The following is a 61,494-nucleotide window of genomic DNA, read 5'->3' on the forward strand; positions in this document are numbered from 1 at the left end:
TATATATATATATATATATATATATATATATATATACATCACTATCCTGTTCAAAAACATCATCAACATCCCCTCCTAGAAAATGTTGCTGCCATTTACAATGGACTAACAAAAAGCAGAGAAGTGACTTTGAGTCCTCATTTCAGAAGTCCACCACATGCCACTAGCAAACACGCAACCCAAACACACACGCTTATGCCCGCTGCTCTGTCGTGTCGGGTCTGGAATGTGCTGGGTATGAATGAATCAGTGGGGGCCGATCTAGAAGCACAACTGCTGTGCTGTTTGGTTTTTCTCATGAGCTTACACGGACAACACAACCTGCTATTATTATCAGCAACAGTGGGAGAGAGTGCTGAAATAGGATCCACAATTACACACTCGCTTTGCACCTCTCTCCTCATTCTCTGAATTTCTGTCTGTGCTAAGCTGCGGAGGCGTAGGTGTTGAGAGGTTTATTTCTGATTGCTGTGGTGGTATAATTATGCCTGGCATTCACGTCAGCTGGAAGAGAAGACGTACGCATGCACGTCTCTCCCATAGTGACTCACGAGGGAAACCAGAGCTAAGGAGCTCAGGGAATGAGGAACTATTCACATATACAAAAAATAGATATACATAAAGTAATCACACTCACACATGTATTCATACACATCAGGGGCCTGGATTCCCCGGGCCGCTGATGAGAGGGTCCTACTAAGGTCCTGCAGGGCTGGGATTCCCTAACATTTACTTGAAGTTTCCGTATGCAATTTTCCATAAATATTTTAATAATTAAACATCACGTTTGAATGTTCTATAAAAATAACAATAGTTCTCTAAAGTTGGTTAATGGTCTCGTTAAATGCTGAAAAACAAATAATTTATATTGTAAAAAAATGTATACAAAACACAACAAAATTAGCTTTAAAACATAAAACATCAAGATGTATTTGGTATTATTTTCCTAACATTTCCTAACTTTATTCATACCAGGGTTCCACAAAACTCTGATTTCTATCATTGGAAAAGTCATAGAAATTTATACAATGTTAAAAAATCATGGAATTTTCTATAATGAATCATACATTTTTCTAGTCAAAGTCTAAAATATTTTATTGGGTCGAAATTACTGATAAATTGCTATTTGTGGGTAAAATCACAAATTACTGCAAAAATCATGTAAATTAATTTGTGGCTAAGAATGTAAACCCTGAAGAACATGTTACTGAACCTTCATGTCAGGTTAGGTTAGGTTTAGGAAATTAGTTTTTTTTTTTATATATAATTATGTTATTTATTTTAATTTATGTATAATTATTTTAATATATTGCTCTTTATGTAAGGAGAAAAAAAAAAGTTTGAAAACAAGCAGCTGTGTCATTGCAGCAGAAGTACCAGAAATATCTCAGCGTACTTGAGGAGCATTTGTCAACTGTCTTGGACAATGTGGGGCCTTGGAGCTAAAAAGTTTGAAAACCACTGCTCTAGGTTATATCCCAGAGAAGCCCACCTATAAAAACGTTGTCTTGGACCCTTTTTACTACATTCTGTATACAAAGTTCTGTGTCTACAAACTGACACACCAATATATGCTTGTAAACCTGCTGACTAGTATATTAAAATTAGTTTTTTAGTCAGAACCTGACTCACTAACTAGTTTGAATGGGTAGGATAATGTGTGAATCCAAACTGTAGCACCATAAATGCTCTAGGTAAGAGGTGGGTGGATGCTGTATGAAGTGAAAGACTGAATGTATGTTATGCAGTGGGTGTAAGATTTTCTACATCAGTGAATTCATATATTTTGGCCTGTCGCAGCGGGTGTCAGAAAGAGCACCGAGAGAAGCAAGAGGAAAATAGGTGGTATAAAATCATAGTTCCTCTACAGCACTGACAGGTTATACACTTTTAAGGGGAAGATGGGATTTGATGTAAGAAGTCTCTCTATTTGCCGTAAGTTTCTTTGATGGTTTACTGCAGTGGATTTTTACACTTTCTGAAGAAAATGTTAGTGATGACTGGCTGCCAGTCCAAAACCTGCTATGATGCTGGAGTTTCATGGGAGAAAATCGTAAGCTGACCTCTCTATATAAAGAATGTAAACATAATACTTTGAGGATTCAGCACTAGATGGCTCATGCACCAGATGAATGCTGTATCCCATCAATATGGGATTCACCAAAATTAATCTCATGCACCACGGATGCAGTATGTGTGCAACCTAATAGGCCTAATACACCAAAATTAATCTCATGCACCACGGATGCAGTATGTGTGTAACCTAATAGGCCTAATAATGTACTGTAAGTAGAGAGCACCAATGAAAAAGCAGAACTTAGGACAAACCTGAAAAACACATTCATGTGCTAAAAATAAATTGTTTTATGTTCATGTAAGGCTGATGATACACAGGGCAACTTTTTGAACAAATCTGCCTGGCAACTTTTTTTGAGCATGTTGTTTGGGCACTTTCCCATTGAGAATGGGTAACAAATTTCTATCTGGATATTTTAGATCGGCCGTGGGCCCTGTGTCTCACCTGCTTGCCCGTTGATGGCAATATTGCTCAAAAAGTTGCCCATGTATCATCAGCCTAATGTGCCTAATGAGTAATGAGATATGTGCAGTCATGGAGCTGTGACTGAGACTCACGTTTCTTCCTGCTGAAGCACAGATGCTTTCAGCTCCTCCAGATGAGTGTAGGCTTCTTGGAGCTCCTCTCTCAGGGTTTTCTCTCTCTCCACACTTCCTCTCTCCTGCTCCAGCTCTCTCTTGACTTCCCACAAATGCTCCTGCAGGCGCTGGAACTCATGCAGGATCAAATAACTTACACCACAGTAACGACAGGCCTTCTCAGAATGATCCATCTGAACACAAACACAAATATAAACACAATCAACCTATCACAAATATTCACAAATCTGTCTACCCATCTGCTATTACCCATCTACTCATCTATCTGTCTGATCCATCCATCTACCCATCTATCTATCTATCTATCTATCTATCTATCTATCCATCTATTCATCATCCATCTACCCAACTACCTACCCACACATCTGCTTAGCGCTCTACCCATCTATCTACCACATACCGACCTATCATCCATCTACCATTGATCCATCTACCCATCAATTTACGCATCTACCTATCTACCCATTTATCTACCTATCTATCTATCTATCTACTGCCCAACTATCTACCCATCTATCACAAACCTAGCAACACCACTGCACACACACCCAAAACTGCCAGGAGTCTAGAGAGCGAAATTTAGTCATTGATTGCATTTCAAAGACCTTATTTGCATATCATATAAGTCAGTTCTATACACCGTTGCACTTCACTGAATCCAGTGGCAGCTTTATAATGACCTTCTGAGAATGACAAACAACCAAGCCTTGCCACTCCTCCCTGGACTGAAAGAGACCTGTCATCGCAAATGCCACACCAAAGCCCACTAAACATTGATCTGAACAGCACAATGCTGGCAACGTGTTTCCCTTTCATTTATGTTTGTGACTACAAGCAACAATTAACAGAAGAGACACAGCAGTTTAATTTTTTTGTGGCAGCCTCAGTTTCTGTTACACTTACTGTAAGAGATCATGTGTTCATGATGGCCGGGCATGCAGCTGTGCGCTCCAGTCATTTTACTGTAAAGATATACAGTCTGCGACTCGTTCTGATTATAGTGCTTGTGAAAAGAGAAGTGATAGAGATGTTCTTGCTGAGCGGAGAAACCAAAGGATTTATTTGCATTTATCGTCCCATCTTTCACCAGTCATTTTCACCCCTTCACTCTGTGTTTATTTTCAGGTTGGCTATTGTTCTGATCAGCTCATATACTCATAAATAAGTCTTTTTTTTATCTCTCTCACTTTTTCTTTAATCAATCATACGGTGAATGTGGCTGGATTTTTCACATACACACAAATGCAACACTATGCTTTATGAGTTTGACCCCGTCTCAGTTAAAGTCGGTCTGTGATCCTGCTTACCTAACTGTCTAAACACAAACACACGCAATCCTCTGCCTCCCGGAGAAATGCGAACATTTGCACAAACTCTGAAAGCCTTTCCCTCTCCCTCACGCATTCAGAGACAGGCACGCATGCATAAGCTTAAACACACACGCACATGCTGGCCTTAGGGGAAGATGTCTGCCACCAGTAGGAACGTGTTCCCGTGACAGTGATGGCCCTCGGGGAGGCCTTTGCCCCTGGCACTGACACATCCGCTGAGCGCTCAAACACACTTACGCATACACACTGCCCTCCTCGCACACATGCTTACACACATACCTTGTACCGAGCTGGATGGATACTTCAAGACACAAAAGGCCCTGTTTCTACATCCCTTCTCAGGGGAAAAATATAAAAGTTCACTTTGTATAACCTTCAGTGAATAAAAGAAAGATCACACTTTCAGATTCAAAATGTATTTGACTGACAGGTTATGCCGGTCACACGTTTTTAAAAGTCGAATGAAAGGCGCAGTGTGTAATTTCTGTGCTATTAGCAAAATTGCAAAAAGAATGACTTCAGATAAGTCCTCTTTTTCCATTGTCTGACAAACAGGCAGTCCCAAATCATGCCACTGTTGCTGTAATTGCTTAAACAAATAGACTGCAGTCTTAATGCTGCTAGTTGTGCAGAAATTACACACTTCCCATTTAAGGTCATTTCAAAGCCAAAATAAGCCTATGTTATGTATTTTTAATCGATATGATGGCCCTTGCCACAATTCCCTAGGACAAGATGAATTAAACAACATATGACTCATAGCAGGGGGGCTGAAAATAACAGCAGAGGTCTTATCAAGGAAAGAGGCATAATTAATTTAAATGGAACCTTTCTGCCTTCATCAAGCATCAGGGGTTATCGTCTCATGCACACCGGGTAGGAAAGAGCAGTTTACGTGCCATGGTCTTCAAAAACAGACCCCTAATCTTTTTTTCAACTCACCCCTCCCCTCTTCTCATCTGCTTCCATCAAATACTGTGTCAGAAATGGGTCAGTGTTACAGGCACGCAACATACCCCCAGTACCTCCACAAATTACCACACCCCCTCCGACCGTTACACAAAGCAACCTGTTATGAATATCCTCTGATAAATCTGTATTTAAATCATTTGGGACACAAAGATGTTTGAAAAGTGACAATATAACAAAAAAACAAAAAACAATATAACAGTATGTTATGCAGTATTAAAGGGAAATTGCACCCAAAAATAAAAATTATGTTTGACTTTTGTGTCGTTCCAAACCTCTGTTGTATTTTTTCCACTGAATACAAAAGGAGAAACAGAAATTCATTAGTTGTTGTTCACTGTGATGGGAAGATTTTTAGTAAATAATCCTTTAAAATCTCTCTCTTCATCTCATAAAGCTCTCATATAGTTTCAAGAATTGGATGTTTTTTTTCTTTTTTGTCTTTTTGGAATTTGACTATGAAATGTCATTTTATGTAAATAGCATCATTATATGTGACCCTGGACCACAAAACCAGTCATAAGTAGCATGGGTATATTTGTAGCAACAGCCAATAATACATTGTATGGGGCAAAATTATCGATTTTTATTTTATGCCAAAAATCATTAGGATATTAAGTAAAGATCATGTTACATTAAGATATTTTGTAAATTTCTAACCGTAAATATATCAAAACTTAATTTTTGATTAGTAATATGCATTGCTAAGTACTTCATTTGGACAATTTTAAAGGCTGATTTTCTCAATATTTAGATTTTTTTGCACCCTCAGATTTCATAACAAACCATACATACATCAATGGATGTATCTCATATCTCAATTTCAAAACATTGACCCTTATGACTGGTTTTGTGGTCCACGGTCATATATATATATATATATATATATATATATGACCTTGGACCAAAAAATAACTGTTGTAAATGCAATATCACACTCGTATATGTGTGTATACAACATTACTATATATATAGTAATGTTGTATACACACATATACGAGTGTGATATTGCATTTACAACAGTTATTTTTTCTAAATGAAATGCCATTGACTGTTTGCTGGTGCTTCTGAGGAACAAGTTCATATATGTACATATACTGTATATATATATATATATATATATATATACACACACTGATTTTATGTATGTATATATATATACTTTTTGTCATCCTAACAAAAAGCAGAATAAGGACATCAAATATTGGGGATAATTTGGCCATATGTTATTGTCTATGGTAGTTATGGCTCTGTGAGTAAATAATTAAAATTTTTGGATGAACAATCCTTTTAAGACTCCAGAATCCAGAACAACTGGCTCCAGAGTCATTTTCTTTGTTTTTGATCTTCTCTCATCTCCTACTACCCATGAAATAGTCACAGACACTGCTGATCAAGTAAAAGAGTAAGCAGCTAAGGAATTTCTCCTTGATTTTTCCCTAATTTCTCTAAATCATGTTTCCGAGCAAGTGTGTGATTGGAGCATGAGAGGACGGTTCGTGACTGCAGCATTGTGGATTTTCAGGGAGATAAAGACCCCCCGTGGTGCTCACTGTACCATGAGCCAATGCTGAGATCCTCATCTGGACCCACAGAGCCAACACATTACATGACAGCAGGATGGTCGTTGACAGGGGGAGGGGGGAGGTGTAGACTAGGACTTGGGGCAGGGAGGGGGCAGACGATGGCCTTCAGCAGTCATGGGTGAATTTGACGCCTGGATGAGTTCTCCCAATTCCCTCCTTCCTCTTCCGCCTTCACGCACACTTCCTCGCGTGGAGGGAGAAGAAGGGCAGTGGCTGAGAAGAATCACCTTTGACCGCATGTTGATCTACAGCCCAAGGCACACAGAGAAAAACAAGCTGGGAGCGTTGTTTTCCATTGTTCTTATGAAAGAAAAATAATAAGAACACTTCTTTTTTTGCTATGGCTTTTTTCATTCAAGCTTTGCGTTTTAGCCATCAAACTATACTTTCAATTAAAAAACATAAATATATTATTTCATAATGAAAATAATTATATATGATCATATTACATATTTTCCTCTATTTAAGTCAATGTATAAAAATTAATCTGCATTAATTTTTCATTCAAAAGTTTGTGTTCAGTTTTTTTTATGATTTTATAATAGTTCTCTTTTGCTCACCAAGGCTGCATTTATTTGGTTGAAAACACAGTAAAAACAGTAATATTGTGAAATATTATTACAATTTAAATAACTAATTTCTATTTTATATTTGAATACATTTTAAAATGCAGTTTATTCTTGCAATGCACTCAGTGTCACATGATCTTTTGGAAATCATTCCAATGCTGATTTGGTGCTCAACACACATTTCTTATTATTATCACACACACTGTTGTAAAATTATAAATGTCTTTACAGTCACTTTGCTGTCTTTGCTGAATAAAAGTACTAATTGCTCGACTGACTCCAAACTTTTGAATGGTAGTGTGTATGCATGACGTATAACTTACTGAACAAGCAAATCTCTAGAAATATAATTAAGAAATACATAAAATTAATTTCCAGAAACTGGGAAAGCAATTACCATAAAGGGTTTGAGACTTGACTTTAATCAGAGACTTGTGAAAAGTCTGAGCCAGTCTCTACTTGAAATGCTTCCTCTAATAAAAACATTTATACTTGCGTTTTCATGGCTTAACATGAGTAATAGTTCACGTATGTGTCACCATGTGGAGCTCTGGATGGAAAACAAAAATCTTTAGACATCCTCAATGAACCTCTGATGGCAAATTTTCAACTAAGGTAAAAGTGGAAGATCATTCTTGCCGTTTAAACCACATGCTTTATACTGCAGTTCCTGATAAAGTTACCAGCTATTCACATGTCATTTTCACACCAAAGCCAAATTATACTTGCATTTTGCACTAGATGAGTGTTTGTTTTTAACCCAGCCTAAGATGCAAAGGTGAGAGATGGTGTTGTTTGTGCACAGTGGGTGAGCAGTGGCGGGGGAGCTGAGGATACTATCATGCCATTAAACAGGCAACACATGCCACCATTATGCCCCCATGTCTCCCAGGGTAGAAAAATGTGGCTGTTTTTTGTCCCATTCATTATTTAGAGAGCAGCAGAGCTAGAGAGAGGCACCAGAGTGAGACTCAGTAGGATCTCCATCATTTCTCTTGTCAAATAAATTGAGGAAAGGCTGAAAATCCTAAAACAGGCGGATGTGGGTTAAAGCCAGGGAGGAAAAAACAGGAAGGGAAGTCAATCAGAATTGATCAATAAACGAGAAGTTAGAGTAGGTGTATATGTGTTTATTAAATGTCAAACGCACTTTATTATTTTTGATTGACATCTGAGACAAAAATGATTTGTGTGAAAAACACTTTTACGCAGCATATAAAAATAGCCAAATTAATTGTTCAAAGCCCAAGGATAATAATAGGCATTCTTGACCTTGTGTTTACCCTGTGAGTGGCATGCCAATGATGCCATGAATCTGACACGGAACACAATACTAAAAAGGAGTTCATTTAAATGGGATCCTCCCTATGTAAAGACGTTTCATAAAGCAAGGGCATCTTAGGGCAAAATGTGCACATGACTTAATCCAAAAAAAGGTTGGTGAGCGTAGTTTGGTATCTCACTGAATTGAGTTTCAGTTCCTACGTTGAATCAGAGAGTAAAAACATTCTTATGCATATAAATAGCTGATGTTCCTGGTAGACAGTCTTACATACTGTATATGGTATAATAATGCTTTAAATAAAAAGGGCATTCTCTTCTCTGCATTACTTTTAAAGAAATAAATCATTTGGCATTTCAGAAACACTGATCTGATGTTTTTTATATGTTAAATAGCAAAATAAAAAAGGTAAACTGGTTTAACAAGTAGGCTGGTTTTTGGTGTTGAGAGAGAAAAATGCAGGTGGAAAAAAAGGCAAATGTAGAAAGTCTGAATGTTTTTACTGCACAAAGTAGGTTTTGATAATATACCTCCTCTGAATGACCCAGTGACCTCTTTAGGACACAAAGGCACCTGATAAATCAGACAGAATGAATGCTGATCTTCTCATATCTCTCGCCAGCTGCCCCTGAGCATAACGGATCACAAAGGATCAAACTTCCCTCTCTATCACGCAGAGATGTGAAGTGTATGTAATTATAATGGAGTACAATAGCAACAAAACTGAGAACCTATGCAATTACATCTGCACAGCAGGGGTGTAAAATCTGTGAAATTAATGTTGTTTACCTGCTGTATTTCCAGGGGTAGGGGGTATGAGGGGATGTGTATCTCCATTTCTGCTTTATCAGCTGTCTCCCTAGGTGTCTCCTCTATAGGACAGAAGAAAAATGCCAGTTTTACTGAATTTACTGACAGCGATACTATAAAACAAGCCATCACATATCAGAGTTATTGTAGTTAACTAAAACCATTAAAAAATGTAACTCATATAAAATAATATGAACGTTCATTTCGTTATTTAAAAACGTTATTTCAATTGATCTAAAGCTAGTTGTTGAGGCAACATTCCCCATTTTCATTCAGCTTAACTTGAGGTACTAAAATATAACTGAAATAACAATTGAAAAAAACTATACAGACATAAATAAAATTAAAATGTCAAATATACAACTAAAAACTATTTCAAAGTAGTATATACTATTAAATAATATTTAGCATAATAATATTATAGAGCAATAATATTATTTCGTCTTATTCCATGACACTTTTGGCTTTTAATAAAACATATTTAGGAGTCACATTGAGTTTCATTTGAAATCATTTCGCTATTAGCAGAATAGCAAAAATGCCAGCTAAGTTAGCTTGAACACAAGAACCTGACGTACATGTTTGGTGGAATGTCTGATAGCTTTCAACAGTTTAGTGAAAAGACTCGGATTTAAAAAGTATAATTACATGTAAAAAGTATTTACATACCCATTATTTTGCTACACAACTGTTGAATTCGATTCGTTAAATCAATGCCCGTGAAAAGCACGCCTTAGGGTGAAACTTAAGCGTTACGCAGTCACCATGACGACAACGCGCGTTTCTACGCAAACAGCGTAAAGAATAGAACGTTCTTTGAACTGTTTGAACTGGCTGAGTATTCTCAGAGCGAATGAGCGCGATTCATTTACCCAACCCACAAACTGACGGAACAACATTTATTTAAGGATACTCCTTAGATATTGTCGTGCCCATGTTTCGCTTCCTTGACAGTATGGGTTCATACAATCTAGGTTGCGTGGCGTTTGATCGTGAATCGTGTCTAAAAATGCATATACATCTGCCCTGTGCGTCTTCGTGATGGCTGATCCGAATAGCGAGGATGTGTGATCAAAATAAAACAAGTGGGCTTTGAGGGGATTTTTTTAGAGAAAATCCTCGAAACCCCTACCTTATGTGTCTCCCTACGCTAAACCCTGGAAGACACGCAACGTCCGGGCAGAGCTCATTCTGCTCGTAATGGGTATTTTTGGATTCTATCCTTTCAAGATTTAATAATAATGTTACAAATAATGCCGTTAATAATAATAATAATATATTATATTTAGAATATTAAATAGTATAGACACACTGCTTGTTTATTAATCGGTCAATGTCATGTTAACCCAATAGAGAGCGACCACTGTTTAATGGCAGTGTGCCCTGGGGGACTGAGTTCATCCAGGCACGCTATCTGTATGGGGAAGTGTGTCATGTAAATAGAACCTTGCAGAAAGGACGAGTCACTGAATTAGTGTATTTGCGTGCGTTAAGATATGACTGCGAGTGTGCGTGCGATCCCTTGTGTGTGCCGTGGCGCAAATTTGGTATTTTGCTTGACAGTACGGAAGGAATGGGTGGAGTCCAGAATAAAAAAAATAAATACATTCAAATATTTTTTAATGTAATGTATAATTGTTTTACTTTTTGTTCTGCTGTTACTTATTTAGACTGTTTATGGTATTATGGATGCTGTTTTTGAATTTTGTATTTCAGTAAAGGCTGAAAAGTTGTATGTGGAAACAAATAACAAACCTCAAGGAGCCTATTTATTGCATAAAGGAAAATATGCCCTACTATATATATAACAGATCGAGTAAACAACATAATAAAATGTTATGACAAATAATTAGCCTATAACACAGAAACGCACACAGATATACAAAAAGACACATGGCACGTTTTTTTTTTAATCATAGATGAAATATTCAAGCAGTATATAGTCTGTGATTTGTTAACAGCACAGCTCCTGTAAACAGCTGTGCTAGCCTAGCACTATGCTATTTTAGGAAAAGAAAAAAAAACATTTAACAAACATATAGTCTACTTAAATTACATATAGGCCTACTTTATTCTGAAAGAAAGCTTAACATTCTACACAGTTAATGGACTATTCCTGTGCACATATACTAAATAAAGTAATTTTTCTCGAAATAAAAAATGCAAAAGAAGTGCTACACGGGGTATTAGGTTTCTAGTCTCGGTGCTCTTTGGGTGCAAGGGATGATTCAACTCGTAAGAATAATAGCAGTCCAAGGCACTCGAATCTTATTCAAAAAAAAAATGTAAAAAGCCTTTATTTCATCATGGCTATAAGTTTTAAGAACAGGTGACAAGTGCACACCTACGCGTTGCAGCTATATTTTGCCTTCGTCAGGGTGTGAGTAACAAACACAATCCGAGTTCATTTTAAGCAGCAGTTAATTAGTCAAATAACAATCACCTGGTCGTTCTACACAAGACAAACAATAGAGAGGACGTTCAACAATTACATATCAAATTAAATCAAACACAATATAATCTAATAATAATCTATTATTAATCTAAAAAGAATCTATAATCACAATATAAAAGTAATTTTTCATTTTCAATGTGTGTGTGTGTGTGTGTGCGTGGTATTTATCATGTTATGGGGACCAAATGTCCCCACAAGGATAGTAATACTAGTAAATTTTGACCTTGTGGGGACATTTTTTAGGTCCCCATGAGGAAGCAAGCTTATAAATCATACAGAATTCGTTTTTTTGAGAAAGTAAACATGAATAAAGTTTCCTGTAAGGGGTAGGTTTATGGGTAGGGTTGGTGTAGGGCAATAACACATACAGTTTGTACAGTATAAAAACCATTACGCCTATGGAATGTCCCCATAAAACATGGAAACACAACATGCGTGTGTGTGTGTGTGTGTGTGTGTGTGTGTGCGTGTGCGCGCGTGGTATTTGTAAGTGTAAATAAATAAAGTGTTTATATAACCCAAAAATAATAATAATAACACAGGTATATGTCAGCTGTCCGTTAAATAATTAATCTATGAATGTGTCCACATGTGTGCCATATGTGTCTAATTGTATATCTGTGTGCTTTATTTTGTCAGATAACATTCTATTTTGTTGTTTACTCATTCTGTTTTTTAGTAGGGCATGTTTTCCTTTGTGCAATAAATAGGCTTGCTGAGGTTTGTTATTTGTTTCCACATAGAACTGTTCAGCCTCGCGCTCAGCCCTGGGGGATTTGTGCCTCCCAGGGAACCTAAACACCAAATGGTCTTTTCGTGCTGTCTGCACGCAGACGTGTGTTAACCCAGTCTCGAAAATCAATTAAAGCTGATGGCCAGTATGTCGCTTTCCATATGCTGTTCACTTGTCGTCCCAGTTCCGTGAGAGAGTGCTATATAAGGGACCTGACGTTGGCTGGGCAGCCTCATGCAAGCAGCCTATTATAGGAAATAAACCCACATTTAAAGAGAATTGAGGAGTGGGGTGAGCGTTATGTAGCCCGTAATACATTAAACGAGACAGGACTATCTTACATTCATTTACTTTTAATAAAAAGACGGTTATTGGCTAAGAATAGGCAATAGGCTTACGTATATTTTTGAAGGAGACAGCTGAACTCGTGTCTGTGTGTTTAAAGATGGAGGAAGGGAGATTTAAAAGAGCCCTTGTGAATAGATTTGCATGAGAAACGCAGAGGCGACTCGGCTCCTCTCACGGCAGCGCGTTGTGTTACACGTTTAAGCGGCGGATGTCGTGACAGTCCCCCGCCATATCAGTTCAAATAAGTGCTGTGACTTACTGCATACTGACTGAGCGCAGTCACGCATCAAGCACAGGGGGAGTGGCATCAACAACTGCGTCACGACTGCCATAAATCCTGCCTGTTCTTCACCACAAAGAAAACAACTGGTGTAAAATGTGAGCTGCATTATGTTAATTGCTGCATTTAAAGAATACATATTATTTATAAATATGATTTTGTCTGTGATATTGTCAGTGAATGAATGTATGACTATATATATATAATAAGTATCGCTTTTTATTTCTCCTCTTTCCTACTAACGTTACTTGTTTCACTTCTGTTTCAGTTTTTATAACCATTTCTTACTATGTGTAAGTTGTTTTTTAGCATGTAAGTTTGGCAGTGTTATTTTTTTTTAGGATTACTGATAAACTACTGTCGTTTGATTTGTATTATTTGTATTTGTTATTTATTTTAAATTAACTTAAATGATTTTAGCAAATGGCTGCAATATAACAAAGAGTGAAAAATTTAAGGGGGTCTGAATACTTTCCGTACCCACTGTATATAACAATCTCTGTATGTGTGAATATATATATATATATAAGTTTTTTTATTATTTTGTATTTTTTCCTTTGCCAGATTTAAATGAAATTCTTTTCAGTGTGGTCTCAAACTTTTGGAACACATTCATTCATTCATTCATTCATTCATCCATTCATTCATCATCTGTAAAAGATGTGTGATTAAAAGAAAGAAAGAAAGAAAGAAAGAAAGAAAGAATAATTGTATATGTATCTGCAAGTTCTTAGTTTTAAATCACATTAAGGAAGAATCGGTGCATAATTGCAAGCACGTCACTGCTGACGGCGGAGACAATATACACATCAGAGCTGTAGTTCATGCTGAGTTGCGTAATTAAAAAAAGATTAAAGAACAGGTTTGGACTCAACAAGGTGACCTTAGATAAACTTTAATGCATCATGTCAAAGAATGGATTAAAATTTCATTGTTAATCATCAACAGAGTGTGCCTGGAGTATAAACCATGGAAAGATCTAAGCAATGAGGTTTTATTGTCAGTACATCTAACCACATAAATCATCTGCCCCACCAGAACAATCAATCTCAAATGACATGTAACAGGCAACATTAATAGGATATTTCCACTTGAAATTGTTAACCCATAACCATTCTAAATCCTGCAATGCTTCACACTGTTCATATTTTGGGTGCTCAGGTATCAAAATTTCACTGTACAGTTGGGTCAACGTTCTTATTTGCATATTTATGAAGTCAGTAACGTTAAATGAATGCATGCAGGCACACAACCTGTTTAAATAACCAAAGTAAGCACTATTTAGTATATGATTGGTTGCCTTTTGCTACACGACTCACTATAACATAGTTTTAGCACCGCATTTAGTGTTAGCACAGCAAACGCATCATATCTGTTAACACTCTTCAGTAGCAGTATTTTCATAATATTTCAGGATTTAAACATTTGCTTACCCTTTTTTTAAGTTACAAATGTGAAACATTGCTTTACCCAGGATTAAAGTGGCCGCAGCACATGTTTTAAAAAGACAGGACTTGTAGTATTCATATGTCTGAATGTAGTCGTAATTTTCTGGTTGCTTAAAATTAAGTCAAGCTATAGCTAAAATCGGTCCAACAATAACTAACCCAGTCATTACTCTTGTTATTCCATTACCTGAAATCTCTTTGCATAATCAACTACAGAAGATTATCAGTCCACAAGACAAGCCTACACTCTTTTCCCATTCATAAGCATTCATCAGGTTTTTGAAAGAGCTCCAAGGCAGACCTGCCACTATCTTCCTCTCCCTCAACTGCGACTGTTTTAGTGGGCCATTCTCCAGCCAGTTCTCCCAAATCTGATCTGTATCAGCACCTCTCCGTTGGGTTATCTCCACCAGACCACCCCTGAGGTAGGCGGGAAAGGGGAAAAACAGTCTTCTAGCCCTAAAAGAAAGAGATTCCTCTGTGAGAAGGCAAACACTCTCAGCGACAATAGCTCCTTCATTGGAATAGCTATTGTGTGGATGTTTACTACTAAGCTCTGTGAGAGACCGGTGGGAAAGATTGTTCTGGAAAGAATCTAATCAAGCAGTTAAATGGGGGAAAGGGGGGAATTAAATAGACTGATTGAAGCTGACAGTAAGGAAGTAGTAGTGTGTGTCTGCTTGATTAGAATCTTCCAAGTTAAGTGTGGCATAATTGTGCGATGCATAATGATAAGGCAGTTTCAGTTTGCTCCTCAATATAACATAACTGACTGATCATATCAGGACATGTGAAGCTTTGTGAACGCCATGTTTAACAGGTGACCTTTAATGATTGTTTCTGTGGAACAGGTTATCTTTGTGAATGTTAAGGAGTTGGCATTGAACATAATTTGTTTAGATTAATATTTCACAAGGTTCTTTGCATGTAATTTTTCATTAATCAAGGTTCAGCGTCACTGCAATGCATAAGCTCATATGTGACCCTTGACCACAAAACCAGTCATAAGTAGCACAGGTATATTTGTAGCAATAGCCAACAATACACTGTATGGGTCAAAATTATCGATTTTTTTTTATGCCAAAAATCATTAGGATATTAAGTAAAGATCATGTTCCATGAAAATATTTTTTTAATTTCCTACCGTAAATATATAAAAACTTAATTTTTGATTAGTAATATGCATTTCTAAGAACTTAATTTGGACAACTTTAAAGGAAATTTTCACAATTTTTTTTTTTTTTGCAGATTCCAGATGTTCAAATAGTTGTATCTCGACCAAATTTAATTCCCAACAAACCATACATCAATGGAAAGCTTATTTATTCAGCTTTCAGATGATGTATAAATATCAATTTCGAGAACCTTATGACTGGTTTTGTGGACCAGGGTCACATATGCATAACTGTACACATTCAAGTCAGCATGGAAGCCTTAGAGTAAAAGTTCTGACTTTATTTGTGACAATGTGAATTTATTTCTTATTTTAAACTTGACCTCACATTAACTTTTTATTTTGCACTCTGAGGGGGGAAAACAAGCTTCCATGTGACACTGCATGTGACCTATGAAGTGGTGGTTAAGTTGTTTTTGTTGATTATGATTAGGTTGTTGTTGGGCATGGTTGAATTTGAACTCCAGTTTCTAATTAGGAACTGGTTTCGAGCCCAAAGCCTCCACTTCACGCTAACATAAAACACTGAATAAATCATGTCTGGTCAACATCAACTGACTATATCAGCCAAACTAGAATGGGAAATATTAAACAGTATGAACATCAAAAATTTGCCTTTATGTTTGTATGCAACACATTTGTTTTACTTCATAAAGAGTGGCAGTGTCACACAGTTCTGAAATAAACCCATTGTTTAAGACACAACCCAGTATCCGTAATTAAATCACTGCTGGAAACACTGCTTGAGATTCCAGCCAACAGCAGTAAAATGGCAGCTCAGCATAAGAACATGAATGTGAGGGGAATTTTAAGTTCTCAGACTTTTCTCTCCGAGGCAGATCATGAGAGGCTTCTTCTGCTTTAATTCAACATGAAGAACTGTTCAGTCCTCTCGCATAAAAGCGTACTCATATATACACACGCACACACTTACATGGAATTCCGGTGACGCAGGTAGTGTGAGACTATGTGCCCTCACTGTTGCCGTGACAACCTGCCTGGGCTTGTTCTGTGCTAGTGGAATGAGCAGCACTTTGATGTCGGATCATATGAGTGGAGGGAGTCAGTGTTTGTTCTTTGTCACCTGTTACCTCCTCGCTGATCCCACAGTCGTGCCCCCACATTTGGATACGCCGACGTGTCGTCTCGCACGTGCAGAGCAGGTGACGTTTGGTGTTTTACACAGATGAATGACACAAATGCATGTTTTCTTTCTCTTTTAATTCTCTATATCAACCACATCTCTCAGTTAACTCCTCTGAGAGGACAACTTCAGAGGTGGGTGTCCAGGCCTGGTTTGGCCTCCATGTTCGAAGCTTGATTGGATTAGCAATACTGTATGTTCCTTTTTATAATGTTACTGAACACACTCAAATGCACCAAGGGGCCTCTAGGGTGACAAAAATCTGCTATTGTCCAAACCTCTTGCTTAAGGGTTTATATAAGGTATTGTGTGCCTTCAATGAAAACTGTTATCAGTGACTAAGACTCAGGAATGTTTGAAGATTGAGATCCCTCAGGTTAGGGGAAGTTACAGTTGTAAGCAACACCCAGGCAGGCTAACACTTGACACGACAGCATGCATTCTGTACAACAGGCCTGAAATCCAGCTGGGCTTTTGAACGTTTGCTTAGCTTGCAGGCTTTCATAGGAACTTACATTTAAGATACAACAATGTGGAACAGCTGGTTCAAAGTAGACATACAGTCAAAAGTTTGAATACTGTTGACAGAATTTAAATGTCTTATGATTGTTTGCTCTGAAGGCTTTTGTTTAATGATTCAAATTAGTTCTGTAATCAAATGTAAGTTTTGCCTTTACAAATGGATGAGTTGGAACAGATAGTGAAGGAAACGCTGCCAACATGTGTTAAGCATACATGGGAACTCCTTTAAGATGATTCAAAAAGCATCCCAGGTGGCTTCCTCATATAGTTGCCTGATAAGTCTACAAAGCTGTTGTCAAGGCAAAGGGTGGCTATACTTCAAATACATTTTTTGTTATATATTTTTTTTCTTATTCATTTTTTTGGTGAATTCAAATGTCTTGGTTAAAGTTGCCATCTTATAAGGTTTCCATGTTACAAAGACACTTTCTTACAATATATAATACATATAAAAATGTAATAAAAATAGTTTTGATTAAACACCATTTGTTGCAATTTCTATACTTCCATATATGTTGCTGCATAGTTTTCATGAGTTTACTATTACATGAAAATGTGTACAAGAGTTTAGTACACGACTGTATGTATGTGTATGTGGGTGGGGGGAGTCTGGAATGGCTCTAAAGAATTTGTATTAACCCAGATGTGCATGCCCAAATTATTTATTTTGTGTTTATTTAGTGTGTCAGTAGACATGTGTTTTCATGTGTCCTGTTACTTTATACTTCATGTTAATCAGGTACATCCTGCACAGTGTAAACAATTTATTTTCAAGTGCACACATCAGAGTCCTGTGAATCAAACTGGTGGCGTGTTGATCAGCCCTGATTCTTGTGATAACCAGAAACTGTGATACAACAGTCAACTCTACCCTACAATTATATCTGCAGAGATCATTTCCTTTACGAGAGATGCACCAAGTTCTTTCATCCTAATGAAGTTCCTCACTGACCCTGCCCTCTCTGTGTCTATCTTTTTTTTTTCTCTGTCTATCGCTCTCTTTTTCCAGTGTGGTTATATGGGCGGGAGGGATGAGTGCTATGCATACTGCCGGGGCATATGCATTCCTGTAGGGCTCAGCATCCTGTTCCTTTTGTCTCCACCTCCAGCACCAGTCTCAAGCTGTGCGGCACGTACGCTGCCCCTAGCTTCACACCTCCCCCTTTTTTACCCTTCCTCTGGGCATCCAGCATATTCCAGAACTTCCCATTGCTCCAGTCAGGAAATGGTACCAGGGGGCTTGCTACAACCAACCATGAACCAAGTGTTCATGACGATTTACAGGCAGCACTACCATCCTGGATGGTAGGAGTTTTATTGTTTCCTTGTCTTTTGATTTGGCATGCTTAGTGCTTCAGACGGAAGAGAAAAGGCAAAAAATATGGAAGGACAGTAGAGACACAGTAGAAGACTCTCAGAATTAATCTATAATTTCTTGCGTGATCATAAAAGCATTTAGCATTTCTAATCTCTAGATGTAGGCATGTATGATTGCAGTTGTGTTCAAATCCATCAGGCATTAAGCACGGACTGAGATCTCTCCTGCCTCCTCACATTTGCTCCACCTGTATATACTAGCAATGAGCCTCACTCATCCACCTCCTTCCTGTTCTCCATTCTCCCCACAGTCCTTGCCTTTCCTCTCACCCTAATCCTCCAGATGGAGATTTTCTGAGAAAACAGAGAACTACGCAGTGTGTCATGAGAGGTCGAAACAGTATGAAATAATCATGTATGCACTGGCGGTGGCAATCATGTTTTAGGACACCTAGCCTACTGAGTAAGCAATTCATTTACATGTCTTCTAGGGCTGCACGATAAATCGCATGCGATATTTAACACGCATCTTGTCAGTAAAACCGGTTCTGTAATCAGCGGTAAATCTCCATCACGTGCGGACCTTCACATGGAGCAGCATTTACTACACAGAGCCGTTGTTCACTGACAAGCTGCGCAAAACCACAATCATATTTTGTGCATGTTTTGCGCAGCTTGTCAGTGACTTAACAAGATTACTTAACAAGATGCGCGTTAAATATTGCATGCGATTTATCGTGCAGCCCTAATGTCTTCCACAACACCCAAGATTTACTGCTCAGATGGAAGCATGAGTGAGTGAACTATCGGAATAAAGCAGGGAAATAAATGGAAGCAGAGCTCTGGACTTAGAGGAACTTGACAACTTGTTGGCCTGTAGATAGAGTCGCTATATATTCTTCAGTCCAATTCAGTCTCCTATCAAGTTTCTGCCCTGCAAATGAGTCCATTCCTGGATAGCCTTGGCCCTAACCTCCCTGATCCCCTATCCACTGCCTGACCTGCTCTAAAATCCAATTAGAGAAACAGACAATGACAGGTAGACGGCTCAAAAAAAAGTGAAAGAACGGCTTGATTGCTCTGTCAAACTGCCAAGCCCTTATAGACATCCAAAATACTCTTTCCCCACAAGAAGAAAAGAGATAAAACAGAGGAAAAGGGCACTAGATAAAAGAAAATGAGATGGCAAGATGAATTGGAAGTGTGCAAAGAAGAAAATCCAGGAGGAAAATCCTGAGCTTGACCATGCATGGAACACTGGCTGTTAGAGCCCCCTTCTTCAGGGCAGAAAGCAGAGGTCATGTGGAGCAGGGCTGCTTTTAAGGTCACGCTAAGTTCAGGGCACAATCTCCTTCCCATATTTGGTCCGCCTCTGTTGCTCTTAAGGGCTTATAGCAGAAATTTGAAATTATGAAAAAAGTGAGCTGGAATGTTCATTGGTTGCAGCTGGGCATCATTGGAGCAATATGGAACTGGGTTGAGCAGGAAGCATGGGGATTCAAGCATCATGGAGCTCTCTATGAGCTCTTTTTGGCTCTCCCCAAGACTAACCCTCCTCTAAGAAGCAAACAAGAAGTCAAATATTTGAAATCAACATAAGTCAAATATCTGAAATCACGCGCATTCTTTGCCTGTCTCTTCCAAACACACCTTGAACAAATATGTCTCTCTCCAATGCGAGATTTATCAGTTATTTAGCAATCTTGTGACTAGGAATTACTGTAGGGAGTGCAGCTGCTTCATGTCATCCAGTGGATGTCTGGCAAGTAATTCAAAGTTGTGCCCAAGGGCTCACGTCTTTGATTGCGGCTCTCCGTGGCCTTTAGAAACACAAGATGGCACAGGCGTTGGGGGAGAAAGGTCAGGGGGAAGCATGCAGAAAGAGAACTCATAGTGGGTAAAGAGGAAGGTTAAGTTTCTCCTTTTTAGGGTCACATCCCAGCAGGTTGTAATCAGTGACTTCCCTCAAGGGGAGACCCTTCTTGTCTTCTCCCCGCTGACTGTCCTTTGCCTTTCCCTGCCACCTTGGTTGTTCCAGCCCCCGGGATGCAAAGCGATAGGAGCTGTAATAATTCCACAAGGGCAGTCAGGCAGACAAACAGCACATGGCTTTTGCACAGTTTCCAGAGCTGTTTGTGAAGCAATCTAGCAACACTTTATATTTGGGTAAAGTTCTGGATATCTGTCAGGGCCTATACCACATTGTGACTCAGCCTTAGTACTGAAAATTACTTATCACAACATAAGGTCAAAGATGTGTAAAGTTCAGGCTGAGAAACAAAAGGAAAGATTGAGGGTTGGAATAGGGGTTGGGTACTGTGTTATCAGGCATATCGGCAGACACTTCGAGGGACCTGTTGTTTCCTAAACTGGCCGACTCCAGGGTGGGGAGGGTGTTCCCTTGCTGCCTCCTTTCTCTTTCTGGTACTCTGGGATTCATTAAGCATGGAGCTTAGGAACCCAGAGTTCTCTGGAGAGAAAGGGCAAGAGAGGGAATTGTGTGGGTTAAGAGAGCAAGAGAAAGATTATTCATTCTGAGAACATGCTAAAAGGTTAATCACATCTAACTCCAGGGTTGGTTGATAAGAGTGAACCATTCTGTAACAAGTAAATCCCTGCCGTCAAATGTTAGCATTTTAGCAGTGTCTGACTTAAATCCCTTTCACTCTCTGAATGTCATGAGATGCCTTCTTTGTTGTATCATCAACTAGATGTATCTAGATACTCAAAGGATCAGCCTCTGTTCCTGTCATCATGTTTTCATTTTCACGTTGGCACCACCCATGTAACAATGTCGTGTGAATTGTTAGATAACCACAGGGTATGATTAAAAAGGTCAGAGGCAAATGGGGTCAAAGATGAACAGTAACTGTTACGTTGCATTACTACACTTTACCTTAACACAATGCAAGCCCGGCTATATAAACAAACACCAACTTAACATCAGCCACATTCTCTTTAAATTGTTTTTATTTATTTGTTACATTGACTAACATAAATAAACAATTTATGAACAAAAGGCACACAGTTCAATTATAAACGAGGAGAACATATTTACAACTTCGAACAAATAGCAAGTATGGAACACGAATGGCAGCAATGGAAACGGTGAGTTTTTGGGAAAAAAATACTAAGAATGTGAAGCTGCAGCAACAGCCTCGAGTCCGAGTGGCAAGCCATTGACGTGCCTCTTACTAATGTGGGTTCCAATCCATGGTCATGGAAGCCACAGCAGAGACGCTCATCCACACACATGATTCACACACTAAACTGTCCAGCACAGAGGAGGGACGCCACACACACATACACACAATCCCCATTTGTATTCACGAGAAGACGGGCACTGAAAGGTCACACAGAAACCCTCACACATGATTGAGGGTGGGAACCATATCCGAACATATCCCATATGGTCCATGAGTACCTTTCGGATTGCTGGCACACAACTAATCCAGTCTTTTTTCAAACTGGCCAAATGTGCGCACAGGTCTCTTGTGCAGGAATCCAGATGTGCAGTGATCTTCAAATAGCCACTGTATTGCTCACCTCTTCATACTGAATGATGAAGTAAGGATAACTCTGATCATCGCTGAAGATGACAAAGATCTGTGGGTCCATCCAGTTGTCCACGCAGGAGTCAAATAAGTCGCTGCAGGCGTCTCTTGGATTCAGTGGAGGTGGTCGGCGCATGGAAGGGTTGCCCACTGTGAACTTGCCCGTCAAGACTTTGGCCAGAAACATGTAGTGCACACCACGGGGTGAGCGCTTGGAGAAGTTGTGAGAATAGACAGCCTTGCGTGCAAAGTAGCTGCCTTGGCCGAACATGGTGGCATGCTTGCCGCACACACGTGGGTCGAAGTTGTGCTTACAGATGCCCTCCACCACATCCTGGGACGTGCCGTGGAAGAGGTGGCGTTCGTTCAGCATGCAGTCCATTTCTGACATGTGCCGTGACATGTATTCTTTCTTCCTGTAAAGAGAAGGAGAAACATACATTTCAATTAACATCGTAAAAAGCAGAAACAATAGTACTGTCAGTATTTACTAAAGACGCGAAGTGAAGGATTAGCGCTGAAAAGGAATATGCATTTGTAGGAGTTTCTCTTTGAGACGCAAAATTTATGGGAGGAGAGTATTAAAATGAATCACGCAGCGCGATTTACTATTGTTTGCGCTCGTCATATTACTGGTATTTGTGCCATTATTTAACGCCCAAAATAAGCATGTCTTAAAGCAGGCGGCAATTTGCGCTAATCTTGGTAGATTGCACTGGTCATTATGGAAATTATCTGGCTGCGTCTGTGTTCTTTAATGTGCGCATTGTCATTAAATCACATGTAGTTTTCCCCTTCCATCGGTGCTTTTATGAAATTGAGCTCTAACGCTAATTTGCCCTGTTTAGTAAATCTGGCCCTAAGACTGTGTGAGACAACCAGGATTCAAACCAGCTAGCCAGTAACTTTGTTAGGATCTGCAACACAATGCATGGTTTTCATTGTGTTATAAGAACAATAATTTTATGCAAGTAGATGAAAAATTTAAAACATACAAACCATCAACTAAAGAAAACATCTGTCACAACCTTCCAAAGAATATAATATAGCATCCTATGTTTATCTAGTATACCTTAATGTGATTTACAGAGGCTAGGGATGCACTATTACAATTCTAGTTGATACTGATAAGCTGATAGTTATCTTCACGTTCTGGCCAATAATTAATAAATTGCCAATATTAAAATTAGATTATATCTTGTCTAAAGAAATTAAAAATGATACACTAAAAACTATTGAAATTAATAGTTTTACACTGGTCTTTGTCTTTACAACTTCACATCTAATAAATCTTCTCAATTCAGCCACTACTGTCTGGCAGGTGTGGGAAAAAATACTTAATTTTGAACCCTGATGCCAACAATTACTGTATGCAAACTTCTAGGACTAAAATAAAACAAACTTTGTTGTGTCAGAGCATGCCAGCTGTCCTTGCACAAAAACAAGACAACAAGCCAAACTCTGGAGTGCTCAGCCTGTCATCTGGTCAAATGGAAACAGAGAAGTGAGAGGGTACAGAAAGGGTGAGTGAACAGATGAGCGCCAGGGACCTGAGTGAACCCAGTCAGCAACAGGGCTCCATTAGCCTCGAGTCTGTGCCTCTATTGTTGTGGGCATAGGGGACGCAAGGTCAGCCTGGCTGAGAGAAACTCTCTGATCAGTGGAGTACTCAGTCTGACATCGCCTGGCCCTAAATGACTTCAAGTGACCCTACGGCCACTGACAAGGCCCAGTTGTCACAATCATCGACTGACACGCTCACGCGCACATTGCAGAAGAGCAGTGACTCCATATGCGTCAGTAAAGTCATCACTCGTGTTGTTTCAGCTTCTCCTTTCATCTCCTTTAAGCTCTTTTACACCAAGCTACTCTGCCATCAGTCTGTTTTGTTCTTTCTTTTACTGATGCAAACAAATCCTCTTTCATGCTTACCCAGTGACATTCTCTCTCTCGCTCGTTGGCCAACACCCTGGAAACACTCAGAACTATTGTACAAAAGATCTTCACCTGCACAAGCATATGAACACACCAACCTTTATTCCTTCAGCTCTCTTTCCCAGGCTACTACAATAAGTGCTTGCAAGGGGATGAACTAATCGCTGCCAAATGTTGTGAGGTTCACTGCACTGAATCTTTGAATGATATTAAAGAGTTCTGTTTGAGACACGTAGTAGCATGTAAATAAGATATCCACACCTCTATATTCAGTTGGCCTCTCAGGGATATAGAGGATTTCAGATTTCATTCATCTCAATAAGTCAAGCAAAACAAGCAAACTATACATGAATGTTTTACTTATTGATCTATTCTTGTTGATGTTATATATATATTGAGTCTATTCTTTTTCTTTTTTACATTAACTTTAACAATTTTAACAGATTTTACAGAATTTGGTAATATACTGTTTATTATAATTTCTAAAGCCTGTCTAAAGTCTTAAATTGCGCAAATATTAAATTTTATTCTATAGTAGTTAGTATTGTATTGTATTAGTATTGCCACCAATACAAGTAAAATTTCACAGTTCTCTGTAGCAATTTCAGTACCAAAGCAAAAACTACTGGAATTATTTTTCGGGTCGAAAATGCAAAAACTAAAAGGCTGTAACAGGTTTTTTGTTGTTGCTGTTGTTTTAGTAATGACTTTTGACAACACTATTCTATTCACACCTATTTTTTACAGAAAGAACCAGTTCCACAGACAATTTAGTGAAAAATTGTTCATCACTCTAATAGTCGGTAGAATAAAAAGATTCGCTATGAACTAAATACATACTTTCCAGAAAATGGAAAGGGGGTTCATAGTATTTAAGGGTCCTTGGCATTAAAAAGTTTGAAAATGACTATGCTAGCTAGACTACCAAAATTTAATATACCTAAACTGTCACCACATTATACTGTCTACTGTGTGTTCGTAAACAGCAATCACTCCAGCAATGGCATTACTAGACACATGGAAATATGCAAGGATTAGCTAATCGGTCGCATGCTTAAGATAGCAGTGAAGAGACACGCACACACAAACACACCTCATGAGTCAGCAGCAATAACTCTTTCTTATGGACTCATCCCTTTTCTGTATCCTATCGTCCGCGGATGAGGGGCACGAAATGTCTTTTTAAAATACACTAAGGCCCCAACACTAGCACCCTTTCCTCTCTCTCTCACTTCCTCTGTACATGTTCCACATTTCACAAGCTGAGTAGTTCACCTCACGGACCTACCACAAAAAAACATCTATTTCCGACCAACAAAACTTAGTAAGAACCGTTAACACGGTTGACACCTAGCAGCTTGAAAGCAAACATCAAAGCCTCAGAGTCGTGTTCAGGGGTGCGGCTAAATACTCACTTTACAGACGTTTATGAAATACAGATCTGTCCTGATAACCTTTTATTGTCTGTCTTCAACCAGTTTGTAATGTCAATGTTTACTAAACACTGCTCTGGCCCCAGATAAATAGTCTAAACAACTCTGAATAGCACAAAGGATCTAGACATTGTTTGAGAATCTCCTACCACACCTTTTGTACTTCTCCCAGAGGAAGGGGTTTTGGACACGGAAGATCTTCAGGATGTGGAACTTGGTCTCAGAGACGGTTTTGTGGAAGAGGCTGTAGACGGTCCGGTAGCTGCGGTCATCCCGGGAGACGGGCACCTGCTGGAAGTCCTGACTGGTGTTCATGGGTAACCAAGTCTCAGGGTACACTTTGGAAGGACCGCTCGACGTTGGAGAGAGAGGCTGGTTTCCAGAACTTTCCAGGGAGGAGAGAAATGCTGAGGAAAGGCCACCTAGAGTCCTAAAGAAGAGAGGAAAACATGTAATCATGAGATTAAATGATGAAATACGTAGAAATTAATGAATAAAATATCATTTAAATCCTTTTTTTGTCGTGGTACAGAAATTGGTATTAAGAATCATGAAATTTCTTCTGAAATTATGGTACTTATGAGTTTATGAGTCTGGAGGTCATGGTTAAATGGAGGTCAGGGTTCAGTCCTGTGACTAACCATTTCACTTGATTTCTAGAAGGTAAAGGTTATCCCTCAAATCAGTGTAACTACCTTATGAGTCATCTTTTAACTTTTATCTTGCGCTACTTTCCTTTCTTAACTAGACTGCTAGTGCTGGAACTGCAGCAATTTCTTTACCATATATTTTTGAGAGGCAGTGAGGAAAAGCAAATGAAAAGAAACTAGGGCAATCATTTTGAAGAGATAAGCAAACACTTTCTGGAAAGCAACTGTTAAGGGACTGTTTGTTAAGAGTGTGTGTGAATGAAAGGGTGATTTATGCAGCTTGCTGAGCATTAACTCAGCTGGTGCAGGCAGCGGTTCGGCCACATTGTCTGTCGCACTAATGAGTTCCACCCCTGTGCTCAGGACAATGTGTTCCTGACGCTGCAGGACCCTTTAAATGGGTGGACCAGCATTGCAGTGGCCTCTACCCGACAAGAGGAGCTGTTTGATGGCAATAAGTGAACAATCCCTACTTGTCTTGCAACTTGCAAGTATGAAAGCGATAAGATGAATAGCAAGTCTAATTTAAACATTAGTAGTAGAAAAAGTGTTGGTGACTTCAATTTATTTTCCCAAATCAGTTCAAACCTGTTTCAGTAAATCAGTTTAAATTGACTGAAAATTCAACCTTAAAAAGTTTATACATATTGTGATATATTGTCAAAAGGCTAAAATAATATATCGTCCAGTCCTCCTGATTCTGATCCATTAATACTGGGGGGTGACAGCTACAGCTAGACACTATTGAGAAAAAAATAAATACATAAAAAGGGCGGAAAAGATTAAAAACTGATGTTTGCCTTAATTTACATGAAGCTATAAGGGAACATACAGAAAAATATACACATGTCTCTGACCCTTCACAGGCCTGAGTGACTTAGTAGATTTAAGAGATTAAAGAATTTCATATGGTCACATTAGACTCTCTTACACAGGTCTGGAACCCATTTAACCATCCTCCCTTCTCCTCTACCTTTTTACATCTGTTGCATTCAATTTTTTTCTTTGTCCCTGTAAATAAGCACACATCATATTTCAGTTGACAACAGATGTAACAGAGATTTATCTCCTTATGAGAATTATGATAGACAAGCTAGGCTGCAGTCCATGTTCTAGCTTAAGGTGAGTAGGAATATTATATTTCAGGAAAGTGATTTGGAGGCACAAGCAGTACTTCAAGCAATTAAAATAAGATACACGCTTTAAACCCCTCACTGATAGGAATACTGCAAAGTCCGATATGTTCTTGGCGAGCAGTGAACCGCTCGCGAGTTATCTTGGGGTTTCGGAACGCATCCAGAGGAAACAATGCTGTATGTGGCTCTTTTTAAGGTGTTTTGAGGAACAAACCCATTTTTGGTGTAAAATCAGTGGTGTCTAACAAAAGTTTTAGGACACTTTATGAGTGCTGAAGGTAAACAAGGATACTCACTGGAGGTAAGGCGTGAGCATGATGGCAGACCTGAACAGCGGCCGTTTTTTGATCTGCCGGCGGAAACCGAAAACAGCATTTTGCTGGAAGCCCTCGCGAATGTTCAGGATGTACTGATTCTGCAGCGTGATGAAACGGACCTCCTTTAGTCCTCGGCCGCTAGCCTCCTCAATCAACCGAACCACCGGCTGTGAAATGGAGTAAAAGAGAGGAAATGAGTTCAACAGAGAAAGAGAGAACAACAGAACACTTAAAGGTGACATATCATGAAAATCTGAATTTTCCAGGTTTTAAGTGCTATAATCAGGTCCCCGGTGCATCTACCAACCAAGGAAACATGAAAAAGATTAACCCAGTAACTTTGTTTTGGGAAGCCTTTTTCTGCAAGCGTCTGAGAAAACGAGCGCGTCTGATTTTGCTCCCCTTGTGATGTTGCAAAGGGATCTCATTATAATATTACCGCCCCTTAATCTGTAAATTTGCACCCACGGCGCCATCATTTTGATTTCACAAGCGACAACGGTGTACCAGCTCTAATGCCATGGCGAAAGTTTGAGCAAATCATGCTAGCTGTTCTGTCTTTGGCTGCACAGATGAGTCCCAGCCTCAGAGGAGACAAGAGAGCAGTGGATTTATTGATTTATTTACTGTATATTGCTGCTGCCACACAGATCTAAAATAAACATGCGATTTATTTCCCAGCTGTTTACCTTCACAGACATAACTGACTGTTTTTGTAACTCGTGTGTGTTTTTAACGTAAACTTGTGTGTGAATGAGAACTTAGTTTAGTATTCACATGCTGTGTCAGCTGCTTTCTGTACGTGTGCACTCAGAAACCCGTATATATCAGAAGTTTAAACTCATATGGTTTAAAACGCATGATTTCAGCACGATAAACATGATAATCAGAACCAAAACAGATGTTTTTAGCAGGTACAAGCTGTAATGGCACAGCTCTATTCTGGAAAAGGGGGCGTGGAGCAGCAGCTCATTTGCATTTAAAGAAACAGGCCCGAAAAACAGAATGTTTCTGCTTCCACTCAAAACAGGCATTTTCAAAATGTTATAATAAATGATCTGTGGAGTATTTTGAGCTGAAACTTCACAGACACATTCTGGGGACACCAGAGACTTGTATTACATATTGTAAAAAGGGGCATAATATGTCTCCTTTAAATGTGCTCCAACTCCCACTCAATTCATCCGGAGCACTGGTCAGAATGTATCCATCATAGGACTTTCAGAGGAAATAAAAAGCTTTGTTTTCAAAGGAACGCTTATGCAATGTTCTGATTTCAGGCGCTTGTGAGTAGAACAGGACGTCTTCTCCGGTGTGTGCAAGCCAGTTCGACTTGAGACCCAATACACAACGCAATCACGCGCACATTCTTTGAGCCAACCACACACACACCACACACAAACATACACTAACTCTGAAACCTGAAAACCTGCTATTTATGTGCGCTATCTCAAAATCTTTCAAGAACAGATTTAAGTTTTATTTCCATTCTAAAATCCAAAAAGCTTGAGGTCGGCTTGATCTTTTGATGTTTTGAAAAAGTCTCTCATGCTTACCAAGCCGATATTTCTTTGAACAAAAACACAATAAAAAACATTAATATTGTGAAATATTACAATTAAAAAAAAAAAAAAAAACTTTTATATTTTAATCGATTTTATGATGTATTTTATTCCTGTGATGACAAAGCAGAATTTTCATCAGCCATTCCTCCAGTTTTCAGAAATCATTCTAATATGTTGATTTGGTGCTCAAGAAATATTTCTTCTTATCATCAGTATTAAAAACAGTTGGATTGCTTAGGATCCTTTGATAAATAGAAGGTTTAAAAGAACAGCATTTTTTATTTAAAATAGAAATCTAATGTAAAATTATAATTGTCTGAAAGAAATTATAAAAGAAAGGGAAAGAACGGATCAGATTGGTGTGTCTCACCTCTGAATATTCCCTCCAGCCAAAGTTATCTCTACAGTAGTACTTCCACACAGTCAGGCAGTCAGGGGTGGGGCTTGTGTTTGTGGGCGTGGCTGTGGAGCTGGAAGGCGTGGACAGACGCCTGACGAGGTCAAACTCCAGGTCACAAACTCGCATGGCACTGAAGTCCAACGTAAACACTCGACCGCTGTGCGTGAAACAAAAGTAAACAGATGTAAACACAAAATCCCAAACACATGCACATGACAGTCACTTACACAGAATAAAAACAGTTGGTTCAGTTCCCGACAGCTAATAATCTGTCCTTGAGCCAATAAACGTCCTAGGCCTTTGAAGAAAAACAACGTCTTACACCTAATTTAATTTCCACAAAATTCCTTGGGCTTATTAGAAAACTCTCCCTTGGTCTTTGTTGTCCTGAAAAACCCAATGAGGGGCGAGATTGTCCTCCAGACGGAGGGGGATGGAATGGTGACCCCGACTGCCCCCTGCATTCAGACCCCGGCTTTTTAGGTCACCCTCCAGGGGTGTATAATTGCCTCATCGATCACACTTACTCTCCAACACAAAGAGGATTTGGGGTTAAAGGTGAAATGTCTGGGCAAAAGTGGTTCAAATAATGCCCAACCCACATGCAGACCCAAAATTCTACCGGTGGAAGAATAAGAGGCCTATACAGGCCCTTTTTAATGGTCAAATCATATAAAACGTTTACAAACACATACACTTAAAATACTTCTGTTCAAAGATGGTCACACACAAATCACAAACCATCCACTATTAAAGGGGTCATATGACGTTGCTAAAAAGGAACATTATTTTGTGTATTTGGTGTAATGAAATGTGTTTATGCGGTTTAAGGTTCAAACAACATTATTTTCCACATACTGTACATTATAGTTTCTCCTCTATGCCCCGCCTTTCTGAAACACGTCGTTTTTACAAAGCTCATCGTTCTGAAAAGCAAGGTGTACTCTGTTTGGCCAGCTATAGTATCTAGTGCGTTGTGATTGGCCAAATTCCTCAAGCATGTGACGGAAATGTTACGCCCCTTACCATACTGTGATGCCGTGTCCTGGTGCAATGAGACAAAAAATAAAACCCATTATAAACGAGGCATGTTGCATCCAGTGGGGACATAATTACTGATTATAATGACTTATACTGTCTTTTTACGCGTTGCTTTGCATCGCGCCGCGTAAAACATAAAACCATGTCTGCATTTGTGATCAGAACGACAAACAACAAGCGCTACTCTACACTGCTCAAAACTCGCGTTTGAATCATCAGTGGCAAATCCTTTACATGAAAACGTACTTACAGGCTGTGAGTCAGCATTATTTGTCAGCATAATAGACTGTATAGGGTCAGCATGCGCGCGCCGAAGGGGAAACAGGGGAACTGCATTCACTGGCATTGTAGGCTACTCTCCCAGGAAACAGTCCTCGTCCTCCGTAAAATGCGTTGCACACATCTGAATATTTGGGTTGAACTGTTCTAGAACACTGTTGTAAATACAACTTAACCACTGATTTCTAGTTGTGTCCTCTTTTGGAAGGCTAATCAAAGTAGTTTCGCTTTCACAACGAAACACACAGCGTCTCCACGATATGGCAGCGGTGGCAACAATACTACAGCGAGAATCAAAGTTACGCCTTCTTTCTTTGCGTGAACATTTGCGCGGCGTTATGCAAATCTTCCCACATCGTGACTTAGACATGTGGGGGCGTGTTAGAACGAGCCGTTTTAGGTAGGCGTGGTTGACTCTTAACTTTTATAAAGAATATCTCTTTGGGTTTGAGACTTTAGTCTTTGCAACTTTAGGGATCTTATCTATTCACGAGCTTGTAACACTCCAAAGAGAAAGGAAAACTTGAAATCGCATCATATGACCCCTTTAATGCCCATTTGGGTTCCTGAGTGGCCAAATATGAAACTGCACAAAAAAAATTACATGAGAATATGACATCGAGGAGTGCAAGAAGAGATAAAAAGAATCAAGAAACTTAAAAATAATCATCCTCCCACTCAAACACACCTGTAAAGTTCAAAGACCCAGACAACTGCTGAGTGTACTAGACCGAAACTGCCCGACACACTCAAAATCAACACACCAGAATGTTTTGAGAGCTAATCTCAGAAGCACACCAGAAGGACACAGAGCTCTGACAGGATGGGTGGACTGAGGCCTGAAAGAAACACTCACAAGCGAACGTAGCGGACAGACGCGAGGTAGACTAAACACTGTAAGTCCAGAGAACAGCAGAGGGGGCCTAGCAGAGAGAAGATCTCAACAACCTCACAAATACATACACACAAAATACAATTAAACAGCAAGAGGCCACTTGTGAGCATTAACAAGCCTCCAAAACATGGCTATAGTAGACTAAACATGAGAACATTGATCAAAAACAATCTATGTTTCAATTAGGGCTGGACGATATGGCCAAAATTTATATCACGATATATTTCTTAATTTCGGTCGATACGATATTATTATTTTTGTTTTTTTTTTCAGTTTACGAAAATGTTTTTTGAAATATCGAAATATCGGAAATGTGTTTAAAAATCATATCACCATTATTGAAAAAAATTATATCGCGATACATATTGATATTGAATTATTGTCCAGCCCTAGTTTCAATTAATTAAAAAAAGAAAATAAAGCACAATAAAATGCTGTGATGATCTCAATCCTTTTTATAGACTTTATTTTAATGGTATCCAGAATGAGGAGAGTTAAAAAATTGCCCCCCCCAAAAAAAATTGGTTTTCATTATGCCATTACAATGATGAGAATGATTTTTTTAATGGTAATGAGAATGTATGACAATGTGCTTATTCGTCATGAAAATTAATTCTTTTGATTTTTGGAATATGACCAGGATATTTCTCAATGACAACCATCATTTTAAAAGGTTTGAGAAAAAGCATCTGAGAGAATGAAGTGCAGCACATAAGCTGCCAAAACTGTCATCATCATAGTCACAGAAGATGGCAAAGAACAGATAGAATAAGCAAATGAGGGTTATTCGTCTTCCCTCACTCACGCTCACACAATGTCTTCTATCTTTGAAATCATGCCAACAGACACCAAATCTATCTAAAATCTGATCTAAAAAAATGCATGACAAACAAAACCAGGCCCAGACTTCACATGCATGCATGTAAGCGAGAGAGAGAGAGAGAGAGAGAGAGAGAGAGAGAGAGAGGGAGGAGAATGCTTATCATATTGCTGTGTTAACTGACCTACTGAATTGAGTCAGCCCAAAACACACGTATGCATAAACCAGCCATTCACACACAAAATGTGGTCTCCATGAGTTTCTCTCACACACAGTGATGTGTAAGAGGGCTTCCCAGCAGTCCTTTCCAAAATTAAACCCATTGTGTAAACAAGTTAAAGGGTTACTTCATCCAAAAATTAAGATTCTGTCATCAATTACTCAAACTCATGTTGTTCCAAACCCATATGACTTTAATTCCTTCACAGAAAGAGATTCGGAAGAATGAATGACAATGTTTACAGTATGTTTACACGGCGTTAATGTTTACAATGTTTACAGTATGTTTACACGGCGTTTTAAATCATGGCGGGGGGGGGGGGTTTTTTCTCGAAAAAGGCAGTCCGGTACTAAAATCGCACCCAGTTCCGGCGGTGCGAAAACGCCAAAAAGTGGGTAGTTCCACAATTAGTTCTGGTACTATGAAAAGGTTCCCACGGTGCGAAAGGCCCTAATGATGACTGGCTTCAGAATACTTGATATATAGCACACAAGTCACATGAACTATTTTCAAGGCATTTTTATGGTGTTTATTTTTTGGTCCTTATTCACTTAAAATTTTCAATTTAAAATTTCACTGAAGGCAGCAAGTCAGGTTTAACAACTTGAGGGTGAGTAAATGATGACCGAAATTCAGGCTCTGAAATCATCCCAAAACCTTCAGCATCTACCAGAACGGTCCTTACTCTCTTTTTCATAGCGAAAGACACACATTGTGTCCTCTCAACTGGAACACCATGGGCTTCAATCATACACACCCAGAATCACTCTAAAGCAGCATGTTCAGAACAGCCTGTCTTTTACAGACAGTTCCGGGCACAAACACACATTCTGCCCTAGCAAGCGGCTTCTGGCTCAGCCAACAAAAACCAACAGAGAGACCAGCTCCCCACGCTGGAGACCAGAACACAGCCGTTTCAGCACTTCCATCAGGTCATCGGAGCCAAGGCACCAGATAATACCAGTCTAGCAGCCAAACTTGAACATTTAGAGGCGTTTAATGTCCTTCAGAACACTAATAAGGACACTAAATCCAGAATTACTCAAACACCCAGTTGCAGGGGGACAAAATGTAGATTGTTTGTGTAATCTCACGTCTGGAAAACATTCATTATCACAAGGGGGCAAGTAAACACGGGGAGAATAAAATTGACAGCTCTGGAAAAAATGGAGAAATTGAAACAAACAACTTTGTCTCACGTGCCGGTAATTGAAACACACAAAACCAGAACATCTAGACAGGGAATGTGAAAGCATAAGCCTGAAAATGTTCTTACTAAGATTACTCATACTTACTCTTACTCATAAAATGTCTTCAACACAAATAAAACCATTTATGACATATAGGAAGAACATAAGGCTATAAAGTGAACTGCATCCCTGATTAAAACACTGCTTAAACCAACCAGTGGTTTTAGCTGGTTTAAACTGTCATAATTAATATTAACTTTAAAAAATATTTTCAGTGTTTTTTCCAAAACATTTCTATATAGCTGCCATTTATTTTTATTTCAGCTTTTGTAACTGTAGTACTTTAACAAACTTATTTCAGTCATTTTCAATTATGAAAAACATTTTTTAAGTAATAGTTTTAGGTAAAAATAACAAACTGGCTCAGATCATTTGGACCTGCAGGAATATGATGAGAAATGTTTGAGTTCATAAGGAAATGTCTTTAATTTTGAATAGAATATGGTATGTTTGCAATTCTGAAGACAGTCTTGAGATCTTCTGTAAGATTACTGAGGTCTAATAAAAGCAGGCGACACAAGCAAATCTCTGTTTGCTCTCACTGCTGTGTGTAGGAGTCACAACTGAGACATTCAGGATCTCATTTTGCAATTTATGTCACCAACAAGAAGTGCAAAATATCGGAATCAATGATGCAAATCCCTCTCTTGAATGCAAAAGACAACAACAACGTTATCAGATTCCATGGAATCTATGTACAAAATGTCCGCCCTGACAAATAAACACGCTGTCCCTTGCACAACAAATTGCCAGAAATCCAGAGATGCAATACTTAAGATAGGGCTGAGCTTTAGTTTCTTAACAGAAATGAGCCACTCATGAGTTTCACAACCCAAATATCCTTCTGCAGGAATCACTCTGTTGCTAGTTTCGCTCCGGGGTGTTGCTGACTCATGCTAAGTCATCTGCGCTCAATACAGCAGCAGAGACACGCTCGACAGTGCCAGCATTTCTCCTCAGGGCTCGTGACAGAAGACCGGTGTGGACACCGCACTTTCATTCCACCTGCCCTTCTGCATCTAAATAAGGAGCAGACAAACGCCATTACCAAGAACGATAGCTATCATTTCCCAGAGTGAAAACACAACAACAAAACAGATGAGAAAAAACTGGTTTGGGTAAAAGAAGAGGCTCTTTATAACTACAAAAAAAGAAAGTGGGAGAGTTTGCAGTCCGTTTCTTTCTGTTCTTTCTCTCTGCAACACTCATTCTTTGTCCAGAACTCTCTGCTTGTACAATGAGGTACAATGAGGAAAGAACAGGGCATTCTGGGATTAAGGAGGAATGGGTGTTTACAGAAGTGACCGCACTGGGAGGTAATAAATAAGTGTCTCAGAACGTCCAGAGCTCTCTCGCTACTACATTTGTGCGCGATGTCATTTATGACATAATTTCTCAGCCGCGATTGTGAAACCTGGAAAGCCGGTGTTGTGCCCATTTTTGACACCCTGCCAAATTATTATCCCTCTCGTTGAAATCTGATTGCCTAATCCTAAACCCACCCCCACACCTAACCCCAGCCTAAACCTACCAATACTAGGGGGGGTAATAATCTGGCAGGGGTCAGAACTGGGCACAACACCGGTGGTTTGGGTTTCACAACACGGTGCACTTTAACACGAACACTTGCACATTTGTATAGCGCTCAGCTCGTTACCCTTTTCTTTTGGATGTGCATCAAGTGTTTCACTGCAGCATGCACACATTCGCGCCGGCTTTCCTGGCTAGGTTTCACTGTAGCTCACCCACACACACTTTTCATTTTCGCACAAGTGCCTGCTTCTTTTTCAAGCGTGGCACGCCAAGCTCAAGTTGGCCACCTGTGCACCATGGCGACCATTATCCGTCAGGGCGCCTGACGGACCGAGTAATAGCATGGTGATAACAATAGGAGTCCCAGTGCCCCCTTACCCTGCCTCACAGACAAAGTGCGGTCACCCCATATAGAGGACCCCGAAAAGGCTTCAATCCTTTCAGCCTCTTTCCCTCTCTCCGCTGCTAAAAATAACCTTCCGGCCATTAAATTAAGTGCAAAGACTGATTCTCTCTGCGCTCATCAGCACAACCTACTTATGAAGCCACAGGCTTTTCTGGTCTACATCCGGACACACGCAATTCTGAATGCAAAGAGCTGTATGAGAGTGGACATAAAGATTTATAAGCACAATTAGGGCTGGGCGATATGATGGTATATTACTGCAGAATAAAGTGTCTATCGTTAGAGATTTTGCTATATCGTGTATTCTGCGTTATGCAAACATATCTGCGTAACATAGTACTACTTCAGTTCACCTTTGAGTGGTAAGGAAACATGCATGATGAGAAAATAAAGAGTGGGACGCACTCGATAGTTGTTAAGTGCAATAAGCAGTGAAAAAGAACTCAATCCGCTGCTCGCGCTGACTGACACACAGACAGCATGCAATCGCGAAAACAGACCTCTTTCGTGTTTTATTGTGCTTGAATGGTCAAATACAGTATTTACGTAAACACAGTCGGTTATGTGTTAAATAAACATAAACAGCTGGGTGAAAACCAGATGTGCATCAGTATATTGTATCCGTGTAGTTGGTCTTAAAGTGACAGCTAATTTAGCTGCTGCTGTCTGTCATTAATAAAGTTAATCACTCACTGCACTTAAAAATAATTTGTAAAAAGAATCAGTTCATGTTTGATTGATACAGTGAAGACTATGCAGTCTTTTATTTATACACTTTATTTAAATTCTGTAATATTTCTTACTACATGTTAAATAAGCCTAGCCTACTGTTGCTGAATAAATTAAAATATATAATATAATATACAAAAATATAATATAATAAAAATAGCTATATTGAGATATATCTCGTTATCAAGAAATAACATTTCTCATCCTGTGAAATAAGATTTTGGTCATTGCCCACCCCTAAGTGCAATATGTGAATGGGCCGACAATAAGAAAGATGGAGAGAGTGTAATTAAAGCCAATAAAGGGTGTTGAGGGAAACAGAGAGAAGGAGAAGAAGAGGGGAGCAGTTGATAAGCCAGTTTCACCTCTCTTTATCTCTCTCGCTACCTGTGAGGTGGAGTCACGGGTGAATAACCTGTTCTGCTCTTCCTGTAAGCCCTGCTAAAGCACTGCGTCACTTTGATGTCCCCGACCCAATCATGAGGCAGCGTTCATCGTCACGGTGACCATGACCTGTAACCGCCTGATGATTCACCAGTGTCAGGCGCTGAGATCAGCCAGTGCACACACACACACACACACACACACACACACACACGCACCCTCATTTGACTCGACTCGGTGAGATGTAAAAAAGTTGAGGACGAGGTGTATTTAAAAACATTATCCAGTAACATTAAATTATCTGGAATAACCTGAAAAGTAAATTGTTATATGAAAGGCACTTTTAAAAAGCCTGTTTAGTGATAAAAGATTAAGTGAAAGCATCGACTGAAGCCTGAAAAACACTACGCTTAGCCAATGAAGGAGTTTAGTGGCAATGGTTAACTTTACAGAGAAAACTGATTATCAACTGTTATATGCGTTTATATAAAGTGCTTTCTGACATTTTTCAGAATGCAATACTACATGAAACAGATCACAAAACTGTTTGTGTTCATGTACTTACTAAGAGTATATTTCAAGCCTTAGTTTCACAATTTAAAACCCATATACACAACCGCATTTAAATGAAGTTTGAAATCCCCTAAACTATTCCTCTGTATGCTTACAGAGTCACTCCACACAATCTAAACCAGTGATAAGCAAAGCAACATTTCGGTTTCTCTCAGCTGTAAACAAGAAACATGGATGCCAAAAGTTTGGAGTTGGCTATTTTTAAATAAATATCAGTTAAATGTTTAATACTGTATATTATTATAACGGTCACACTTTATTTTAAGGTCCGATTCTCACCATTAACAAACCATTAACTACAACATTTGCCTCAATAAACTCCTAATTTGCTGCTTATTAATAGTTAGTAACGTAGTTGTTAAGTTTAGGTATTGGGTAGGATTAGGGATGTAGAATATGGTCATGCAGAATATTTGCTTTATAAACACTAATAAACAGCCAATATGTTAATAATAGGCATGCTAATGAACATCTAGTTAATAGTGAGAATTTGTCCCTATACTAAAGTGTTACCATCATAATATAGTTTAATAATACATATTATTAAATAAATATTGCATTTTATGCTCAGCATTCTCCTTCTCTCAAACATAATTTATATATTTCCACTAGAAAACAGGGATGGGAGCAACTACGAGTCAAAATGTAAACATCTGTTAATGATTCAGAACTAAAAAGAGAGTGATGTCACTACATTAACAACTAGTTTAATTTAGTACACTTCGAAAAGTTAATTTTAAAAATCTGTAGTAAGATCTGAATTTTTTGAGCGTATAGTTTACTGTAAAAGGTGGTTAAACTCAGTGTGTACAGAATTAAAGTTGCGATGAAACGGAAATGGAAAGAGGTGTTTTCTTCAGTATTGTAATGTACATCCGAGTGAAACAGATTATCAAAAAAGAAAAATATGTAGGGTGGAGACTCGGTTCTATCCATTGGTTGTTGATAGGATGGAGGCAGATCTAAATGCAAACTCGCAGGCAATTGTAAGAAATGGTTGGGTTAAATTATTGGAAAAGTCCAACTTATGTTACATGAGAGAAGCCTGTCGTTTTACCAGAAGATCAAATTATGACATTTGATTAAAAATAATTTTAAATCAATTTTTAAAAAATGAAATGCATGGATGAAATTTTCACAGTAAGATCAATAATGGCTTGTTTCCACCGAGCGGTACGGGTCAGTACAGTACAGTACGGTACGATCCCGGACAGAACACCCTGATCCAGCTTGCGTTTCCATCGCCAACAGTACCCTTACTTGATAGGCGTGGTGTATGCCGGAGAGTAACAATCGACGATAAAGCGCAACAATAAGCACAACTCTGCCTCATTTGTTAAATGTCACTTTTAATGAACAGTAATAGCCATTATAAAAGTATAAGAGGCTTATATAAGAGGAAATAAAGACAAAAGCAAACAATTCAGTCAAACGTATGCTACAAAGTCAGCGCTGTACTACGGTAAAGTTCAAAATAAATATATAAAGTTAAACATACCAGCTTTAAACACACACACACACACCCGGGGTACTGAAGAGAAGCAGCGGTAAAAGGGTCAAAGCTAGGGAAGGGAGGTGGCTAAAAGAGCGAGTGGAGAAAGAAGTGTGAAGGATTAGCAGCCCTTAAAAACCTTGTGCGCCTCTGAGCATGCCCAAACCCAAGGTCTGTGTCTGGACTGCCATGTTCCACATACAACCACTTCTAAAAGACATGCTCCAATGATTAGCCTTTAACCCGGCAACCCCATGCCCCCCTGGCACACATGCTCCGAATGCCAGTAAAAAGGCACCTCTGAGCCAGCTGTGGTTTGCGGTGTCAGACGGTCGGCTGGAGAAACAAAGCAGACCAAATCCAAGAGGAAAAAGAGAGACATTTAATATTTCTACGCTCTACTGCCCCTCATTCCAAAGCAGCAAAGTACAGTACGGTCTTCTTACCTACTTAATCCCATACACACAAAACAACTCACTTTTACATGCTCAGCTTTAGCAGCCCGCATGCCAGCATTATTCACACCCAGCACGAGCGTCACAGTCTGAGAAGAATTAAACAAACACAAACACTCACGTATGAACCTGATCACACACTACCAACCCTGAGATAAGGCAGTCACCTCTGCAGGTGGTAAACTCAGCAATGAGACACGCTCAGCAAACGGATACTTAGAAAACACACACACACAATGACACACAGGGCAGCTGCAGAAGTCGTATCAGTAACACCTTTTAAGGTTATATGCTATATAGTTATATATTTACACACTCAAGCAGACAAAGGCTCTGACTGTGATGCTATTAAAGGGATAGTTCACACAAGAAATTAAAATTATGTCATCATTTACACACCTTCATGTCATTCCTATCCTTTATGACTTTCTTTATTCTGTGGAACACAAACAAAGATATTTTGAAGAATGTTTTGTCCATACAATGAAAGCCAATGGGACTCCATTTGCTTTCATTGTAGGGACACAAAAAACACAGACATTTTTAGAATGTCTTTTCAGTGTTCCACAGAATAAAGAATGGTAAATGATGAAAGAACAAACCTCATTGGTTCTATCAGAAGTGCAAACGTTTGCGTGATGCGAGAACAAACCTAATTGGTTCTCGTCGGTCAAGCAAGCGCATTCAAGCTTCCAAATGCCAAATATGCTCTATGTATGAAAATTGATCAGTGTTTATATGTAGATAAACGTATAAATGAAATCGGTTCATCATATAAAGCAAAAAATTTCAGTTACACCAAAGTATTGGTGTAACTGACTTTCAGTGGAGGGACAGAAATCGAAATACAAATACAAGTTTGACATGGGTGAGTAAATGACAGAATCTTCATTTTCAAGTGAACTTTCCCTTTAAATGAATAACAGCAACTGTTAATGTTTGAACCAGGTGACTTTTGGATAATTCATAGCTTACATTGGCTTATGAGTAATCATTTTTATCCAACACTGCACTGACTTATGTCACTACACAGCAGCCAAGAAAATCTATTCAACAGATGACTGATTCCCATCACAAATATATCCAACATTTGAGCAGCTGAGCAGCACAATCCTACCAAAATATATTGCTCCCAAAAATAATCAATGTAGCTGCTACGCTATCGTTTTATTGCGTTACGGAAGGATGTACCTGTCACTAAACTAAAATAATCAAGTACAGATGTTCAAGCTTCCATTACACTGATCCAAAAACAAGAGCTATCATTTAGACATGGACATGGAAACTCGGCTGTAATAAAGTCTCTGACTGGCGGCTGATTATAAAGTGCAAAGGGCTTTCCATTCTTCCTCTTCAAGAGATTTAAGGGAATAAATCAACCTCAATCAACACTCTTGACTTCTCGTTTTTTGTTTCCATTCAGAGAGTACACGCTCAAAAGAGCTGAGGGCTAAGTAAATGCTCTCGTTTCCCTCTTGCTCTCTGTAAAATAAGACAAAAGTCTCCAAAAAGTCTCAGGATGTTGTGGAGGCCACGGACTGATGGGACGTGCGCTACTGAGCACCATGCGGGACTAGGACTGAACTGTTTGTTCAGACAATCCAGCCACTATTTGGCTCTTTCTCTTTGTCCCCCTCAGCAAGAGAGGAACACATAAACATACTTTAGCTGCACATTTTGGCAGCTTTTGTTTATGTTAGAAAGCACATTTGAAAGAGTGAGAGAACATTAGCCCATTATGATCTGACTCACACAAAAGTAAAAAAAAACAAACCTCTGATAACTGAATGAAACAGAGAAAAATACCTGTTAAAAATACTGTTACTGTGTTAAACATATATAATAATGTAATAACATTGTATTTTAACATTAATACTATCCTTTAGAAAAAGTACTATAAGCAGGGGTGCACATAATATTAGATCAGAGCGCGCGTTTGCGTACCTTTTGCGTAACCTGTTTTTATACAGTCTATGGTACCGACATGGTTGAAAGCTGTTAATGCACAATTACCATTTTAGATCGACAAACTGTACTGTATAAGATTTCTATTCAAACTGAAAGCATAAATCTAGGCTACCCACTAACGTTTTCAAAGCACAATGCAAAACTGTGACATTTCATTCACTGATGCTCTACAATCGACAGTGCTAAACAATATGTTCGGATAATGTGTTCTACACTGTAAAAAATGACCGTGAATTTAACGGTAAAAGACTGTAAAAATGTTGCATTCAAAATAAATTACAGTAATAATAGGCTACGTGTTGAAAAAATCCTCTCCCTTCTACCACGTGCTCTCTGCTCTCTGCGGTGCCTCCTAGCAACAATTGCAGCCATGTCAAGCGCAAAATATAGTTTAAGACATGCTTTTTTATGTTAAATAATGGCGCAAATGCCAGTAAATTGACGAGTGCAAACGTTAGTAAAACATGTTGCGTGATTCATTTGAATATTCTCCTCCTATAACTTTTGCGTCTGAAAGGGAAACTCCTACAAATTCATAAGGTCAGGCACAAAAATAACTGTCCACGCCTTTTCAGCGCTAATTCATCACTGTACGTCTTTAGTAAAACCTGACAGAACTATTTTAGCGCCAAAAGACGATTTGTGCTGGCGCAAGCTGTTAGTAAAACAGGCCCATAGTATCATGGTAATACTATCAAATATACATCAGGTACTTCCAAGAATACCATGATACAGTCAGAAGACAGTACCATGATACTTTGATACCATCATGGTATTTACAGGGTACTTCAAGAATATCATGGCAGTATCATAGCACAAATATACAAAAAAAAACACGGTAGTGCCATGGTTTGTTTTCGCAAAGTGCATATTCATTTACATGCTACATATCCAAAGGTATGGTATGTTATAACCATTTTTTTAAGTGTAAGAGAGAAAGAATGCAGGAAGAACACATTTTATGAGTCAAACTGACGGTGAAGTGTGAAAAGTCAAGAGACCTCACCCATGTGAATAATTTCATGGCCCGTCTAAGGCGTTATCTCTTTTCTCACACACGCAAGCACACATGCACGCAAACACACATGCAAACACCTTGGTTTCAGGTCACCGTGCCCTTGGTGCACAGTGAGATTGTGTGACAAACACAATCATCTCATCCTCAGCTGCTCCCATGGAGACCAAACCTTCAGGATCAAGGGTCACGGTTCTCACACATTGCGGCACAATGGCACAAAAATGAAAAGCTATTGGGGCGCCTGCACATCCATTTCTTAGGATATATACAAGAATGAAGAAAGCCTCTGCTCCTGGGGATTACTGCAAGCTAGGGATGCAACGATTATAGATTTTGTTGGTACGATTATTGTCTGAGGAATAATCATGGTTTTACGATTATGACGATTATTATGCATTTATTCATTTCCCAACATTACTAATGTATAAAATCACATGAACACTCTTTAGATATTAAAGTGTTATTTATTGCTGGCTTTTGAAACAGAAATAACACAGTAACCAACAATACAGCAAAAAATAATAATAAAAACGACAAACAAAATCCATCTCTCCCATTGGAATTAAAAAAGGTGACCTCTGCTCTGTAAACATCCATGACAGTATTTCTCTTTTGAAAATAACAAATGGAAATAGATCGCAAAAGTATTTAATGTTTTCAGTTTGTACATTCTTTACATTTCTTTTGGACCTGGGGTAGAGAATTTGGAAACATGGTGAAAAAAAATATTGTTGGTTTTTACTTATGAATAATACTACAACAGGGATAGTAAATAACAAAGTTAATGAAGTAGCCTATTATTAATATACGACTAATATTAACTTTATTTGTCCCACAGGGGAAACTGTTACTAATGATGGAAATAAACTGAAATATTGTAATCAACTGGGTGCACCGCTAGTGTAACTTTTTTCGTTTTGCGCAAGCTGGAACAGTTCCGTTCCGTGTAACAGAAACACTCGGTTTAGCAGAAACTTTACGATTAATTAACCGTGACGTTTTAAAGCGCGGTTAATCGCGAAACCGGTTAATCGCTGCATCCCTACTGCACGCCAATGTAAACAGCCTGACCAGTGATCCTGTGACTTGGCAATCAAAAATACAATGTTCCTGAGGTATTGGGACACTTTGGTCACATTAATAATGATTTGCATTGCACTAAAAACAATATGTCAAATCAAGAGCTCAGAAGCAATTTTTGGATGTTTCACTTTGTTTGCCAACAAGAAAGTCTCCAAATACCATATCTTAATTCTAAACTGTATATCTATTGATTTATCATTTATAGCCATAGTCTTTTTTTTTTTTTTTTAGAAATGTTTTACTTGAAAAGTCCTTGACTGCTTTTTTCTTTCAAATAAAAGCCAATAAGTTCGATATTGTGTCATTGCATTCAAAAATGAAGCATTTGGACACCGTGGTCAACAAAATGTCAAACCAAGATCTAATAAGTGATTTTTGGACATATTTGTATTTTGTTTGACAACCACAAAGTGTCTAAATACTGTATCTTAATTCTGAACCATATATCTATTGACTCACCATTTAAAACTCTTCTTTTTTTTTTTGGACATCTTAAACTGGAAAAGCCCCTGTCTAGCCTACTATATTTCTTTAAAATGTCAATACAGTATATTGATATGGTGTCTTCTTGGAATTCAGAAACACAGTGCCCCCGAAGCATTTGGACATTTGGTGAACAAAACAAAATGTCAAACCAAGATCTAAGAAGTGATTTGACAAGCAGAAGCTGTTAGTATTGATTTATCATTTAAAACCTTTGTAATTTTCTGAAATGTTTCACTTGAAAAGTCCTTTCCATTTTTCTTTAAAATAAAATATACTAAGTTTGTTTTTTTTATCTAAAGCAATGACAGTCATACATTTTTATGTGTGGCTAAAGTATGTAAATTTGTTCTGGGGCAACTATGCATAGCGTCTGTCATTCAGACCCTCTCATTTCTGCTCTGAAATGGTCTGTAACATTACACAATGTCTTCTTCAAGAGAGAAAAAAATCAAAAAAGATGGGGGGTAAGCAGATAAGGGTGTGGTTTACAGGCTCTGTGGGTCTCACTTTACCCCTGAACTACCAAAGTCAGCAGGAGGTCAATGGTCGGCTTCAGCTATTAACATTAAACAGGTCACTGTGAGCCACAGTTCTGAGAGCACATGAGCTAAACGGGCCAACAGAGACAGTTACATGGCCATTCTGTCTATTAAACTCTGTAGACAAAGACCCCTTAAATAGCTGGCTATCCCGCAGGAGAATTTCCATGACAAATCGACAATGCTGTCTTCAAGAAGGAAGCAGCCAGGAGCTGTGTCATGGTGAGCATTAAAAATCACTGTCTCTTTTGCTTTGTCATGACCAAGTGCACTTCCTTTTGCAAACCACTTTTGCATACAGATCAGGCTTGGGACCTTAACAAGACTCTCACAAACAAAAGGGCCCTTTTGTTTAGGCAAAAAAAAAAAAAATCCCACTGGGTCAAAGCAAGCATGATTTCAGCTCAGGGATAAAAACTGTGGCAATGAAGTGTATGATTGGTATGTCTAAGGACGTTTGTGTTGGAGTGTGTGCAAATGATCAATAAAATAAAATAAAACAGGCATTCACAGGGACTTCATGTGTGCGTGCATGAAAGCGAGTGTGGGTGGGTGAGCGTGTGCATAATTACGTGTGTCTCCAAAGCTCATTTATTTGCGTGTTTGTGAGCAAGTCTGCGTGTGAGCCCTTCTCTGTCTGTGCGACGAGTGCGTGTGACCGCCTGAGCGCAAGCCGCAGTGAGTGGGAGCATGCGCGTGTAATATGTGTGCGTTTGACTGAACTAAGCAGAGGCAGGTCGAGCAAGTTCACGGCTCACAGCTGTCAGTACGCTTCCACATGTCAGGCCAGCCAACGGAAGGCTTATGGGAAAGAAACAATCTCTTAGTCACATATACCCCATCCACAACACACACGCTCCTACATACAAGGCAACTTCAACTTCCTGTCACGTACTGCACTCTTTCACTTCAACTAGGTGTCTACTTCAATATGCCTCACTGAAAAACAACAGCCTAAGCTGGTTTGCTGGTCCCTCTTTTGGTTTTGGCCACTTTTTAGCAGGTCTGTCTGACCAGCTAAACCAGATAAGACCAGTCAACCAAACTGGATTAGGCTGTTTTTTTTTTTTTTTGCTTAAGTAGGGAATCATACCAGTCCCTCCCTTGCACCAATTTTGTCTGTTTTCTCACTGAACTGCAAGCTTAGCTTTGCTGCACTTGTCCTTATTGGGTAAAGCATAAATGATTGAAGTTGCTCAAGAGGCTTCAATGAAAAGCGGCATTAACCCAGAGGGCAAAACCAGAAACACTTACAGAAACTTAAGTCTGACATGTTCGTTGTCAGGGTTGCAATAAAGCCTTTCCAGTTGTTCTTGAGAGTCATCCGATATGCTCTGCCAGGTCTGCGTATCTGCTCTGTGGATTTGCCAGTGGTAAGGTAAAACGGTGTGATGCTGGGCACAGTCACTGCCATAGACGCAAACGCCCTGGAGGAAATCCACACAGATCGATACAGCGTCCGCTTGATGCGTGTGATACTGGAGCTGGGTCAGGAGTTCAAACACTAGATCCAAAGAGGCCTCCTCGCTTTTATCCTGAAAGATCTCGCCCTCTTTGATGGCGAGGCAATCTGCACCCTGCAAAGTCTCAGTGGTGTAGATGTCATTTAACTTCGAGGCCGAAACGTCGGAGGAGGGCGCCGCCTCGTCGCGCTCCTGGGGCTGGAAGCGACGCTCATTAGTGTCTATTGACACCCGCTGAATATCCGTCACCTTCTGTTCCCCCGCGAGCTCGCTCCCGGCCACAACAGGGTCCGTGGTCTCCTCCTCATCCTCCTCTTTCAGGCACACCTGACTAATCCTCGACTGCTTCTCCACGGCGGCGGTGCATATATTCCGCTGAGGTCGAGCCGGGTTACGTGAAACAAACACTCCGTCCACTGACACGAGAGCGTCCGAGTTTAATAACGTACTCAAAATAGGGTCCTCTAAAGCACGTAAGCACTTTGTATCCAGTTTTCTCTGTGCGTGTTTCTTTTTGAAGTAGGGCTTCACTAACGGGATCTTGTCGGCGAGTCCCATCTGCTGCTCGGTGAACTCTCCGGTCCCCATGGTCAGACCTAAAGCCGGCACAGTGGCATCAACTGCCTCCTGCATGGTGCAAAAATGTCTCCAGGACACCTATTCACAAAAACAGAGCATATTCAGTATATTCATGTCTAAGTATGGTGTGAGCTGAGGGGTGGGGGGATGGGGTGAAAACAAAACGGATGGAGGTTCTAAAGTATGCAGTGTTTTATTTATTTATACAAATGATCACTTAGGTTATATTACACATTTGTCAGGACAGTGTGGCTAAACGGCGCGAAAAAAAGTCGCATTCACCAAAAGAGGTTACTATAGCAACAGTATGCCGCTCAAGCGCTTCCTATTAAAGGGGTCATATGATGCTGCTAAAAATAACATTATTTTGTGTATTTGGTGTAATGAAATGTGTTTATGCGGTTTAAAGTAAAAAAAACACATTATTTTCCACATACTGTACATTATTGTTTCTCCTCTATGCCCCGCCTTTCTGAAATGCGTCGATTTTTACAAAGCTCATCGGTCTGAAAAAGCGAGGTGTGCTGTGATTGGCCAGCTATCCAGTGCGTTGTGATTGGCCGAATACCTCAAGCGTGAGACGGAAATGTTACGCCCCTTACCATACTGTTGTATTCCCTCAGCGACCAGCACGGATCAGCTCTAGGCATGACGAAGCAGGTATCGTCCTCTTTTGGAAGACCAAACAAAGTAGTTTCGCTTTCACAACGAAGCACACAGCGTCTTCAGGATATGGCGGCGGTAACAATACTACAGCGAGAATAAAAGTTACGCCTTCTTTCTTTGCGTGAACATTTGGGCGGCGTTATGCAAATCTTCCCACAGAGCGACGTAGGTATGTTGGGGCGTGTTAGAACGAGCCGTTTTAGGTAGGTGTGGTTGACTCTTAACTTTTATAAAGAATATCTCTTTGGATTTGAGACTTTAGTCTTTGCAACTTTACAGATCTTCTTTATGCACCAAGAGCTTGTAACACTCCAAAGAGAAAGGAAAAATTGAAATCGCATCATATGACCCCTTTAAGATACATATCTGACATCACATGATCAAAACATCAGCACTGTCATTACAATCACTTTACTATAGATTTAAACGTTTAGTAAATGTTTAGTGTGTTGTTGTTAGTTAGCTGCGTGTGCAAGAGGTGTCAAAAGGAACTTTAGGTCGTACGAGATTAGAAGTACTGACAGCCTCATTGAATAATTCGCACACTGTCTACAATGTTTATTCTTCTATTTTTGTCCACTCGTAATCTATACTGTGTATACCGCGTGACATTTTCTCAGTGTGTATGAGCGTTCAAAACGACAAACTGAAACGATCATTAAACAGCATTCGGCATTTATCACTAAGCGTGATAATGTGCGCTATCAGTTCACTCCTTGATGGGCATTAGTACGTTAGGTGATTAATCAATACTTTTAACTGGGCCTAAGCTGAAACCGTTTCTTTCTCGAGAAGAGAGAGGAGGTGGCATTAAAGAAACAGAAAGTTTCCTTCTAGACCCTCCTACCCCAGCAAACTGCAAAAAAAAAAAAAGGTTTATTATTATGATAACAACATCGTTCCTATGCATTTAACACGCAACAATCATTTCTGTCATTTTCCTCGCTTTACGTGTTTTCGACATTTCACACAATCCTTTCTTTAACCACAATTAAACAAAAGTGAACGAAAAGGTGAAATGAACTTACCAATTCAGGTTATACATTGAGATTAATACAATTTATAGAATGTAGGGCAGCATTCAAAATTAAGCTTTCATTTTTAGCGTTGACTTTTCTTTTACTGCGTATAAACACCAACCTAATTGTGATTTAACGTAGCCAGGATCATAAACAAATATCATAAAAAAACAAACAAACAAAAACAATAGAGATTTAACCTTTGCGAGCGAATAGCACCGTTTAATTACGCCGCTCCTCGCGATATAAATCAGTCAAACGCAAGCCAAACGATCTCTCGGGAGTATTTTGATGGCTTGATCTAGATACATGGAGTTGGGAGCGTACGTGCCAGTTGCCGATAGCTGCTCGTTCTAGTTCGCACGTACTGCCTGTGTTAAAGCGATCACTGCCCACTGCGGCGCCTGGCCCCCTTTCTTCCACAAACACACCACTAAGCTACATTACAGCCAAATCTACCGCTACATAAAGATCGGGTCCAGTTGAACTATTTATAAGAGTCCGATTGCAGCTTTTCCCCGTACGCAATGCAGAAACAGCGCTCCGTTTTTTTCCCAATGGATTAGGCTCGGTTAAACGATATATATATATTCCGGATCCTTTCCAAATATACCTGTAAATCTTCCCGACTCCTCTGATGCTACTGTCAAAGCCAGTAGCCCGTCCCGGGGAATTCGCACTCCTCTCTCATACAGGACACAGACAAAGCGTTCATCCACAGAGCGAAGCGTTCACGTCCGTCTCCAGGAGCTTCTGAGCTGTTGCAGAACCCAAGCGCGATAAGACTCTCTCATCCAATCACAGCGCTGTGTGGAGCGTGAAGGGGCGGGGCTTTGGCTTCTGCTGGAGCGGAGGAAAAAAAATCAGGAAGTTGTCCGATGCGTGCATGTGTTTTGACCGACTCACCCCGCTAGTTTGCTTATGCCAGAAATCATCAGTCAGGTGTTGTAATTATATGGCCTAAGCTGGTTTCACATAATAAAAATCTATCAAAAAAGTTAATTAAGGAAAGTTGAACAGTCAAATGGCACAAATATTCAACAAAGGAAGTGGGTTTCTTAAGGGCAGTTTTAAGGAATGTGGTCATGGGAGTGTTAGGAAAATTGAACTTATTAGTCATCAGTTTTAAAGACCGAATAAGCATGTTAATTACTGATTTGTTTAAGAGCGACTGTTTTAGGAAGCCAGATTGTACACTGGACCTCAAACGGCGACCCAACACATTACCATAGGCTAATAATTGTCATAAAAAACAATGTCACTAAAACACTAAAACAAAAACAAAAAATGTAGGAGCCCAATGTGATATAGGCTGAAAAGACAACCCGACACTTTTGTAAATGCATAAACAACATATCCTGAACAAACACTAAGACAAATATGCTGTAACATTTTACACACTTTAGTAATAACAGTTTAATACATAATTACGAGTAACTAACCCTAAAACAAACCCTAGGCATGCTGTTAATTAATATTACTGAATACGTATTTGTGTTATTACACTACAAGGGCACCTTAAAATAAAGTGTAACTAAATATTGTATTGAGTTGTGACCTACCAGTTGGAAACCCCTGCCATAGATCATTGTGTGACGCGTGACTGAAATGAGGTGAAAGGTTATTTGTTGCACTAATGACACAAACTGTTTTCACAGAAACTGTACACCTTCACTCATACAAACTGCAAATGAATTCTGGAACAACCACCCCACACAGTTTAGGACAGTAAGTAAATACACACCAGACCATAGTACGAGTGTAGGGCCGTCAGACAGAGGATGCCATCAGACAGACAGATGTCGTTGTCATTTCATTTTAAAAAAAATATTCTCTTCACTGCAAAATTATATCTGCCATTGAAAGGAGTAAAAAGACACAAATGTTTAATTGCATGGCTATGCCTCTGTGGCCGAGTTCACATTGTAACATTGTACCTCGCCCAAAACACGTTCTGTGTCTTGTGTATAGACATGTCGGTACGAGCCCTCCCTCACAGCAGAATCTACAGTGAAATAGAGTGACGTCTGTGCGTTCCCATGGCTCTGCCCCTCACTGGAGCAGCTCTGTTCTTTACACTCTTAATAATCATCATTTTCCCTCTTGGGTTTTAAAAAGCTGTTAACCTGACATAAAAAGCTGACAACTCAATATTTATTACACATTGCAACAAATATTTATAATGATGAGAACAATGCATATTAAAAGTTTAATAATAACATAATTACACCACATAGACTGGAATATCTTCCATCAGAGTATGTTTAATGATCGACTTAGCTAATTATACTTAATTACTACACATTAAAATGAAACTGGCACTTATTATTTTGAGACTAAAATCTACTTTGTGTGCCACTGAACTTTCTGAAGTAGGTCATCTGTGACTGATTTGTTTATTTGCCCAAACACTGTAAATATAGAAATTAAAGGTATTATTTTGCAATTAGCGGCTAGTGCATTTTGAACTACATCTAGTGTGGTGCCTAGTTCCCATTTTGCATTCTACTGCACTGCATTATCATGCTGTTTCTATGTGAACATGCGCTGGACAGATGTGTTTGACCAGTGCGCTTAAGTCTTGCATCTTTTGCAGTATCGTGACACAATGTTGTAAAAATGCAGTGCTCAAGTTATAAGAACTTTTAAAAACTTCTCTAGATCTTGTTTTTTTTCTTCACTATTTTGTGTTTTTAATACATGCTAACTGTGTGACGTGCGAGACGCTGCAAAAAAACACATTTCACAACAGTCAAAACACATCCGTCTAGCATATGTTTGCACAAAAAAAACCAATGTAAAAGCAGTACAGCGGAATGCAAAAATCTGTATAGCCCCTAAAGTATAACGAATTGGTTTAAGCGGTGTATTTCTAATTATTTGGATGCATTTTTTGGTAATGAACCAGGTTTATTTAAAATCAACATTACTCTTCTGCCATCTTGAATATATTTGTTACGGCTCGTCAGAAAGCATTCTGTTTCCCCAAACTCTCTTCTTAAACTTCATAAACAACCTACCTATGTCTGCTTGAAGGATGTCTGCGATTTTGACCTCACGACCTTGTCCTTGTTAAGGGTATGTGTGTCTTTAAACAAATTAATGACTGATTGAGGTTACTCTACAGAGGCCTGTGAGTTGCTGGGGTTTCAGTGGGGGAAAACTTCTCTAGATCTTGTTTTTTTTTTTCACTATTTTGTGTTTTTAATACATGCTAACTGTGTGACGTGCGAGACGCTGCAAAAAAACACATTACACAACAGTCAAAACACATCCGTCTAGCATATGTTTGCACAAAAAAAAACAATGTAAAAGCAGTACAGCGGAATGCAAAAATCTGTATAGCCCCTAAAGTATAACGAATTGGTTTAAGCGGTGTATTTCTAATTATTTGGATGCATTTTTTGGTAATGAACCAGGTTTATTTAAAATCAACATTACTCTTCTGCCATCTTGAATATATTTGTTACGGCTCGTCAGAAAGCATTCTGTTTCCCCAAACTCTCTTCTTAAACTTCATAAACAACCTACCTATGTCTGCTTGAAGGATGTCTGCGATTTTGACCTCACGACCTTGTCCTTGTTAAGGGTATGTGTGTCTTTAAACAAATTAATGACTGATTGAGGTTACTCTACAGAGGCCTGTGAGTTGCTGGGGTTTCAGTGGGGGGTTTATGAAAAGAGGTGGAGGATGAGAGGCAGGTGGCGGTGGCAGAGCTGACCAAAACAAAAAAAGCTTCCGTAGTGATTTAGCCCGGAGAGGACAGGAAGGAGGGAACAATACCCTGTTCTTGAGTTGCTACTCTCCCTCTCTCCCTCTCTCTCTCTCTGCCCTCTTCTCTCATCTACATATGACCAGGTCACCCAGTGTGCTCTCACAATGTGCTGATCAAAGCCCTGGGTTTGATCTGGCAGGGTCTTGTTGAGGCCACCAGGGATGCAGGAAAATTGAGGCTAAAGGTCACCTGAAACATCTTCAGAGCCAAAGCCATGTATCTGTTTCTCCCTTGAATGAAGTTCACCTCCCTTCAGGGCTTTTTCCTCTTTTTCATCTGGCTGAAGGTTTCTGTTATGCCCTGATCTAAGAACGGTTTCTGCTACTAACGTTCTTATATATTTTTTATTAAGCGAAAGAGCAAAAGTCTCAGATCAGTGCAAAAGGGCACATTTTTCCAGCACCAAAGAAAGGAGATGGACATGAGCCAACATGTAGCTTTTAGTAGCTGAGGAGAGAACAGGAATTTTAATGACCCTACAAAAACCCGCCCAGCAGGTTGTCATCTCACAAATGCCACAGATGTCTTTAAAAAGACAGCAGAGAGAAGAGTAGCTTACCTGGCCCTGGCTTTGGGTGGTTTTAAATCAATTAGGAATATAAAACTGAACTGTACATTCTCCTAATACTTTTAATTCTTCAAATAACCACTGTTTTAATTTTTAATATAACAAACTCCATTTTAACAGTTGACATTGACACCACTGGAATGAAACAAGCATCAGAAAAGAATACTAAAAGGGCATTTTCTTGACATGTGAGCTGAACCAACCCTTGATGACACATTAACCCATGAACCTGATGACAACCCTTTTGTTATCTCAAAACCAGAGTTGCTACAAAATTCCCAAAGAAACCTACAGAGAGGAAAAATATAAACATTCAAAATTAGGTCTCAAGATGATGTATTAGATAATTTAAGGACCACTCACTATCTGGGTGGCGCCATTGTTTGTTTAGGGAAATGCCATAACACCTTGACTTTCATTTCTCCATATACACATTCATAAAGTGGTCATAGGAAAGTTTACAGACACTCAGTGACTACAAGCATTGATATGAACATGAGTCTGCTATTTTCCTTAAGTTTCCCTTTTGAATAAGGGGTCCCTATGTTCTGTTTTCTGTTCATGACTGGTCCTCCTGTGACAGGGGTTGGTGTACGTGGATCCCTTTTCCCGTCATCTGCTAGGAATGTTTCTCTTACACCACTCAGCGCTCAACTGATTGTGAAATGTATACAAACTATGCGTAGCTTGGTCAACAAACACATATACATGGGTCTGCTTGTCAGCCTGATGGCGTGGTTTAAGGGGGAACCTCCATGGCCAACTTCATCCCTGTCTCAACTGTTCTAAAAATGAATTTAAAAACTAACTAAAAAATGGCTGAAATAACCTTCTCTTCCAGGCAATGTGCTGTCAAGGTTGCATTTACCTGTCTGGGCTTCCTTGAAATAGAATTGACAGATCCAGCACTGTTCAGGGACTAAAATGTCTCCCGTTTTAGATATCTGAGGCAGCTCTTTCTCACTCCGAATATCCCCCTGGACCCCTGCGGGATGCTCCAAGACACTGAGATATGAGCTGTCTGCTCTTAAGATCCGCAACAGACTCTAACAAGCTCTCTCTGACAGAAGCAATGGAACGGGGTATCAAGACGAAGCTGAAAACCAGCTAACAACAAATAAATAATGGACACAGAAGACAAAAAGATACCAGAAGATGTTAAGGAGATGATGGCCTATGTTGAAAAGGTTTTTTGGATGAAGCAAAGAAACTATATTGCCATATTTCCTGAAAGGGAAACAGATTCATGGAATGCCGGGTAGAAAGGGAACTGAATGAACCCCAGATGGACAACATGCTGGAGATTTGAGCAAAAATGGGCTGTTGCCACAGCAAAGTTGTCTGGTTGCTTCCTCTTCATAACGGCAAGCCTAATGCAATTCAGGAAAATATTTTTCTGATTCTTTAGGACTGGGAATTACTCTAATTTGTTTTTTTAAAGCAAGAGGGCTGACACACTTTGAGCCGTGTTATGATTTAACAGGATAAATGTAATGATCACAGGATTAGATTAGAATAAGTGCCTGATGCATCCTGTGACCTCTTATGAAACGTTTTGTCTCCATCACATGACTTTATATACAGAACTAATTAGAGCAACCGTCAGGTAAGGAGTGGTGTAATTTAATAATACAGTACATCTGATAACCCACACCTCTTGAGTCCTGAAGGATTACATCACACAAAGCATGATCAAGATCAACATGTTCCAGGACACCAAATGGAGAAAGCAATCCTGCCATCTATTGGTGATTTGGAATGGAGGAAAACAAGCAATGATGCTTAGCATTGTTTCTAGAGAGCTCTCTTTAGTTCCTATCCCCCTCTAACCACAACCAGAATGCATCTATTAGATGGTTATAAATCTTTATTTAAGATATTTTTGATTGAATTCTGCAATGCATTGCTCACTGCACAGTAAAGTGTTTCATGAGTGTTTTTAATTGGGTCTTGAGCAGCTTATATTAACATGCAGGAAACCTGTTTGTGGATGAAAAGGAATGTCTGTGCGGTATTCCAAGAAAGCGCTAACACGATAAAGATGCTGCAGCTACTGGCACGTAAAGAAAGTGTACGATATACAGCTGCTTATGGCTTGCCTAATTGACACTGAAGCATCTGGAGTACAGATGTTAGCCTGGGTGTGTTATTTCGCCTCTTCTTGTAGGCTCAAAGGTTCTCAAACTTGCCAGAGCCAAACTCAAGAAGAAACATTTTAAATAATAAAAAGCAGGAACTGTCTTATTCTGACAACTTTCATAGCCCTACTTAAATTTGTGCCTGGAATACCCATCATTTTGCCAATTTGTCTTATAAATGTTCTTATAAATAGTGAAAGCACACCCATGTAATTGTATTATTATTTATATACTATTATAGTTTGTGTTGGTATTTTTTAATTAGCTTTTATTTGTATATTTTCAGGTTTCGTTTTAATTTATTTTGTTTTAATCTTCTTAAGTGCTTTTGCCATTTTAGTTGTTTTTTTTGCTCTTTTTAATATTACAATTTAGGTTTCATTTACTTTTGTTATAATTTTTAGTTTTAGTTCAGTTTCAGTTTTATTATTTAACTTAGTTGCCAAGGCAAGATTTCTCATTTTTGTTTACTTGTAGTTTTGGTATTTTGCGGTGTCCTTGTTACACGTTACATGTACTTATTATTATAATAACAATAAATTATGCATAATTACATGCAACTAACCCTAAACCAAACCCTCATCCTAACCCTATAGTAAGTAGCCTACATGTAGTTTATTAATATTACTCAGTACTTATAAGTTAATTACACTGTAACAAGGACACCTTAAAATAAAGTGTAACCGTAGTTTTTTAGTTTAACTAATATTTTATTTCAGCTTTATTTCAATTAACAAAAATGTTTTAATAGATAAAGTAGCACAAAAAGAAGACAACATTTGTTCTTAAATAAAAGATCAATCATCCTGAATTTTTAGCCAAGGAAAACGTAAGCCATTATCATATTGCTTTGGTAATGTGCACTGTGAAGATTTGATGAGAGGTTGTGTGTGTCTACACCTCACATTCCTTTTACATCTCACATCTCCATGCTTTTGGTACATGTCAAGTAGAATGGGTTCCCCAAGTGGTACTTAAGCCCCCTCCTTCCACGTCCCACATTATCTGGCTCCCAGGCTTCCTCTCTGCTCATGTGCAAGCACGTAACTGACATAACACCTGTACAATGGGATACATGCATATATAGAAACACACCCACACTTGCCTTGTTGACACAACTCGACATGCACTCCTCACTTCCTATTCACTAATCTCGCTTATGCGCACCAACAAAGAATTACAACAAGTAATGGAAACTGCACAACATTTGTTCTTAAATAAAAGATCATTCATCCTGAATTTTTAGCCAAGGAAAACGTAAGCCATTATCATATTGCTTTGGTAATGTGCACTGCACTGTGAAGATTTGATGAGAGGTTGTGTGTGTCTACACCTCACATTCCTTTTACATCTCACATCTCCATGCTTTTGGTACAGGTCAAGTAGAATGGGTTCCCCAAGTGGTACTTAAGCCCCCTCCTTCCACGTCCCACATTATCTGGCTCCCAGGCTTCCTCTCTGCTCATGTGCAAGCACGTAACTGACATAACACCTGTACAATGGGATACATGCATATATAGAAACACACCCACACTTGCCTTGTTGACACAACTCGACATGCACTCCTCACTTCCTATTCACTAATCTCGCTTATGCGCACCAACAAAGAATTACAACAAGTAATGGAAACTGCTGCCAGCTCAAAACTGTTCCATAACTACATCTGTCATTTGCGTTTTTGTTGAAACTTGTTTCCACATACGGATATTAAAATACTTACAATGTATCGACACCACCTCCAAATAAGTCATGGATGTTTCCAGACTGCTTTCAAAATGATCCTATTATAAGAGCTATTATTATAAGAGCCCTATATGACATAACTCAGCATAACAACGCCCTATGGTACAAAAGAACCATTAGTGAGCCATTTGCAATATGGGATTTGGTGATTTGGTGGTTAGATGAGACAAAGACAGAAGATTTTGGACAAAATGTAAAATTGGTATGTACTGTATGGTGTTAGTGTCACCATACATAAAATATAGTGCTAGTAGGCACAATGTCATGTATTAAAAAAAAAACGTTATAATTTAAGTGCATCATTGCATCATTGAATGAAAACTAAATATGAAAAAATTAATATATGAAATTTTCAGATTCACAAACAGAAAACAATTGCGCCCATAATATGCATTTTACAGTTAAAATTGGATAGTGTTTCCAAACCTTATTTTGAATTTCTTTTAAAAATAGCTTTTAACATAAAAATATTTTTGAAGTATCTCATTTTTACAACATAATGTAAATATTAGAGAGCAAAATTGCATGTAGAACTTGTCATTTGTAGTTAGTTAACAGTTTTTCAATAAAGAAAAACCAAAGATTCAAATATTTGTTATTTGGAAATAATTAAATATTTGGACAATTTGCAATCCTGAAGTCCTTCAATTTGCAATCCTTTTTTTTTTTTTATAACCAGCCAGATTGAACTGTGTAATCACAGGGTGGTTTCAAGTTCATTTCAAATAAAGTAAATAGACATCAACTACTCCAGAGTTCAGAAGGAGGGGGAGGATCTGGGAGTGCAAGCTCATAATGAGGTTTGGGAGGAGTACCTTGTTGAGAGCATGTGCAAGGTCAATAAATGTATGACATATATTGATACAATTCAAAACACATCAAATACATATCTCCAAAATACGCAGCACAAGGTCTTTCCCCTCAATGCAGCAGATAACGAACAGAGCACTCATTCATCTCATTCACTGTACACATGCCAAGCTGCATTCATGTAGTGTACTTAACAGTCTACAGCAAATGAGAAGGAGTGGTACTTCATTACAATCCTCGGTGTTGATTCACTGAGAGCAAACGTGACATATAAGCTCCATCGCCTTTGGGCATGGTCACACCAGTAAAGCAAATCTTTCAAATGTGGAAAGGGGATTTTCCAGCCTTTGAATGTTGGGCGAGTAAAACTGTAAATATGCCACATCTGGACATACAAAGGTGAGCTATTATTATAAGAGCCCTATATGACATAACTCAGCATAACAACGCCCTATGGTACAAAAGAAGCCATTAGTGAGCCATTTGCAATATGGGATTTGGTGATTTGGTGGTTAGATGAGACCAAGACAGAAGATTTTGGACAAAATGTAAAATTGGTATGTACTGTATGGTGTTAGTGTCACCATACATAAAATATAGTGCTAGTAGGCACAATGTCATGTATTAAAAAAAAAACGTTATAATTTAAGTGCATCATTGCATCATTGAATGAAAACTAAATATGAAAAAATTAATATATGAAATTTTCAGATTCACAAACAGAAAACAATTGCGCCCATAATATGCATTTTACAGTTAAAATTGGATAGTGTTTCCAAACCTTATTTTGAATTTCTTTTAAAAATAGCTTTTAACATAAAAATATTTTTGAAGTATCTCATTTTTACAACATAATGTAAATATTAGAGAGCAAAATTGCATGTAGAACTTGTCATTTGTAGTTAGTTAACAGTTTTTCAATAAAGAAAAACCAAAGATTCAAATATTTGTTATTTGGAAATAATTAAATATTTGGACAATTTGCAATCCTGAAGTCCTTCAATTTGCAATCCTTTTTTTTTTTTTATAACCAGCCAGATTGAACTGTGTAATCACAGGGTGGTTTCAAGTTCATTTCAAATAAAGTAAATAGACATCAACTACTCCAGAGTTCAGAAGGAGGGGGAGGATCTGGGAGTGCAAGCTCGTAATGAGGTTTGGGAGGAGTACCTTGTTGAGAGCATGTGCAAGGTCAATAAATGTATGACATATATTGATACAATTCAAAACACATCAAATACATATCTCCAAAATACGCAGCACAAGGTCTTTCCCCTCAATGCAGCAGATAACGAACAGAGCACTCATTCATCTCATTCATTGTACACATGCCAAGCTGCATTCGTGTAGTGTACTTAACAGTCTACAGCAAATGAGAAGGAGTGGTACTTCATTACAATCCTCGGTGTTGATTCACTGAGAGCAAACGTGACATATAAGCTCCATCGCCTTTGGGCATGGTCACACCAGTAAAGCAAATCTTTCAAATGTGGAAAGGGGATTTTCCAGCCTTTGAATGTTGGGCGAGTAAAACTGTAAATATGCCACATCTGGACATACAAAGGTTTTCTACGTAATGAGAAATAGCATTAAAGTATTATAATTTAAACACAAGACAAGGCAAAAGTAGAAGTCTGTTGACTGCTCTACTATTGTCATTTATATGATGCCGCAATGTCAAAAATAGCCTATTGTTACTACACAGCCTACATTTCTTTGTAGCTGAATTTTGAAAGAAAAGAACCCCCAGTATGGCAAATACGACCTGTAAAAATAGTTTAAAAACATATATATATATTTATACTTTTGTACCATTGCCACCTTCAACTCAAGTGTAGGCCTACCTGAGAAACCCGTACCTCAAAATGGGACATTGTCAAGCATTCAAGTTGAAAACACAACACGGAAGTAACCTAAAAAAAAAACAAGTTAATTGTGAACAATAAACCCAAATGATTATATCTGAATTCAGAACAATGAATAAATATTCACTTCTATTACCGTATTGACCCGAATATAAGACGATGTTTTTTTCTTGGAAATGCATTTGAAAAAACGCGGTCGTCTTATATTCAGGGTCTACACTTTGACATGTCAATAATACACCCACAACAATAGGTGGCGCCAAATACGCATAAAACGAGTGTGCCATGAAATACGTAATGTAATGCGTGTTGTAAAGATCGCTAGGAAAAACAAAAGAAAAAGAAAACCTTACAGCTGCATGAGTCGTGACTGTCACGTTAGCCTGATGGGACCAAACTCCCTTTGTGTTTTTAAAACGTAAGACAGTACCCAGATTTGAAGACTACAGTAAGATTTAACTTCTACTGTTAATTTTGGTAGGCTACTATTAGATGGATAGCCTAAATGTCCTAGTTCTACCTGTTTTTTTTTTTTGTTTAATGGTATATCAAAAAGTGTATATTTTTTAAATGTGATTGTTGGTACATTTTACCAGTTTTTACCATACTTTCAAAACAAAAATTAAAATAGGAAAAATATGCAATATGAAAATAATTGAAGACAAAATGTGTTTTACTGAGAAAAAAACAAGATTTGGTTTTTAAAAAGCCTTTTTCCAAAAGGTACATCTGGAAAAAGGGGGGTCGTCTTATAATCAGGGTCGTCTTATATTCGGGCCAATACGGTACTTATTTACACATGGTAGACCTATCACAACTATATTTGAAGCAAACAGTGAAAGTTGAATGATAAACACCATTAGCTACCTGCTAGTTTTAACGCTATACTGTTTCCGATTCCAATCCTCCACTCAATTGAGAATAGAATCTCAACAGCAGTTTATGAGCACTATTCATTTATAGCATACCTTTAAAGGGGTCATATGATGCCATTTCAAATGTTCCTTTCTCTTTGGAGCTGTTCGTGCATAGATAAGATCCTTAAAGTTGCAAAGACTAAAGTCTCAAACCCAAAGAGCCCAAAGAGAAAAAAAAAAGTTAAGACACGTCCACACCCTCCAAAAACTCCTCGTTTAAACACGGCCCCACATGTCTACATCACTGTGTGGGAAGATTTGCATAACGACGCCCAAATGTTCACACAAAGTGCAAGGACAGTCTGGCGCTTCTGACTCAGCCTGTAAGTGTGTTTTTTATATTAAAAAAATGTGCATATTACAGTATGGTAAGGGGCGTAACATTTGTGTCACACGCTTGAGGTATTCAGCCAATCACAACGCACTGGATAGCTGGCCAATCAGTGTACACCTCGCTTTTCTGGAAAATAATGTTTTTTGAACCTTAAACTGCAAAAACACATTGCATTACACCAAATACACAACATAATGTTCTTTTTAGCAATGTCATATGACCCCTTTAAAGGTGACATATCATGAAAATCTGACTTTTTCGGGTTTTAAGTGCTATAATCAGGTCTCCGGTGCATCTACCAACCTAGGAAACATGAAAAAGATTAACCCAGTCACTTTGTTTTGGTAAGCCTTTTTCTGCAAGTGTCTGAAAAAAAAAACGAGCGCGTCTGATTTTGCTCCCCTAGTGAGGTTGCAAAGGGATCTCATTATAATATTACCGCCCCTTAATCTGTAAATTTCCACTCACGCGCTATAATTTTGATTTCGCAAGCGACAACGGTGTACCAGTTTTAACGCCATGGCGAATGTTGGAGCAAAACACGCTAACTGTTCTGTCTTTGGCTGCACTGACGAGCACAGAACACTATTTACAGTCCCAGCCTCAGATTCTGTAAGTGTGCTTCGGATGTGTGCACTCAGAAAACCGTATATCAGAAGTTGAAACAAATATGGTTTAAAACGCATGATTTCAGTGTGACAAACATGATAATCTGAACCAAAACAGATGTTTTTTAGCAGGTACGAGCTGTAATGGAGCAGCCCTGTTCTGGAAAAGGGGGCGGGGAGCTGCAGCTCATTTGCATTTAAAG

The 61,494-nt window shown here is 38.9% G+C and overlaps 2 protein-coding genes across 2 annotated transcripts in view; both read right to left on the reverse strand.

The window, feature by feature from the left end:
* Positions 1-9,911, reverse strand: part of lekr1 (Leucine-, glutamate- and lysine-rich protein 1) — a 161,923-nt gene extending 152,012 nt beyond the window's left edge. Inside the window, exons 1-3 of the mRNA XM_016471512.1 lie at positions 9,893-9,911; positions 9,203-9,285; positions 2,635-2,849 (exon numbers count right to left, since the gene is read on the reverse strand). Coding sequence (XP_016326998.1) covers positions 2,635-2,849; positions 9,203-9,285; positions 9,893-9,896 — 302 coding nt within the window. The 5' untranslated portion in view covers positions 9,897-9,911. The remainder of the gene's footprint in view (positions 1-2,634; positions 2,850-9,202; positions 9,286-9,892) is intronic.
* Positions 9,912-21,598: 11,687 nt separating this feature from the next.
* On the reverse strand, positions 21,599-49,289 carry tiparp (TCDD-inducible poly(ADP-ribose) polymerase). Its single transcript, XM_016471511.1, has 6 exons — positions 49,146-49,289; positions 46,060-46,925; positions 29,605-29,791; positions 27,649-27,836; positions 25,721-25,996; positions 21,599-22,614 (listed from the first exon to the last, which is right to left on the reverse strand). The coding sequence occupies exons 2-6, from the start codon at positions 46,899-46,901 to the stop codon at positions 22,167-22,169; spliced, it is 1,941 nt and encodes a 646-aa protein (XP_016326997.1). The 5' UTR covers positions 46,902-46,925; positions 49,146-49,289; the 3' UTR covers positions 21,599-22,166.
* Positions 49,290-61,494: the final 12,205 nt, after the last annotated feature.

The sequence above is a fragment of the Sinocyclocheilus anshuiensis genome, unplaced genomic scaffold (assembly GCF_001515605.1).
Source record: "Sinocyclocheilus anshuiensis isolate Anshui unplaced genomic scaffold, SAMN03320099.WGS_v1.1 scaffold604, whole genome shotgun sequence".
Taxonomy (NCBI): domain Eukaryota; kingdom Metazoa; phylum Chordata; class Actinopteri; order Cypriniformes; family Cyprinidae; genus Sinocyclocheilus; species Sinocyclocheilus anshuiensis.

What these genes read in the sequence shown, in the direction of transcription:
- tiparp (XM_016471511.1), bottom strand. Translation starts at nt 46,901, where the DNA reads ATGCAGGAGGCAGTTGATGCCACTGTGCCGGCTTTAGGTCTGACCATG. An exon ending in GCTGGAGGGAATATTCAGAG is followed by an intron (nt 27,837 to 29,604) that starts GTGAGACACACC and finishes TCCATTTCACAG; the next exon opens with CCGGTGGTTCGGTTGATTGA. An exon ending in CTCTGGGAGAAGTACAAAAG is followed by an intron (nt 22,615 to 25,720) that starts GTGTGGTAGGAG and finishes TTCTCTTTACAG; the next exon opens with GAAGAAAGAATACATGTCAC.